This window comes from Oryx dammah, unplaced genomic scaffold (genome assembly GCF_014754425.2).
Source record: "Oryx dammah isolate SB20612 unplaced genomic scaffold, SCBI_Odam_1.1 HiC_scaffold_15, whole genome shotgun sequence".
Taxonomy (NCBI): Eukaryota; Metazoa; Chordata; class Mammalia; order Artiodactyla; family Bovidae; genus Oryx; species Oryx dammah.
This window is the reverse complement of record NW_024070199.1, coordinates 26,972,158-27,041,241: the sequence shown is the minus strand read 5'-3', so window position 1 is coordinate 27,041,241 and position 69,084 is coordinate 26,972,158. Positions and strand designations below refer to the sequence as shown.

The window sequence follows — 69,084 nt, the reverse complement described above, 5'->3', positions numbered from 1 at the left end:
CCAAATCTGACTCCACTTGGAACTGTTTCCTTGACTTGCTTTTCGTTGCTTTTGTTATTATAATCATACAGAATGTTTTGCCTCAGAGAATCCTGCCCCTCTGCCTGACTGTTAAACTAAAAGTGCCTTTGTTCAGAACCTTGTCCACCTGTGGGTGGCAGGAAGGAAGAAATTAACACATCCCCCGTCTGAGGGTTGCCACTCTAGATGACTGCAAGATTAATGGTCTTTTTGCTTTGCTTCCTCACCTCCCCCCATCTCTAATCTATAAAAGAACCTGGCATCTAGACCCCATAAGATGGTCATTTTGAGGTGCTACCCTGCCATCTTCTTGGTCTCCCCTATTAAAGTCTCTTCCTTGCCTCAACACCTGTCTCTTGGATTCATTGACCTGTCGTGCAGCGAGCAGAGCAAGCTTGGACTCGATAACAAACTTACCCCCATATCCTGCAGAGCCCGAGTTATCTAGTAGAGAGTTTCGGTTTGAGGGAGATGTGGGGTCTTGCTGATGCTGCCTGGTCATAGTAGGGCCCCTCCATTGCTACTCCTGTCCCATGTTCCAGTCCCAAATCTTCTCTGCAAACAGCATCCGACCCAAGATTCTCTACAGAATCCCCTAGGTTCTTTAGGGCAGAAGGAGAAAGAAAGCAGACTTGGGCAGAGGGCCTTAGAATTTATTTGAAAAGTGTATCCATATGTTAGTGTAAGGATATCTGCTGTCTATATTGAAAACATTGTCACGATATAACCCTTTCCGTTAAGAGATGAGTCTCCTTTTTAATATTTTTATTTATTTATTTTTGGCTGCACTGGGTCTTCGTTGCTGTGTGGGCTTTTCTCTAGCTGTGGTGAGTGAGGGCTACTGTCTAGTTGTGGTACTTGGAGTTCTCATCGTGGTGGATTCTGTTATTTCGGAGCACAGGCTCTTGGGTATGCAGGCTTCAACAGCTGTGGCACGTGGGCTCAGTACTTGGGGCTCCCGGGCTCTAGAGCACAGGCTCGGTAGTTGTAGCACACTGAATTAGTTGTTCCTCAGCATGTGGGGTCCTCTAGAACCAGGGATCAAACCCATCTCTCCTGCACTGGCAGGTGAGATGAGTCTTAAAAGTGAAAAAAAATACACTTTCCATCAAGTGGTAGGACTGTGGTGACGGACATACGGAAAAGAATATAGGTTGAGAGCATAAGCTGAGGTCGGACAGTCCCAGAATCAAAGCTGAGATTCATCACTTACGAGTGATCTGGTTTTGGAAAAGTAACAACTTCTCTGACTTAAGGCTAAACTTCTCACTTGTAACATAAGGCTTCAATTAGATAAATATGTAAAATGCATAGTATAGTGTCCACCAGAAGGCATCAGTGAGTGGAAGTTCTTGGCATCCTGCAAAGGTCTATGAGAGTTGAAGCTACTTCACCTCTGACACTTCAAGTGGCTTCTGGTTGATGTTCACCTCTGATCAAGAAACTATTGGGTTGGCCAAAAAGTTCGTTTGGGTTTTCCATAACATTTTATGGCCAAACTTTTTGGCCAACCCACTGTGCATGCAGCATATCAGAAAGCTCACTGATCTGCCAGAAAGTCAGCATACGCCATCATAGAACTTTCTATCTGGGGAGAAACTCTGTGTGGGATAGGTGTCATAGGTGAGCAAGGTCCTTTCCTTTTTTTGGTAGGGAAATTATTGGTAGGTTAGATTGGATCTCCCAGGGATAGATGCTGAGATAAGGATTAGAGTGCAAGCAGTTTATCTGGGGAAGTCACCAGCAGGGAAATGGAGGTGTGTGAAAGAAAGGAAGAAGGCAATAAAGGGTGAGTGTGGACAACTGGGGTTTAATCCCATCAGGAAGCCCTGGGAGACAGTGTAGGGCACACTTTGGAGCTACTCCACCAGGAAGAGCAAGGAAGTTTGTTTATTTACCAACTTCTCATCATCAGTTAAGATCTGCTTTCAGGAGCATTAACTGTTGCAGCAGAGCCATGCAGCAGAACCCTGGAGGTCTACACTACAGTTTTCCCAGTGGAGCTTGCAAAAGACTCTACATGCCATACAACTACAACTAACACCACTAGAACCAAGGAATCTGCTGGTCACAGGGCCAGGCAGCAAGGCCACTTAAACTGCTCTCAGAACCTGCTGAAGGTCTGCTCTCGCTCTGGCCCCCCTAATAATGTGTGGTCTTCAAAGTCACCTAATACATGGATTGGAGCAGTATTTCCAAATGTGGTACGTGTTGTCTTCAAGATCGGAAGAAGCCTACCATTACTGCACCGCCACGTGGTATAAGGAGCAGGATGCAGGAACTTGTCCTTAAGCTTGGGGTGGACCTCTTAGGGATGCCCAAGACAACTGAACCTTAAAAACTTTACTGACATGGCAGGCCTGCCAATCATTTTAGGGCTTATTTCCTCCCTGCTGGTATTCAAGTGATCCAATTAACATGCTGCTATCAAAATAGGGGAACTTGGGACTTCCCTGCTGGCCCAGTGGTTAAGAACCCACCTGCCAATGCAAGGGACACAGGTTCAATCCCTCATCTGGGAACTAGGATCCCACATGCCATGGGGCAACTAAGCCTGCAAGCCCAAACTACTGTAGCCTGTGCACCCTAGAGCGCGTGCTCTGCAACAAGAGAAGCCACTGCAATCAGAAGCCCAATCGCCACAGTCCCCGCTCACCGCAACTAGAGAAAGCCCTCATCCAGCAGCAAAGATGCAGTGCAGTCAAAAATAAACAATTTAAAAAAACATATAGGGGAATTTGGTGATGTTTTGTGTCATATGCCCCAAGACAATCAAGGTCTTTGGAGTAATAATTTGGAGGTGCTGTGGGAAAACATCCTTAGGAATCTCAGAAGCCCTCGATGAGAGGGCATTTATCTTAAATCATTCAGGAGTCTTCACAGAGGTCCTTCCAGCCATATCCTTGATTTGATATTTGGCCTTGGACTCCTTCAATGCTGAGAAATATTTACCAGCTGGGAGAACTGGGAATAAAAGTCAGTTCTATCAGCCAGACCAGCCAGTCCTGGTGCTTCTGTGTCTCCTCCAGATTCTGCTTACAAATTGCATGATGCCTTCTCTCGCTCATCCCTCTCTTACTGCGCATTATCAGACTCTGTTAGAAGAAACCAAATGGCACTTTCAACATTCTGTCTGGAAATCTTATCATCTATTTCAAAGTTTACTAGGTACATTTTCTATCTTCCAAGTTGCCACATGCAACATTTCTCCAATTATTCCGTCACACTTAACATGTGTTGTCCTTCTCTAATAACTTTTCTCACTGCTTTCTCAGCCTCCAGCAACTGTTTGTTCACCATCCCTCCAGGCTTTGCTAACAGCCTCTTTGGTATTTTTCCAGCTTCTAACCACCAACTCGTCCAAGGGCAGAATTCCAAGAGCACTAGAGTGGATGATACAAGCCTCTTGAGGTTAGGCTCTGGAACACTTCTGCTACATTTTATTGCAAGCAAGCCATGGGGCCATTCCAGATTCAACGAGTGGGGGAAACAGACTCATCTAGTAATGGAAAGAGTTATAAAATATTGTGACAATGTTTTTTGGTATACAGCAGACATCATTACACTAACATGTGGATACAGCTTTGGGATACATTCCCAAGAGTGAACTTGCTGAGTCAAAGGCAAGTATGCATTTGTGAAATATTGCCTAGCTACCCTTCATAGACGTTATACCAATTTTGAATTTCATCAGCAAACTAGAAGGATGCCAGATAAAGTTTCCTCAGATTTCACAAGACAATGGATTATCCAACTTTTTCCCCCCTGCCATTATAACAGGTAAAAATGACATCTTTGGACTTCCCTGCAGGTAGTACAGTGGATAGTGCCTGCCAATGCAGGGGACACCGGTTCAATCCCTGGCCCAAGAAGATTCCACATGCCGCCGAGCAACTAGGCCCATGGGCGTCAACTATTGAAGCCTGGAACCTGTGCTCTGCAACAAGAGAAGTCACTGTAATGAGAAACCTGTGAACCACAACAGAGAGTAGTTCCCTCTTGCTGCAACTAGAGAGAGCCCCCACGCAGCAATGAAAGACCCAGTGCCACCAAAAATAAAAATTAAAAATAAACAAATAATTTTAAATGACCTCTTGTAGTTTTAATTTCTATTTGTGTATTAATATTTTATAGATTTGCTTAAGAGCCAATTGCATTTCCTCCTTGAAACTGGCTACATTTGGATTTTCCATTTGGTTTGTAGGCTTGGCTTATCATCGTTCAATGCACTCAAGAATTCGCATACGTTCGTAGTAAAATACAGTGGAACAGGCTCTCTTGAGTCTCTAAACTGTTTTCTTACATGCCTGGTTTTGGTCCTTCTAAGATAACACATTCTCTCCTCCCTGGGAAAAGCTAATAGTATGAGACCATGATGAGCTCTCGGAGAAGGCAATGGCACCCCACTCCAGTGCTCTTGCCTGGAAAATCCCATGGACGGAGGAGCCTGGTAGGCTGCAGTCCATGGAGTCGCAAAGAGTCAGACACGACTGAGCAACTTCACTTTCACTTTTCACTTTCATGCATTGGAGAAGGAAATGGCAACCCACTCCAGTGTTCTTGCCTGGAGAATCCCAGGGACGGGGGAGCCTGGTGGGCTGCCGTCTATGGGGTCGCACAGAGTCGGACACGACTGAAGCGACTTAGCAGCAGCATGATGAGCCCTAAGGGAATATGTGGTTCTCTAACTGGAGAAGACCTGGGTTTCTAGATATTTTTCCCCAAATTTCACTGTTCCCAAAAGAGAAAGTCACATAGGTGGAAGAGAATCCTAAGTTTGGAGGGACCTAATTGCCTTCAATTTCCTAATGGAGGCTTAGGGAGAAGTGATCATAAAGATATGTGTGTTTATGTGTTATAATTGATTTCTGTACTTCATGCACGCTGCTATAAAGAGTTCTGCACTGGGCTTCCAAGGTGGCCCTAGCGGTAAAGAACCCACCTGCCAGTGCAGGAGACTTAAGAAATGTGTGTTCTGTCCCTGGATCAGGAAGATTCCTTGGAGGAGGGCAGAGCACTCCAGTATTCTTGCCTGGAGAATCCCATTGGCAGAGGAACATGGCGGGCTACAGTCCATAGGGTTGCAAAGAGTCAGACACATCTGAAGCAAAGCATGCAGACTAGTGGATGAAAATAGAAATGCCTTAAAGAGTTCTACATTGAAGTCGAACATGCGTGTTTGAGTCTAGTGACCTTGGACAAGCGTCCCCCCTTCACTTCCGTTTCTTTGCTTGTAAAAGGAGAATGATGTTACCTGTCTAGAAACTCAAAATTGCAATTTGCAAAGGTAAATTTTACAAATATATGGTGTTAGGATGTTCACCTAAAGGTACTGGGTACCACCCAGGATCTAATGCAGGCTATGGAAACTCAGTAGTTCTAAGCTATCACTGCCTGAGGGACACCACTATTTCTCACAACCTGAGATACTAGATGTTGTTGCCTGACCTCTTCTAATGCCACCGTTCGAGCCAACCAAGGTTAACAGCACAGACCCCTTGCCTGAAACTTGAGGCACCAACTGCAAGTTCAGAGATCCCTAGGGCCGCCCTCACTTCAGACCAGCTGGCTACAAATTAGGAAGTGCCTATGACCACCTTCAGGTTCCATCCTTTGTTAAAATGACTCAGAGAACTCAGGACTCATGGTTATAGTTTTGTTATAATAAAAGGATACAAATTAGAACCAGCCAAAGGAAGAGATACATATGGCAGAATGTAGAATGGAGCGGGTTCCAAATGTGAAGTTCTGTGTCCTCAAGAGTGTGTTTCCCTCCTGGCATCAGTGTATGGTAATATGCAGATTATTGCCAACCTAAGAAGCTCATCCGCATGCTTCATATATTCAAGAAACAGCAAGAAGGCCAATGTGACTGTCTAGGGAATGGCAATATGAGATGAGGTCAGAGAGGCAACTGGTTGGGGGCAGAACTTAAGCAGCTTTTCAATCTAGGCAAGAAATAATGGTGACTTGGAACTAATACTACTGAAATATTAATATTCCTTGATGTTTGTAGTTTACATTAGTGCTGACTTTTTGTGTTGTAGACTTGTATGGGTTTTGACAAATGTATAACGCCATGTATCCTTGTGTGTATGTCAGTATCACAGAGAATAGGTTCAGAGTTCTAAAAATCTGCCGTGCTCCACCCATTCATCCCTCCCTCCCTTCCTGCCCCACCTGGCTACCACTGATCCTTTTTTTACTGTCTCCATAGTTTTGACTTTTCCAAAACATCATATAGTTGGAGTCCCACTGTATGTAGCTTTTTAGATTGGCTTTCCTCACTTAGCAGTATGCATTCCTCCGTGCCTGTTCATGGCTTGATAACTCATTTCCTTTATTTGTTAAATAATATTCCATCGTGTGGATGTACCAGTTTGTTTTTCCATTAACCTATTGAAGGACATTCTGGTTGCTTCCTGTTTTTGGCAATTATAAGTAAAGCTGTTACAAACATTCATATCTGAACGACTAAGCACGCACGCACGCACACAGGTTTCTGTGTGGACGAAAGCACACAGGCAGCAAAAATATGTTTAGCTTTGTAAGTGGTTGAATCAATTTACATTCCCACAAAAAATGAATCAGAGTGCCTGTTGCTCCATAACCCTGTCAGCATTTGGCATTGTCAGTGTTTTAGATTTTAACTATTTTAGTAGGTGTCTGGAGGTATGTTGTCATTGTTTCAATTTGCAGTTCCTCAAAATATATGACATTAAGGATATTTTAATGTGCATTTCCATCCATATATCTTCTGTAGTGAGGTGTCCATTCAGATCATTTGCCCATTTTTTAATTGGGTTATTTTCTTGTTAAGTTTTAAGTGATCATTGTATATTTTAGATGAATCCTTTATTAAATATTAGATTTATAAATATTTCCTCTCAGCCTTTGGCTTGTCATTTCATTTTCAAAAGCCCATTATTCTTGATTAACAAGACGCACTGTGAACATCTCTCTAAGTTAACTTACTTACTACAGTACTTTTCTTGTCAGGATAGTATTTCATGGAATGAGTATAGCAGTGTTCATGTAGCCAGCATCTTACTTCTGGGTTTATACACCCAATCTAACTGTTGGTATTGCACACCAAGTAGTGGCAGACCATCTTATAACTAAATCTTCGTGTACAATCTTATTTTCTCACTATACATATCTCGAAGTGGAATAGCTAGCTGGATTAAGGAGTTCTTATTTTTTTCAAGCTTTGGTAATTTATTTATTTATTGGCTGCTCCATGCAGTACGTGGGATCTTGGTTCCCTGATCAGGGATGGAACTCAGGCCCCCCTTGCAGTGGAAGCAGGAGTTTTAACCACTGAACCACCAGGAAAGCACATATTTATTACAATTGCCCAAGAGAAAATTTCTCCCAGTGTACATGCTTATCAGCAGTACAGAGAAAGCATCTATTTCCCCAGGCTCTTAAGGAGGTATTACAAAATGCTTCAGAATTTGAAATAGCTTTCTTTTTCTTTCTGGATACAAAAATAACTCATGCTTATGCTATCATTTAAAACTATTACGAATTAAAAAGTCAAAACTAGTATTTTATGCCTTTAATTTGTATTTCTTTGATAATTAAACATTTTGTCAAGCAAAACATCTTTAGTCCCACTTAAATGACATTAATATAATGGGTATGTAATAAATGTGCCATGATAATATTTATAAAGCATCATTTGATTACTTGGTATTCAACATGGTACTTTGCTGGTTATTACTAAACATGTATAGAAGAATGAATCCCTAATCACTGTGGTGCTGGGAAAATTAGACAATTATATGTAAAAGAATGAAATTAGAACATAACACCATACACAAAAATAAAATAAAAATGGATTAAATACCTGAATGTAAGGCCAAACACTCTAAAACTCCTAGAGTAAAATACAGGTAGAACATTCTTTGACATAAATCACAGGAAGATCCTTTTTTGACCTACCTCCTAGAGTAATGAAAATAAACACAAAAAATAAGCAAACGGGACCTCCGTTCAGTTCAATTCAGTCGTTCAGTTATGTCCGACTCTCTGCAACCTCATGAATCACAGCACGCCAGGCCTCCCTGTCCATCACCAACTCCTGGAGTTTAACCAAACTCATATCCATTGAGTTGGTGATGCCATCCAGCCATCTCATCCTCTGTCGTCCCTTTCTCCTCCTGCCCCAAATCACTCCCAGCATCAGGGTGTTTTCCAGTGAGTCAACTCTTCGCATGAGATGGCCAAAGTATTGGAGTTTCAGCTTTAGCATCAGTCCTTCCAATGAACACCCAGGACTGATCTCCTTTAGAATGGACTGGTTGGATCTCCTTGCAGTCCAAGGGACTCTCAAGAGTCTTCTCCAACACCACAGTTCAAAAGCATCAATTCTTCAGTGCTCAGCTCTCTTCACAGTCCAACTCTCACATCCATACATGACCACTGGAAAAACCACAGCCTTGGGACATAATTAAGCTTAAAAACTTTTGAACAGTAAAGGAAACCATAAACAAAATGCAGAATGGGAGAAAATAATTGCAAAGAAAGCAACTAACAAAGGATTAATCTCCAAAACATATAAGCAGCTCATGAAACTCAATATCAAAAAAGTGAAGAATCCAGTCAAAAAATGGGCAGAAGACCTAAATAGATATTTCTCCAAAGAAGACATGCAAATGCCCAACAAACAAATGAATAGATGCTCAACATCGCTAATTATTAGAGAAATGCAAATCAAAACTATTACGAGTTATCACTTTACACCAGTCAGAATGGCCATCATCAAAAATCTACAAACAATAAGTGCCGGAGAAACCATTATACACTGTTTCTAGGAATGTAAGTTGATACAGCCATTATGGAGAACAGTATGGCGGTTCCTTAAAAACTAAAAATAGAACTGCCATATGACCCAGCAACCCCACTCCTTGGCATAGATACACGCACTCCAAGGTTCATGGCAGCACTGTTTACAATAGCCAGGACATGGAAGCAACCTAGATGTCCATCAACAGAGGAATGGGTAAGGGGGATGTGGTGCATCTATGCAATGGAATATCACTCAGCCATTAAGAGAAAGGAAGCTGAGTTATTTGTAGAGACACGGATGGACCTAGAGTATCATACAGAGTGAAGTAAGTCAGAAAGAGAAAAACAAACATCGTATATTAACGCCTGTATGTGGAATCTAGAAAAATGGTATAGACGATCCTATTTGCAGAGCAGAAGTAGAGACAGAGACATAGAGAACTAAGGGGGGAAGGGAGTGGGAAGAATTGGGAGCTTGGGATTGACACCTGTACATTATTGATGCTGGGTATAAAATAGATAACCAATGAGAAGATACTGTATAGCACAAGGACCTCCACTTAATTCTCTGTGATGGCCTGAATGCTAAGGGAGTCCAAAAGAGAGGGGACATGTGTACAAGTATGACTGATTTTTGTTTTGCTGAACAGTAGAAACTAACACAACTCTGTAAAGCAACTCTACTCCAATAAAAATTAATAAAAAAAAAAAACCCTAACCACTAAGAAATCACAGTCCGAGAAAACCAAGTCACTCAGTAAATATCTATTGTTTTTCTGGAACTATATTTTCATAACAACTTTACTGAAATATAATCAACATACAATGAACTGGGCACAATTAAGTGTACAATTCGATAATCACTAACATATGCATGCTCCAGTGTCCTTGCCTGGAAAATTCCACGGACAGAGGAGCCTGGCGGCTTACAGTCCGTGGGGCCACAAAGAGTCATATACGACTGAGTGGCTAGGCACACGCACCCAATGAATGCACGCGCCTGTGAAACCATCCCCACAGTCACCTTGTTTGTTTCCCATCTCTTAGGTTCACTGTCATTTGTTTTTTTATGTCTTTTGTCTCGAAAGCCCTTGTTTCATATGTTTTGTCTGGTTTTCTAGTGATTCAAGGGAAGAGGGTGTATCTGGTTCCTGCTGCTCATGTTGGTTGACTATGAAAGCTTGCCTGGACTCTTTTAAGTGCTGGATCCAGTAGGAGGGAACAAAATGGACAAAATCCTTGGTTTCAAACAGCCTACATTCCAGACCAGGGTGACAGTAAATATATGAAAGAAGAGTAAATTTGCATAAATAAATGATTTCAGAAAATGTGTGTCGATAAAATAAGATGGTAATGTGATAAAGATGTAGGAAAGGTTTCTCTGGGGAGGCAACATTTGAGGAGATGACTTATCAGAAACAGGCTGTCCCTTGAAGAGCTAAGAGTGTGTTCTAAGATAAAGAGATATGACAAGTCCAAACAGAAATAAGCTTGGCTTATTTCATAGGGCAAATACAAGGCCAGTGTGGCTGGGGTGTATTTGAGATGGGAGATGAAGTTGGAGCCACAGGCAGACTGTTGTTCAGTGGCTCCGTTGTGTCCGACTCTTTGCGATCCCGTGGACTGCAGCGCACCAGGCTTTCCTGTCCTTCACCATTTCCTGGAGCTTGCTCAAAGTCTTGTCCATTGAGTCAGTGATACCACCCAACCATCTCCTTCTCTGTCGTCCCCTTCTCCTCCTGCCTTCAATCTTTCCCAGCAACAGGGTCTTGAGCTTAGAGGAAAAGAGTCTTGTAGATCAGTGTTCCAGCTACCAACTGCTGCATAACATAGAACAACAATCATGAACTTTACTCATGAATCTAGGGGTGCTTGAGGTCAGCCAAGTGACTTTTGCTACAGGTCTCTTGTGTGGTTGCAATCAGGTGATGGGTGGGACTGGAGTCATCTCAAAGATTCCTCATCCCCCAATTTAGAGCTTGGGCTACTTAGACAAATAACTAAAGGATAGAACATTTCTAGTTCCTTGGCTCTCTCTCTTCCGACTTAGGGTAGCCCAGTTTTTTACATGGTGGCTAAAGGTTTTCAGAGCAGAAACTGGCAAAAGCTTCAGGGTATTTCCAAACCTAGCCTTGAAGTCAGACAATGTCACTCCCACCACATTTGGTTTGTCAAGGTAGTCACAAAGATTTACCCAGGTCCAAGGGGAAGGAATAAAAATTCAACTTCTTACTGGAAGAGCATCAAATAATATCTGGATATGTTTTAAAACTGGGATTCCCAGGTGGTGCTAGTGGCGAAGAACCTGCCTGCCAATGCCCGAGACACAAGAGACACAGGTTCAATTCCTGGGTCAGGAAGATCCCCTAGAGGAGGACATGGCAACCCACTCCAGTATTTTTACCTGGAGAATCCCATGGACAGAGGAGCCTGGTGGGCTACGGTTCATAGGGTTGCACAGAGTTGGGACACAACTGAAGCGACTTAGCATGCATGCATGTTTTAAAACCATCATACTCATGGCAAAGATTTTGGGTCAGATTTTTACAACAGGAAGTCATTGGTGGGTTTTTAACAAGGGAATGATGTGAAATGATTTGCAATTTTAAAAGGTCAGTCTGTCAGGATTACTAAGATGCAAAATCAACATGCAAGCATCAATTGTGTTATTATATAATAGCAAAAACAATTAGCAAATGAAGTGTTTAAAATGATACCATTTACAAGAGTGTTTTAAAAATACCAACTACCTAGAAATAAATCCAACAAAAATACTTGTAAGACTTTTATGCAGAAAACTACAAACCTCTGTTGAGAGAACATAGAGACTGAATAAATGGATTTACTATTTTCTGGGATTGTATGACCAATTATTACAAAGATGTCAGTTTTTCTTAAATTGGTCCATAGTTTCTGTGCAATGCCAATCAAAATATCCACAGCTTTTTTCTGTAGAACTTGACAAGCTAATTCTAACAATGTACATGGAAATGTGAAGGATCAATAATAGTAAGCCACTCTTGAAGAAGGAGGAAGAAGAAAGGTGGAAGAGGGATTTTCTATCCTTGATATAAGACTTACCATAAAGCCAGTGTCATCCACTATTAAGGCAGTGTGATATTGCCATGAGGAACACAGATAGAAAAATAAATAGACTAACGTAATAGAAGAACCCAGAAATAGACTCATGCACATATGGACACTTGATTTATGTCAAAGATAGCATTATAAAAGAAGGAAAGGATGGTCTTTCAGTAAATGGAGTTGGAGCAGTTATGTATCCACATGGAAAGAAAGAAGGAAAGAAGGGAGGGGGAGGTATATAGTCTGCAGAAATACTTGCGCATATGCACTGGGAGACATGTACAAGAATGTTTGTAGCGGCATTATTCATAATATCCTAATTTAGAGACAACCCAAAGATTCAGCAGTAGGATGGATAAATAAAATGTGATATATTCATAAAACAGAGTATTTTACAGCAACAAAAATGAATAAACTGCAGCCTCATACAGACTAGATGAATCTTAAATTGAAAACATAATATTGAATGAAAGAAGCCAGACACAGAATACAGGTGATTTCATGTCCAAAAAATTCAAACCTGGGGAAAACTTTTAGCGATGCATAACCATGGACAGAGGGGCTTGGTGGGCTAAGTCCATGGGTTGCAAAGAGTCAGACACAACTGAGCGACTAACACTTTCACTTTTTTCAATCGTTCGATAAAACTGTAAAGAAGGGCAAGCCTGCATAGTAGTTATTTTTATGAGGAAGTTAGAGTTTAACCTTGGGAAGGGGTTGTACGGTAGGGCTTCTAGAGTGCTGGCTATATTTTATTTTTACTGTCTTGGGTGTGGTCATATCAGTTCAGTTCAGTTGCTCAGTCGTGTCTGACTTTTTGCGACCCCATGAATTGCAGCAGGCCAGGCCTCCCTGTCCATCACCAACTCCTGGAGTTCACTCAGACTCACGTCCATCAAGTCAGTGATGTCATCCAGCCATCTCATCTTCTGTCGTCCCCTTCTCCTGCCCCCAATCCCTCCCTGCATCAGGCGTATCTGTTTTATAAAAATTCATTTAGTAGTTGTGATGCATACTTTATGTACATTGTATTTCACAAGAAAAAAGTTTTAAAATACCAAGTTCACTCTGGCTACTGTGTAAGCATGCAAGTATGTAAGCAGGAAGTCCAGTTGTCCAGGAATGACAAGATAGAGGCTTGGATGAGGGTTGAGAAGTAGTCAGATATAGGAAATAGTTTAGAATTAGAGGTAACAGGACTTGATGTGGAATATGAAGGGCAAAAAATACAGCAACAAACACCCTCAGTCATAAAACACAGTGAGAGTATGCAACAGAATTAACTAAGCTTCTGTAACCGAAAACGTTAATGTGAAGTGCTAAGCTGTGTGAATGGGTATCAGATGGAGGACTTCTGTCTAACACATCAGGGAAGGCTTCATAGAAAAGCTGGGAAGGAATTTCCCTGGTGGTCCAGTGGCTAAGACTCCGAGCTCCAAAGGTGTTAGCCCGGGTTTCATCCCTGGTCAGGGAACTAGATCCCGCATGCCACACTCGAGAGTTCACATGCTGCAACTAAGAGCCGGCATGGACAAATAATTTGAAATAAGGGAAGCAGGTATTTTTTAAAAGCTGGGAAAACAGTTGGCACAGATTATGGAGGAAATGGACGAGGGGTGATACAGTTAAAGGAGATTAGTGGATTGCTTACAGGCAGAAGCTTTGTATTGTCCTGTACTCTTTTGCACATTATTTTATTTTTGAGGCATTTCATGCATTATCTCTCAAATAAGTTTTTATCTACTTATGACTACCATCTAGATCCACAATAAAAGGTGTTAGCAAATTACTTCAAATGCAGTAGCCATTCCACAAGTCCTGCTTGAACCATGAAGTCTTGAACAAGTATATCACATAACTCCTAGAAGCCAACACCACGGTCACATGATCCTGGTGGCCTAGATGGCAGGGCTTCTACACTATAGAAGGGAATACGTATTATTAGCTTTTACGTTGTTGGCTTCATTTTACCTTCAAAATGTTACTGGAAGTTTTATTTTTGATACAAGCTTTTCTCATTGGATAGACTAATGGGTGTGGGAATAAAGGGGGAGATATATAGAAATAATGTCTAAAACAGAAGTTAGTGGGAAGGGAGACTTCTCAGTCAACCCACTTTATCTAGGAAGGTTTCCTGCATGAGTCAGAGTGATTTGAGGATCATCCAGAATTAATAATAGAAGGAGTCAACTTTTTTTTTTCAGGCTTGTGGAAAAATAAGAGTGGGAGAAGCAATGATTTTAACTCTGTGGCGTTTCTGATTTCATGTATGATTTTAGGCACATCTCTCTCTTTCCCAGGGCTTCCTTGGTGGCTCAGCTGGTGAAGAATCTGCCTGCAATGAGGGAGACCTGGGTTCGATCCATGGGTTGGGAAGATCCCCTGGAGAAGGGAACAGCTACCCACTCCAGAATTCTGGCCTGGAGAATTCCATGGACTGTATAGCCCATGCGGTTGCAAAGAGTCGGGCATGACTGAGCGACTTTCACTCACTCTCTTTCATACACACTATACACCTTGTCATTAAAAAAAATTACTGTTGGCCTAAATGAGAGTGAGTTTTGCTTTCATAGGTGTCTAAGATTCCACTAGAGCCCGTGAGGGAGTTGGAAATGAGAACACTGAAAACCAGAAGTACAGAGAAGGTGAACGGGGAAGATTAGATTAACTAGAGTGCAAGCAAAGTGACGTGATAGCTAGTGCTCACACATGCTTGTGAGAACCAGGAACCGTTGGAAGAGTTTAATGCTGTGAGATCATCCTCATTTCACAGTTGACAATACCATAACACCGAAAGGTTGGGTAAATAAGTTGCTTGAGGTTACAGAACTGGAATTTGAAGCCAGGCTTTCTGAGTCTAGAATTCCTACTCTTAACTGTGGTGCTAGACTATATATATATATATATATATATAAAGATGTGAAAGATTTATTGCTTTGAATTTTTTAATTGGAGGATAATTGCTTTACAACATTGTGTTGGTTTCTGTCCTATAACAACAGGAATCAGCCAGAAGTATACATACCTCCTCTCCCTCTTGAGCCTCCCTCCCACCCACCCGTTTTGAATTTTTATTGGAAGATAGTTGATTCCAATAGTTTATTGGAAGATAGTTGAAGACAGTTGAAACTAACACAGTGTTGTTGGTTTCAGGTGTAGAGCAAAGGAAATTGGTTATACATCTACTAGACTATAACTTTTTATTAGAAAAAAAGGAAGAGATAGCATAAACGTTGGAATTTCTTTGTGCTTCTTCATTCATATTCCTATCTTATAAAGTACGGCGACATTTTAAAATGGCATACAGAGACAACTATCTCCTCTACTTTGTCCCTGGTGCTTATTCCTTTGGCTTTCCAATGACAACCATGTCATTCTCTGGGGTGATTCTGAGTTTATTCTTGGCTGTGCTTGGTCTTCCTTGCTGTACTAGCTTTTCTCTAGTTGCCAGGATCCCAGCAAGTCTAATTGGCCGTGTGTGGCCTTCTCATTCTGGTGGCTTCTCTTGTGGCACACAGGATCTAGAGGCCCTGGCTTCAGGAACGGTGGCATGATGGGCTTTTGTTCCACAGCATGTGGGATCGTCCCCCATCAGGGATTGAACTGGCAGGTGGATTCTTTACCACTGAGCCACAAAGGAAGCCCTGATTTTGAGTTTAAAATGCAGCTGACCTCAGCTTTTTTTTTTTAAACTTAAGATATATTTGCCATTAAAAGAAAAAAAAACATTTCATAGCTTATTTATATTTGAAAAACAACAACAACAACAAGCAGCTGGGGCCTTCAAGTTTAGCAACCAAGATTAGATGTTTGGCCTTGAAGAATATTTAAATAGCTTACAGCGATGTATCGGACTTGGGGTGTTTAACGTTCATTAAACTGCAGCACTTTATGGAACGATTACCACTAATTACTGGAGGTCACAAGAGCCGTCATAATTGACAGTCTTTTTTTCGTCGCCTTACGCTGGAGAGTATGAAAACTGTGGGAAAAACGATGTAACTTCCCAAATAGGGAGGATGGAGAACGGTATGGGAAAGTAACTTTTCTGCTGAGGCTGGGAGTTCATACTCATTTAAGCTGTAGACAGATCGTGCAAGTGCAATAAAGACGTCTAACTGTTCTACAAACCATCACCCCCATCGAAACTGGAAAATAGATCAGAACTGGAATAGGAGTCGCTCTTCAAATACTGCGCTTGGGAGTCTCAAAAAGCTAGAGTACAAACCAAGCCTGGTTCCCAGATGCTTTTTAAAGTCTTCCCCAGGAATGCTCTCCCTGCAGCCTCGGCGCCTTCCTGGCTGAGCCCGGCGCGGGGCTCCCCAGCCGCCGCCCGGGACGTCAGCCCCTGCACCCCGAGGCCAGTTCCGAAGAGGGGAGCGGCAGAGCCGAGGGAGGAGAGCGAGCGAGCGAAATGGTCAAGTCCTCCTTAACTCCGGGCCCCCTCGCGGGCCTCACCCCTCCTCCCAGGGGCTGAGATTGGAGAGGAAGTGGGAAGGTTTCAATCTGTTCCTCACACCGGCGCCCTCATGCCCCAACCCTTCTCCTCCGCTCGGGGCTCCGGCGAGCCTCATTCCCGCCCCTCGCCCCGGGAGAGGAGCGCGCGCCGCGGCCGGGTGCGCGGAGAAAGACCAGGGGCGGCGGGCGGCCTCCACGCGGCCGCCGGGGCCCGCAGCCGCCCACCCGCCAGCAAGCCAGGCCCGAGGGCAGCCCCGGAGTCCGGGGCGGCCGGATGTGAGGGCGCGTCACTTCCGGGCGGTGCAGCGGCGGCCGCTTGGAAGATGGCTGCGCCCTGTGGCTCGGAGCTGCCCGCCAACTCGCCGCTAAAAATCCCGAAGATGGAGGTGCTCTCCCCGGCTTCTCCTGGTGGCCTGAGCGACGGAAACCCATCGCTGTCCGACCCTTCTACGCCTCGGGGTGCCTCCCCGCTCGGGCCGGGCAGTGCGGCGGGCTCGGGGGCAGCGGCGTCCGGGGGTCTCGGGCTGGGGCTGGGGGGCCGCAGCGCCGCCTCGTCCTCGGTCTCCTTCTCCCCTGGTGGCGGCGGTGGTGGCGGGGCTGCGGCAGCCGCCGCCGCCGCCTGCCGGGGCATGTCGTGGACGCCGGCAGAGACGAACGCGCTCATCGCAGTGTGGGGCAACGAGCGGCTGGTGGAGGCACGGTACCAGCAGCTGGAGGGAGCCGGCACGGTGTTCGGCAGCAAGGCCCCCGGGCCGGCCATGTACGAGCGCGTGTCCCGGGCCCTGGCCGAGCTGGGCTACGAGCGGACCCCGTCCCAGTGCCGGGAGCGCATCAAGGTAACCGGCCGCCCGGCCTGGGGCAGCAAACCAGAGGCAGAGAGAAGGCGGGGAAGCGGGCCTCGGGGGCGGGGGCCGGTCTGAGCGCAGGGCTCCCCTCCGGGGCCCGGTGGGCCATTCGCATTTCCTCCGCCTTTTTTCTTTTCTCCCTGGGAAGGGGCGGGGGGGGGTGCTTTTTTCCAGATGGCCGCCAGCCCGTAGGTTTTCTGAGTTTGAAGTTGGGCGTGCCTGCCGCCGCCCCTCTTTCTTGCCAATCGAGGATGTTCTTGCGCTCTGAAGTTGGTAGTTTCGCATTGTGCTCCCGGCGGCGGTCCCGTGCAGCCGGCGCCTCTCGCCCCCACCGCCGGGGCCCCTCGCTTTGTTCCAGGCCTGGGGGCTCCCAGGCAGAGGCTTACTGGCCGGGGCGGGATGGATCAGGGATAGAAGCAGGGGAGGAGGGGGAGGTGCTGAGCTCCCCCTCCTCACCCCCCAGTTTAGGAATTTTCAAGTGAGTGGCAGGGGCAGAGCCGTAGGAAAGGCGCCTTCAGACGATGGCCTTTGTGTCAGTTGTCTTGCTTCTGCCTTGAGCTTGCTTCTAACTCGAAGAGCGATCAAGAGTTGAGATGCTTTGGAGAATTGGGAAGGCTCGGTTGTAGCCAGATACTGTATTGCTTTTGTGGAGTTAGGGCACAGTTGAAGTTAGCCTGGCTGATAGTTGGTCCGAAATTTGAGTGTGAGGTCTCCAGAGTTAGGTTGGCTTGAGGCCCTGTGTTTCTGACGAAGCTCCTTCTTGAAAGCATGTGTTCCCCTGCTTTAGCTGTTGTGCCGGATGTGGTGACAAGTGAAGCTCTCACTGTGCGTCTGGCCATCCTTGTGTACCTGAAGGTTCAGTACAGAGGCTTAATTTGGGCTAGAAACGTTACCTCCAGTCGGGTTACTGTTTTCTGTTCCTGCTGACTTTTAATCTGGGAGTTCAGATTTGTAGTATTGGCAGATACGGAGTTGTTTTTTAGGTAAGTTGGTTGGTGTCCTCGCAGGGTCTGCTAAAAGATTCTGGTAGAAGACTTTCCCCCTAGTTCACGGAACTACTACTTGTTCAGAGTTATAGTATCAGTGTGCTTCGTTTCTGGCAGGGCTGACACTTTTTTGGAACTCCATGGTGGGGTAAAAACCCAGTAGGAACTGTCATACTCACACTGGAGAAGGATATGGCTCCAAAATTCCAGAGATCTTGTCTCAAGTGTTCATTTGAGGACATTGTGGCTTAGAAAATTTGGTCCAGAAACCAAGATATTTCAAACCTACTATTTTTAGGGAATCTGACATCCATTTCTCAATTAGAAAATTAGATTGGTTTACCTAATAACGTGTTATCTTTGGGTCCCTCTCCCTCTCCGTTTTAAACAAGGATGTCATGAAAGTAATAGTTTATAGATAGGATAAATAGTGGCGAATAGTAGCCACTGTTCTCTGAATCTCATTCCTTGTTCTCTTCAAGGTTGTTAAGGTTAAGTTCTGGGGAGTTTTTGCATTGTGCTGTTTAGCCTCTATCCATAAACTTTTTTGAGTTTAGCAGTACCCTTTAGGCTTTTGTAATTGTTTTAGCTTCATCGATGTTTTCTTTGTCCATAGAAATTTCCCAATCAGAAGGACAAAGGGTGTTATCCAAAGCTGCTTATGAACCTCACTGATTATAAAATTGTTTCTCAAAAAGCCAGGAAATCTCTAGTTGGGTTGCATCTTTGTCCAGTTATGAGAAGCATAACCTAAAGCAAAGAAAGGAAACTGGGCTTCTCTGAAGAATTTTCAAGAGGATCGTTTTCTCTGTCTCCGAGCAGATAAGATCAGATTGACCTCAAGTTCTTAGGCTATTTGGAGACTATATGGATGTTGATGTACTCTAATCCACAGTAGCAGTTGGTGAGGTGACCAGATCACTGTTTTTTGTTTTCTTTTTTACGTAAACAATTCCTTAAGTGTGATTTCAACCAAGGAACCAGACTTCTTCATTAACAGCATTGGTCTTTCCTAGTGGAATGATAAGCTCCATAAAGACGAGTTCTGATCTCTTATTCCCAACAGTATTTCCAGTGCCTAGGACATAAGTAGGCACCGGATACCTATTTATTAAATTCACCAAGTAAACAAAGCCTTGAAGGAGAATGTTGGAAAGTATAAAAATTTAGAGCAGTGTCCAGATTTTAACCCCTAAACATAGACTTTGAAACCCAATTTGAGAAGTACTTCCTTAAAAACTAAACTCTGTTCCTCTTGGAGACTTAAAATGAATGTAATCTTAAACAGAGATGCACACGTGGTCACTGAAATCGTAACCTTACACAATTATGAGGTGGATCTCCAAGTACTCCAGATTATGTTTGTGAAAATCAAAAGGCAACCTTAGGAAATTCCCAGGGAATCATTGCAAACCACTGAAACAAATCTTTCAATCCCAGTTTCAGAAATGTCAATTTAGAACAAGTAATTCAGAAATCTGTTTCACTTGATTCTGTTAATGAGAACTACAAAAAGAAATTCGACAGTCCTTTTTGCTTTGGAATTTGCAGAATAGAAACAAAGTAGTGCAGTGAGATATGGACATGGAGGTATATCTTATCCAGAATAATGCAGCTCATTTAAGTGTGAACTCATGTCAGAGGCTCCCGGGGAAGGAACACCATGTGCATCAGTTACATTTCTGGTCCAATGTATTTATTTAAATATCTATCAAGATTCAGCTATGAAGTCAATAATTTCTTCTAAGTTTGAAAGGAAGGATGATATATAGTAACTTCAGTTTTTCCCTGAAACTCTCCCTGAATCATAGTTTCAATATATTGATGTAACAACCTTGTCATATGATGACTCTTAGATTTTGCTACCAAAGGACTATTTTTAAATACTATCCAAGCGAATATGTGTATTTCTAAGTGCACAGGTTTTTAACTTAAAGTCAGATATAAACTTTTTTTTTTTAATTGCTGCAAAGTCTGACATGTCCTGTTTGTTCACTTTTTTGGATAAAGTGAGTGTGTTTGAGACTGGCTTGCTACACGTGTTTGGTAGCGTTTGGTTCTGAAGTTTTATTGCTTTCTGTTTGTTTGCCAGGAGAAAATAAATCTGCTAACAATTCCAGCCTAATTTTGGAGTCCGATAAATAAATGGGTGATTTACTACCCTTTTCTATAAGCCTTGTTGTCATATCTCCATTTTCTAAATGCTTGAGGGTTTACTGTCTGCTTGGTGTTAGGTGAAGAGAAGGACTGTAGTACAGAGTCCAAGAGCTTACAGTGTAGTTAATGTTTGTATACCCACACCTAAGAGTTAAAGAGCTGTACCAGACAACACGGGATGGTATGCAGTGCAGTACTCAGAATCGAATGACAAAAGCAGACCCTAAGTGTGATGACTGACTTCAAGGGAGGGAGAGGGCTCAGCACAGCCCACACTGTAGGAGTTGAGAGACCTATCTAGACTTGTTCTCCAAAAATTTGGCTCTTGAGAGTTGGCTTTTTGTCTCTCAAACAGAGGCTTTACTCTGGCTCTGCCTGAAGATGAACTGCAAGGTGATCACATGGCCTAAAGAACTTGTCTTTGCTCAGTCAGTGCTGATTGTTTATCAGATAAACTTATAAGTGGTGGGGAGTCTTCTGCCTAACAGTCAAGACGACTAACTTTTTAGGGACATTGTCTTGATCTATATTCATCATAATCTTTGGAACAAATATGGTACTTTAGCAGACAAATCATAGTGTGGTATATTTGATCTTTCATTGTAACTATCAAGACTTGTCATTATCTGTCCTGTGAGAACAAATAGAACAAAGATAACTCGGAGCCCACAAATACTATTGTCCCTGTATGAACATTTTAAGACTGCCTATCTCTAAGGACTTTTCTGATGTTAGCACACTAGACTTTCTGCATTATCGTTGAAAGATTTTTCAGAAACATGGTCTGCCACTCAAAAGTGTTCATACAAAAGATTTAGTCAGATTTATCTCCTTCCATTTCTTTCGTTCCCAAGCCACTGCTGCCAGAAAACTTATGTGTTCCAGTTTTTTTGTCTGCTTTTGAATCTGATGGAGTTTTGATATATATACTGAAAGAATAGACTCCCAGCCATACAAACATATATTTAGGCTTTTGGTTTTGGAGGTAAGGATTCTAGTAAGCACACCTTAAAACTGTGTGTGAATAGGCACCTGAGTTTATTTCCTGGCATTTTGGGAAATCTGCTGGAAAATGGAGTGAAATATTCTGGATCCTTCATTAAGAGGATATGTAAAAAAAGGAAAAAAAAAAAGAGAGGAAACCCATAGTATAAAGCAGTGCTGTTCAATAAAACTTTCTGTAATGACGGAAGTGTTCTGTATCTGCTGCAGTTCAGGGCAAGAGCCACTAGCCAAAGGCTGTTAGGCTTTTGAATGTGGTTAGTGTGCTTGAGGAACTGAATTTTTAATTATGTTTCATTTTAATTAATTACATTTTAAATTATAAATAGCAACATGTGGCTAGTGGCTACTATAGTGAACAATATAGGTAAAAAGTTGTTAATCATAATATTAAAGAAGGCTTTATTTTATGAAAGGATTGTCTTGGCTACACCCTGAGACCTCCGAGGGGGCGGGAGTTGTGTTGGAAGTTCTTTCTTCGTGCCCTCCCTGTTGCTTTACCCCTGAGCAGGAGGAACCTTGACAAGTCAAGAGATATGGTTCGCCATTATAGGAAGAGGAACTTTTCCTGTAAGGAATGAAGTATTATAATCTCAGTTGACTGGGGCAAAACATATCTACACTGTCTAGTAGACTGTGCAATAGCTGCTGGCCACAGGCAGTAATTGAACACTTGAAAAGTGGCCAGTGTGACTGTGCCACTGGATTTTTAATCTCAATTTTAATTCATTTATATTTAACTAATACAACATTGTAAAGCAACTATAATCCAATAAAAATTAACTTAAAAAAATAAGTTAATTTAATGGCTGTTATATTGACCAGAACAGCTTTGGAATTATAGTGTTCAGACTTTTTTTGCTGGGTACTCCCAAAAGAGTTTTGAAATCCATGTGCTCTCTTGAATGTTTGGAAGCTGACATTACTATTTTTTCATCATGTTTTAAAATTTATGGGACATTAACAGGATATAAGACATATTAAATCTGGTATGAGTAAGATGAGATTGATGTAAAACTTACTGAATAATGTGCTCTGAATCTGAAAGAGTCACCCCAAATTCTTATCTATAGGTTTTATCAAATATATCAATGTTGATGATCCCACAATATTCCACTTACACTTAAAATAAACAATATGATTAACCTGTATTCCTTTGACTGTTCTAAATTCAGCAACCAAGCTTCATGCCTAAAAAATATATACAAGACTGAGAATGACAAGAGTCCCTAAGGTTTAAGGTGCCTTGATCAACCATTAAAGAAGGCATATAGGCACTACAATGAAAGACCCCTAATTTAGAACTTTGAGCATCTTTTCTGTTTTGTTCTTGGCTGATAGAGAGCTCCCAGGCCCTTGGAATTCCACTGCCTGGAGGAGCCATGAGAGATTGGAACTTAACTCTTGGCTAAAGGCCAGGCATCTGGGGAGGACTTGGAAATCTTACCCATTCCCTTTCATCACACTCTGACAGATGCATCACAGGTTTCTTTAAATACTGAGGTCTGAAATAAGGACTTTTTTTTTTCATTATTCATCAACAGATACGTGAGGGCTTTCTGTGGGAGGCCCTTGACATACAGCAGTGTATCATTTACCGTCCGAGTCTCCTTTCCAGGGAAGCAGGAGTCAGGATGCTAGAGCACCAGGTCCAGTATTGCGAGCATGGTCTATGGATTGTGTGGACATTAAGCTCCTGGTGCCATAGCCTGTTTAAAAGTCATGCCTTTCAGTTGGAGAACATTTGCTGTAGTGTGTGAGGGTATGCCCTAGACACCACTTGCGACTGGTGGGGGTGTCATCCAGGACCAGGTCAAAGGGTGGAGTCACTGGTTTTGGGACAACAGCAGATATACCAGTTCTAGAAATTTATGGTTCCATAAGTAACTTTTTTATAGTTTGAATTGCAGTTATATCCATTATATATCTCATTCCTTAATTTATATACTAGAAAGAAAACCAAAGCCGTGCATCTTTTTTGAACATACAAGAAGTGTGTTTTACCCTGTGGCCTAGCACTCACATGACATACATACATGTGCATAAATAGGTGATTGCATATGTGTAACCAAAGCACACTTCACAAAATAGTAATGCTTACAGTGATTTACAGTGTGTCCTGCACTGTTCTAAGCGGTTTACAAATACTAACTTAATTAACTCACGTAGTGATGCTATACTTACCTGTGCAACACAGTCTGGTTTGTTCTTTTCCACTTGAGCCCAGATCCTCCAGCCCCAGCGCCTCTTGAGTGCCATGGTCTTCAGCACCTGGCAGGCCTCTTTCTTCAGCCCCCTCCCCACATCCTCCTTCCCCTGCCCCCCCACCACAGTGCTTTTCAGCATTGCCGCCCCTTGCCCCCCCCCCGCCGGCCGTCTGTCCCTCATCTTTTCTCTACCCCAGCCACATTCTCATTTGTCTCCAGAAATTCCCTCACCTAAAAGAGGTGCAAAAAAACACCTGGGAGGGTGGGGGTGACCACACCCATTGGTACTGGGCAGTGGGCTTCCTCCTTGGGGACTGGCAGCTCAGGGTCACGTTGGTCCCCACGTGGGCCACACCGCGGAGATGGCAGGATGGAGGAGCTGGAGGGACTAGGGGAGGGGAGACAGGTTAAAAACTCCTATCAGGGGACCAACAGCTCACAGAACAGAGGTAGGGCCTGGAGTCTTTCTCCTGCAGGTCCCGCAGCTACAGTGACACTTTGCAGGAGGGCATGGGGTGGACCAGGGATGTTCTAGGGTTGTTGACATGACCTCACTGAGGTTCGCCAACACCTGGTGGGGGCAGCAATGCCTCCCCATCACCATGTGCCTGCTCTGTGCCCAGGCTCAGCTCGTCCCCCTCCCCAAACTGGGGGTCCTCAAATACCCCTTACCTGCACTGTCCCCTCTAACCTGTAGCGGCTCTCCATCCACCCTGTCTGCTTAGCCACCCTCTCACCGCCCCAGATCCTCTGCACCAGAACAGGTCCTGTTCCCCTGGATGGTTATCCCTTCATCTCCCGTGTGGGGTGTTGAGAAAGCTGCCCACAACTCATTAAAATTGATTACCAACCTGCTAATGGGCCAAAACCTGCAGGTAGATGGAAGAGGAATAGAAGAGAATGAGGTGACATTTAGTTTTTTCAGTCATTGTGCTACTTTAGACTCAAGGTATCAAAACTCCAGAAACATCATTCATTTGGGACAGGTCATGTCCCAGATATTCTCATGAAATGTTTTATTCTGTGTAGTTCTAGAGACCTAGAACTTATGGCTTGAGGGGAAGGTGGAAGAAGGTGGGAAATTAGTGGTAAGAAATCAGACTGGAGACAAACAAGAGGTCAGAGGATGGGCTAAGGAGTTTGGACTTTGTTCTAACTTATTAGAGAGTTTTCAGCTGGAGAGTGGCGTGGTTCCTCTTAGGTTCTCAAACTGACTGTCAGGTGGAAAATGAATTGGCAAGGCTAAGACTGAAAGTACTAAGGTCTTTTAGAGGCTCCTTGCAGAAACCTACACAGGAGGTGAAATAGTGGCAGTGAAAAGGGAGAGAACAGAGCACATTTTAGACGTAATCAAAAGTAGTGGAGCTGTTCTGGAGTATCTGAAATTTAGATTTGCTAGATCTTAACCTGGTTACACAACTCACTGTGTACTTCTCTACCTGTACACAGAGGATTGTAATTGCAGTCCTTAGAGGTCATCATAATACTTCATTGCTTAAGTTTTAAGCTTTAAGTTGGTTCTTTTTTTTTTTTTTAAAGCTGTGCTACGTGGCAGGGGGGTCTTAGTTCTCCCTACAGGGGGAGCGCAGAGTCCTAATCACTGGATCACCAAGGAATTCCCTAGGTTTGGTTCTCAAACCCAATGGAAGTGTTAGTCATTCAGTCATATCTGACTCTTTCGTGAGTCAATGGACTGTAGCCTGCCAGGCTCCTCTGTCTACAGGATTCTCCAGGCAAGACTGTTGGACTGGGTTGTCATTTCCTTCTTCAGGGGATCTTCCTGACCCAGGGATTGAACTCAGGTCTCCTGCATTGCAGGCAGATTCATTACTGTCTGAGACCCTAGGGGAGCCCAGAACCCAGTGAGATCCAGCTAAATAAAAAACTGCTTTAGGGCAGTCCTGTCTGTGTTATACAGACTCCCTTGGGTTCTGATCTGCTCCCCAGGCTTCTTAAGTGATGGTCCTGCCTTCTTTTTTCCTAACATTACCAGAGGGCAAGAACTAAAATCAGCTCTAAAATTTCAATGTAAATTTTCATGCATTCTCTCAGAAGTATGCTCATGTCACCCCACCCTGACACACACATACACTTTGGATGGTTGTATCTGTGTGGTGTTTGCAAAATTTTTTTTTTTTTTTTTAAGGGAGAAAAAACTTCTCTAGTTTCAAAAACGAATACCAGCACCATGTTTTAGATGGTTGATTGTTAGGATTGCCCATTGATTATTAGGTACTGTGTAATTTTATTTCTGTTGTGGGGTTTATGCAGTGTGTTCTGCCTGCTATTTACCATTGCAAAAACTTCCTTCAGTGTTGAAAATGAATGCTCAATGAATCTGTGCCTCCTATGCTACATATGTTACACATTATCTGGGGTTTGTAATCCGTGCAGAGTCTTCCCCACTATTGTTCTGAAGAATTGAAAAATGTCTGCATACTGGAATAAGGTGTATATTTAAATCTGTGTAATTCTTAACCTATTTGTAGTTGAGAGAGTCCTTGAGAGCCAATGGAAATACTTTTTTTCTTGGCACTAATCAAATGAGTGTTACTTTGTCACTTAGTGGGTGGGGTGTGATGTTATTTCCTAATAGAATACAGACCTGTGTTTATTCTGAGACATTTTAGGAATAACAGCCATCATCTTATTTTTATATATGTGTTCTTGGCTGTATTCATAAATTACATTTCTTGAGCTACCAAATAATAACTTCATTCATTATAAAGTGATGAAATAGAATGGAAGTTATTTACCTAGATTTGTTTTCTAGTAGCATTTTCTCAGCCTATGTAAGATGACTCTGTTGTAACAGCCTGAATTTTTGAAACTCACAATGTTGTTTCTCTACTATTTACCTTCAGATTAGTACATTTATCCAAATAAGTCAATTATGTTTGTACTTGATATTAATAAAACCAGAATAAAGTTCATACCTACCCAAACCTGCTCTTATCATTATTATTTAAAATTTACAAATACTTTTCTCTAAATGGATAGAGCTGCTTAATGATTTAGAAAAAGGAGTGTGTGATAGGCCAGAAAGTACCTTGATCTTATAACTCTCAACTGCCACATAACAATCTTACGGAGTTTTCGTCATTCACTCATCCCTTTAGCAAAAATATATTGAGCTGCTTCTGTGTGCCAAATATTTGATGGAGGTTCTAAGAATACGTCAAAGAATAAAACTGGGAAAAAAACACAAAAACAAATCCGCTTGCCTTCGAAGAGGTTATATTCCAGTAGAAAACAATATGAATATTTTAAATATGTTAATTCAAAACTATTAACACAATCAGAAAACCCCTCAAATAAGATATTCTTTTATATTAGCCTTATTGACCTTAGAAGGTTTGAGCTCTCAACCTTCCATTATGCATAGGAAATAGAAATTCATTTGCTTTGGCTTTATTAAGAATGATTTACATGATTTTTATATTGTGACTTCTTATTGTGATATGTCCAGTTGTCACTGAGTTTTGCCCCTCCAAGCAGCAAAGTGCCATGCTGCTGGTATTCATGCAGTCGTTAGATAATGAGCACATCTGTGCTGGTCCTGGTGGCACAGCCTTCAGGAGAAATACATAATGTTCCTTCTGTCTTGTATAAATCAGGAAATATGGTTAATAGTTGGATTTGAGAAATCAGAGTTTTGCCAGTTTTAGAACAGTATAAAATAATTTTTGACATAAGTTATATAAACCACATTACAAAACTAAGAGGAAAAAGCAAGGGAAACTGTTTAACTTCTTCACGATGGCATATCTACAAGTCCGTGAGATGTTATTTTTCAAGAAGTGGTGGTGAAGCTTATTTTAATTCCAGTAAAATTTCCATTGGAGAAGGAAGTGGCAGCCCACTCCAATTATTCTTGCCTGGAAAATCCCATGGACAGAGGAGCCTGGTGGGTTACAGTCCATGGGGTTGCAAAGAGTCGGACACGGCTGAGCACACAGGCAAAATTTCCATGCACCAAAGAAGAAATGAGAAATCTATATGCTTTTTGTTTTATTGAACTCCGCGAGAGTATATATAGGTCATTCATGCTTCTTACTTGATTCGTGCCTGCTTCCTGCTTCTTGCAAACAAGTTGCCCAGTGAGGCTAAGTCCTCACTCTGGGTGGGTAGCAAGGATTCCTTTCTTCTCCTTGTTTATATGTCACTGTGTTAGTCACCATATTCTTGCTCAGACTATAAACCTTTGAAAATGGCTAAATGATTAGCTTTTAGCCATAGAAGAATGAATATGAGTGAAAAGTTAGTTATGATGACACAGCCAGGTGTTGGTGAAACTTGAATAATGTATGGGCAATAACATATTCATTTAACAATGTTACCTAATATGTAACAAACCTAAATCTAGGTATTAACTCCTTTTATTAATACCTAAAGATTTCACATGTTGGCAAACAAAACTTGATACAACACTTTAAGTGCTAATAAAGAAGTGAGCATTCTTTTATATTGGGTGATGTTTAGCTGAAAGTTACTTGCTTTTCTAAACAAGGTTCTGACACTGATCGCTATAGTAAGGTTCTTCTGAGTTTGTTATTATCATGTGCTTAATGATAAAGCTTCACTGCTACTTTTTCTCTACTTGAACTAACCTTCACATAAGGCACCTTGATTTCCAGGTGGTGTGACTATTCTTGTTGTAATAATAACAAATATTTAACATTTACTGAGTACAAGCTACTAAGCAAACACTGTTTTAAATGCTCTACTTGAATTTTTTTTTATTTAATACAAATCTATGATGGAGGTAATGGCAACACACTCCAGTATTGCCTGGGAATTCCCATGGACAGAGAAGCCTGTCAGGATACAGTCCATGGGGTCACAAAGAGTTGGACACGACTGAGCAACTATCACTTTCACTTCATGATGGAGAGACTGTTACCAGCTCCACCTTACAGATAGAGAAATTGAGGTACAGAGTGATTTAATTTTTCTAATGTCATAGAGCTAGCAGGTGGTGAAGCTAGACTGTCTGACTCTCCACTTTTAACCACTTGATTATATTGCCCCATTGTGAATTATCAGTCCACCTTTATTAATAAATTTAACAATTGAAACAGTATTTTGGCAACAATGAAATCATAAATTCAGAAATGCCAAAATCACACAGCAACACACAGGTGGACCTCATAGGGCTCATATATGTTTCTTGTCATAGAAATGGAAACACAAATTTTAAAAATCCTTGCGGATAATTCATGGTGTCCTAAGATTATAAACATAATGAGAAACATTGATTTGAAAGTCCCAAGAATTTAAAACAAAGTGTTGAAACATAAATAAGACTTCCATTGTAGACAGCTCATTCAGGCCTTTATATGTGTGATGGTATTTATTGGACTACCAACTCTTCTTAAAGAAATTAAGTTTGAGGTTAAAGAAGGAGAAACATTTACAGGGTAGAATGAGTTTTTTGACAGTGAAAGTGGATAAGGATGTGCCTTACTGAAGGAGACCACAGAGTGAGCATTGCTTTATGCCTGCCCTTGTTCACCTAACGTGTGAATGATCGGGTGCTCTCCTCAGAGGTGAGGAGGGTGGGATGGACCGTTGCGTAATGCGTGATATAAATATACAAAAAGAGTATGCAGATGAAGAAAGCTCAAAATAGACTCAAGAAGTGAGAAATCAAAAGAGCGTAGGGAGTATAGCAGTAACCCAGGTAAATGTGGTCACTTCAGCTAAATATGAAAATGAGCTGTGAACTTCCTGGCAACTATGGCAAAAAGGTAACTACAGTGATTTTCTGTACTTTTCATTGCAGAAAGGAAGCACACAAGGTCCTCGTTCTAAAACCTAAGATGAATTTTCATTAAGGACTCTCTGATAGCAGCCTTGGATAAGCTCTTACCTTTCTCTTCGTTCTCTTTTCTGTTAAATAGGGCAGCATGACGTATCTTCTGTGTATATGTAATACACTGCCCGGATCCCTCCCCCGGGGAGTGAGACGCTGGCGCGTCCCCACCAGCTGCCTGAGTGGTGATGGCTTCAGGAATCCTCCTGAAGGAATCCTCCCAGGAATGTCTGGTTGTCCATGGCTAGGCTCCCTCTCCACTGGCAGCCTGGACTCAGTGACTGGTCAGCGCTGAAATTCAAAAGTCCAGCCGCCTTGCCTTAAGGGAGCTGTAAAGTATTACTCATATTCCATACTTCACTTTAGGATTAACCAAGACCTCTGCGGCAGCCGTGAGTTACTTCACCTCTCTCTTCCCCGTCCTGTGCTCACAAATGCTGTTCTGAAGAGCTCTCCGCTGTAAACGTCCTGCACAGCCTCAGTGTCTCTTTCCTGGAACCCTCTCTTTTAGCATCATTGTAAAAATTAGAAATAATAAATGTAACCTGCTGACCCCAACTCTCAGCACATGGTAGAAACAGAAAATGTTAGTTATGGTTTCCTTTCATTGCATGGGACATTGAGCCACCTATGGACAATGTCTGATTTTTGTAGAAGGTACAGACATTTTTTTCATACGGTAATTCCTTTTAGCAGTCCTCATAAAGGTAAGAATAAAATATAAAAATACTACCAATTGAGCTATAAAAAGTGTTACAGTAGATTTTCTGAGTTTGCAACAAGTTTCTCAGTAAGTTCAGGTTGTTCAAAGACAGGTGCACAAACTTAAAGCAGGCTTATTTTCAGATTTTTCATAGAAAGTTTATATGTCAAGATATGAAAATATATTATTTTCATGCATTTGGGACCTATAGCTTATACCCTATAAATGCAGAAAGAAAAAACCCTTTTGAAATAACTTAATATTTACCAGGTTTTAATAGTCAACTGAATCTTAACCTAATGCTTGTACCCAGGTATCTCTGGAGGATTTCTAATCTTACTGTTTAGGTAATTTTATCTTGATGTCCAAATTATTATTTTTTTTCACAACCAAATACCTAAAATTTACTAATGGGAAAAAAAAAACTATTGTAAGTTATCTTTGCGTCATAGATGGTAGTTTTCAGCAAGAAGATAACTGCAAAATTGAGAATCACATGGTCACCCTGTGAAACAGATCAAGTGGCCTTTTTCAGAGGGGAGCCTGGTCTGCTTGAATATTGGTCTCATGAATTGAAGAAAGTACCTCTGTGTTTGGGAAGCAGTACACTGTTGTAAGGATGATGCTCTGAGGATGTTCGGAACATGTGTACACATGTGCGTGTGTCATGCTTAACTTTTAGACACTGTTGATTATGGAGCTGTCAGCGTTTAATGCAGGATGTTTGTATGAGAGAGGACTTTAAAGATGAATGGCTCTCACCGCTATCCTAGAGAGATTTTAGATAATTCTCTTGAATGTGTTTTTTAGTTATCACATACTAATAAAAGCTACCATTTTAACATCATCCAAATACTACTTTTAGGTGGTGCCCTGGGATGTGAAGTACTGAGAAAAGATTCAACAAAGAGAGATGCTAATGTGGCAACGGCAGTGCTGATATAGGAGGTCAGATGAAAATAACCTCTCCTCCAAGTCAGTGCTTTTTGAAACAACTGATTTTTTTTCCCTTTCAAGTTGGGGGTGGGGTGGGGGAAGTTCTAGATACATGGTGTTATCTGACTGGGTTTGATGACTGCCTGCCTGCTGCCTACATCTGAAATAATTAAGTAGTTCAGTAAACTCTAGTTTGTTTGTTTTTTTTTACTTGTCTTAAATAGAGAAACCCTTGAGGATTCCATATCTAGAAAGACTCTTGTATCCCAAAGACTCCCTTAAACCTGACCATGCAGATAGTTATGGTTTATCTAGTATTGCGGCCAAGATGAGGTTTTGTATGAGTATCCGTATGGTTTATAGACAGTGTAGAGTTAAAAGCTTTATAGCCATATGAGTTTAGTTCCTTGAGCAATGGAAGATGTTTAATTTTGACAATTAATATTGTCCTCCTCAAGGGATTTTTATTTCTTACTCAGAATGGGTAAGACCCTCAGCTGCTAGTGTGGAGGAAGCTAGAAAGCATAGAATACTCACTGAGCAAGTTTCCTGAATGATTTGTTCTGTGCAAGAATTTCTCCTTCATAAAGACACACTGATCAGATATAGACACAAAAGTGAGTCACTGATGGCCAGGTTTGGGATGAAGTGCAGCTGATAGAACTCGATCCTGGACAGTTCCCCACAAAGACTGAGGCACTAGAGAGGTAAGAGCTCTTGCTTTCTGGTGGTCATTCTTGGGTTTGGCCCTGTTAAAATCCAGGAAGCAATCAAGTCTTTTTTTCCCTTTTGTATCTTTAACTGAACTACTGTCAAAGAATATTCTTCACTATTTAATTTGTAAGGCATAAGAAATAATAAAATTTGGACAGGGTTTACAGAGCTCTATTTGGCAGGCAATCCATCCTGCCCCACCCCCCACCCCCCATGCCCCACCAAAGAAAAGTGTAATAGGAATGGTAGATATTTTAAAATAGCCTTGCCCTCTGCAGTTAGTCCTCCTGTATTACAAAGAAATTAATTTGCTCTGCTAATTACAGCAGTATCTGTGTTGTATACTTTTTGCCACTCCTCTTTTCAAAAGGTTTTGACTCCTACCTACCTTGGATTTATTGACTTTAATACATTTAATGCATTGTATGTTTGTACAGTGAATTTCCCCATTTTCTTTGGTAAGAAGATTTTCATCTTCTTGCAAGTGATTTAATATTTTAAAATTACCTTAATTTGTTTAATAAACATATATTGAACAATCCTTACATGACAGGCACTATTCTGGGCTCCAGGAAACAGGGAACAAGGCAGACAGCCTTTGCCCCTTTGAGTTTACAATCTAGTGAAATAGCCTTTTGAGGATACAGTAACATTTTAGAGTGTCATTTGGTAATTTTTACATGCCAGATCCCTTCTGAAGGAACACTTGTCTTGGGGCCTTGGCTCCTCGTTTGTTAAATGAGGAGGTTGGACTAGATGATCTTGAGTTCTTTTCCATTCAAAACTTCTGTAATGTTTTGGAAGTTGGACCTGGTTTCCTCTCAGAGCCTTGGGCAGCCCCACCCTCTCTCTGTCAATCATTACATTACAGGCGATTTTACAGAAGAGGCACTTGCCAAGCGTAGTGACAGGGATAGGTAACGAATAGTATCAAGCACCACAAGAAAGTCAGATGAGTTAAGGACAAAGTTTGAGAACCATTGTTCTCAGTAATTAGGAAGGCATTGCGGATCATGATGGTTTCAGTGGAATAACAGATCAACTTTGATCCCATGGAGTTGAGGATTGAGTTCCTGTAGACATTGCCTATTCCTTGGAGTCCCTTTAGGCTATTAAAGTGGGGAGATGTTAAGGCTTAGCCCTTGTCCCCTAAGGAAGCCAGTCAAGACTTAACGTTCCTATACTTGTTTCTAGGTGTGTGAATTTCCCTGGTCTAAGTGATTGCCTTAGGTGATTTACCTAGAATCTCAATTGATAAGTTAATCAGATAATGAATGATCAAGTACTTTGTGCTAGGGCTGGAACAGATAACATAACTTATGAATCATTTATTACTGTTTCATTGCCACCACAGAAAAACATTTCTTTCCCAGTAGGTAGAAAAAAAGTGCTATATTTTTGTGAAGAGTAAGTTGATACCTTTGTATGCTTTTACCTATAGAAATTGTTTCTTTCAAGAAATGGGAATTTTGCTAATTTACCTCTTAAAGAAAATAGTAAGGCTGCTTTATCTAAATGAGTAGGATTCTGAGGAAGCTGGAGAAATTGTATTTGAATTGGCCCCAGTCTTCAGCCTCTCTTGTAAAACGTAAAACACAGACCAAGTCTACCTTATTTTAGGGTTTCTGACTAATATGTTATATATTCTTTTGTGGAAGAAAAAAACCCACGTGGCGTAGAGCAGAGTTTCTTAACCTAAGGTTCTTGTGTGAGCTCTTCAGGGAGTCCGTGTCCCCCTTGATATTGTATAGAACAGTTTTGTACAGGTATTCTTCTGAGGAGGGGATCCAGGACCCAAAAAAGCACCTCTGCTATAGAGAGGAACAGGGCATCTTGAGAATAAAGATTTCTCACTTGTCAGATCTTCTATAGTGCTAAGAACCGGGGAGTGTGAAACAAGTGCTGTTGTATTTTTTGGTTTTCTTTTGTTGGGGTGTTTGGTTGATTGCTTTGGTTTTAAATGACTTAGTTTGATTTGAAGGATTAGTTGATTGGCAAGTCAATTTGCCAAATTTTAACATACAGAAAACCTAATAAAATAGGTAGTGAAAATTACACTGACCTTAGATGGGTTTTGCTTTAACTGATTTCCTCATCATTAGTTACAACTCTGTCTATGTATACATACATATATATATAATATATAAATTTATGCTATATTCTTAATATTCCTTTTACTGTGTGCAGAAATGTTTTTATAGTTGTCTGCCATTTCAAGCTTCCCCCTACTGCCTTTGTGCTCACAGTAGGAAAATCAAACTAATTTAAGAAATTCTGAGTCTCTCTTAGAAATATTGAAATAAACTCAGTATTGTTCTGTTGCCTCAGTTAACTAAGAGCAACTAATTATAACACAGTAAAGCAGCAGCTTTAGTTTAAAAGATGATAGATCTGTTTCTTTTGCTTTACAGTACACATCAGCTTAGGCTGAACTATTGTTTTTAGCACTTTTTATGAACAATTGCTAGAGATTTGCACCTAGTGTCATTTCCACTACTGCTTGTGGAAATATAGTATGTGATATTTAAGACTTTGTTTCCAAATAAGCGTATCCTTATTTAATCATTTGGGTTAAAGAGTCTTAAATTTATCATATTAGTTGGCAGAGGGTTAAGATAAACTGTAAGCCATTTCTAGTATGGCTAATTTGACAACCACAATTGAAAATCTGTTTCACTGCTTGTTTTTTTCTTATAACATTGTTTCCTGCTGTTATAACTAAGCTGTCCTCCCTGCAATTTGACTATTTTTTCATCTGACATCTTAGACTGATCATGCCAGTGTTTTCTAAACAAAACATTATATGGCGATTTTGCCTTATCTCTATTCCTCCCTGTTATAGACCCTGTTCCAGTTATAGACAGTTCTGTTAGAACAGTGATTTTGTCATGGTGATGATTTTATGATTGTATGAAACGGGGCACATTTTGAAAAAATGATGGAGCTAGTAGCAGAATTAGGTGGCGTATGCCCATGTAATTTATTGAGCTTGCTTCCTGCTCTGCCATACCAGGGAGGAGTTCTATTCTGCCCCCTTCCTGATAGCCAAAGGGGAGTTGGAGGACACTGAAATAAAAAGAAGCCTTATTTTTTGACCCCCAGAGTAGCTTATATAATGTCAGGAAGGGCTTTGATGAAACCACTGGCCCTACTTAAAGATCTTATTTTCCAAGCCTTTCATTATTTTATTTGCCCTTTTCTGAACTCTGCAATTTCCCTCTCTTGTAGCTGGTTCGATGCCCAGAACTGAATGCTGTGTTCCAGCTGTGGCCTCACCGGTGCTGAATAGAGAGGAAGAGCCACCTCCATAGCTTACATGTGATTCCTCTGCTTATACAACCCAATACTGGATTTACTTACTTTGGCAAGATAGCTGCATCGTGCACTGTATTTAATGTTACATGTACTGTAACCCTGGGTCTTTCTCTGCATTGCTGCCGTTAAACCCCCAATCCTGCCAATCTTAAAGCTCCTGCCTTTGTTTACCTGCCCCGCTCCCCACCCGCCAGACTCCCCTTACATTCATCCACAATGAATGTCATCTTTTATTCTCTCATTTCCTCTCACTGTAATCTTAAACTTTGGCAAAACCTTCCCTCTGTCTATGAATTGTCAGTTGTCAGCCATCTGATTTTTCCTTCCTGCTTTGGTAATGGGACATCTCTTACTTCTCTCTGGTTCTTTTTCTTTTGTAGTCATTGAACACTTGGCACGGTGGATTTATCATGCATTCACTTGGCAGTTCTTCTGAATCAGATACCTTTGGATTTCTCTGATCTGACCACCTGGTCAAGTTGTTTTAGTTCTTCTATCCAGGTTTTCTTGATTTCTATCCATGTGACTTCACTCAGGATATAGTATTATCTCATAACTCCTGGGGGAGACAATAATAGAGATTTACCATGGACGTTTCTAACTGTGAATAGAATAGTCTTTAATAATTTTAAGCAAATTCTTTTCTCTCTGAGGCTTAATTTTTTGAAAAATGCTAGAGCCAAGTGACTCTAAATTTGTAAGATGGATGAGATAAAGGAAGAAAGGAAGGGAAACAAGGTTTCTGTGTAGAACAGGAAATGGTTCTCAAAGGGAGCTGAATTGAGGTTCTTGTTGGGCTTGGTACAGCTTTCCAAAATGGGAGGTAAGACTTCGTTTTTCCTTGATACCATAGCATTATCTAATTTTAAGATGTACAGTAGATGTTTAGTTGGTTTATTGAGGACTGTTGACACAGACATACAATCGCTTAATTTTGTGCTTTGGTTAATCATTTAGAGTGTGGAAAGTGTAACCTCTTCTGGTTTATTATGGATGATAAGAATTGGAAGGCCTCCACATGTCCTTTCTATCCATTTCTAAAGTCCCTCGAGCTTATCTAAATCCCAGTGTTGTTAGAGTAGCAGTCAAGCTGATGTTTCTTGCTGTGTTTTCTATCTCAGTTGACATGCTATTTAAACAGCCTCTGCTTGGATCTGTGTTCTTCACTGAACCTAGCAGCTACCTCTTTTGTGTATTTATGTCTCCAGAGAGTTGGAAATCTTTTTAACATTGTTTCAATACATCAAATTCCCATCTTATGGATCTAGATGTCACCAAACATTTTTCATTCAGACGCCTAATAGATATTTTACCTTTCAGCATGTTACACTACTAAGGTGTATTTCAAAATTACACTGCAAAGTAAGAGGTGACAGGATCTGTTAGACTTTTTTTTTTTGGATGGAATATAAAATATATCATCTGACTGTTCTTCCATATCTGGAACCCTTAAATACTGCTGGTTTCCTTATTCATACACAGAAGTGGTGAAATGTTAAGCTCTATTTGATGGTTTCAAAGAAAGTAAATCTTCTCTGTAGTTTCCCACCGAATGTAGTGTCAAAGATTGGTCGCTTTGCTCACGCCTTGGTCACTTCTAAGTGTGGCACATTCCTTCAGAGGAGTGTTAATTTCACTCCCTGACTTCCGAAATGACCCTCAGTGGCAGATCCATCAGGGTTCTTTGTGTGAGGAGCGCCGTGCTCCAGGCAGCCAGCAAGTAGTGAGCACTGAGTGGTGTGGTTTCCATCTCCATTTATGGCCTTGAAAGGGTGAGAGGGACAAGGCTGGGACTCTCCATTTACGGTCCTTGAAGGAGCTGAAAAGTGCGGTTGGGGTGTTCCTGGAGGCAGAAAGTAGACATTGTGAGATAAAAATAAATTGGCAGGAGATGTTTGCAATTCAAATTCCAGTCCCAGCAAGGAGGGCAGAGGGTGCTGGGTAATGGGGTATAGAAAGTCACGTGAAGTCAGCTGGAGGCATTTGTCCCCTCCCATTTGAAGAGTTGCCTATGACACATTTCCCAGGCTCATTTCCGATTTGTTCCAGAAAGTTATGTGTTATGTACTTGTGAATATCCTTTACAAAGAGGAAGAAGAAACACTTTTAAAGAGTGTATGATCGGAAACCTCACTTCTTTAAGGCATCCTTTCGGGCACCAAAAGAAATCTCCAGAAAGGGAGAGTGAGGCAGGTGCTTCTGCAGGGGGCAGGCTGGCTGGTTTCAGGATGGACGACTCTTAATCGCTGCTCTGTGTTGGAGGAAGATCATCATGTGTGCTTTGTGTTTATTAATCCCTTTGCCGTCTGGATTTCTGGCCTCAAGGGAGAGATCTGCAGTGTTTGACAGAGTGTCTTCCCGTAGTTTGTCAACTGAGATTTAACAGTACTCAACTTTTGAGGAGGCTCCATAAAGATTGTTCAGAGTTGTTTGATTTTGGCAAGAATAGGTGAGGTATTGGCTTATGGAAAGTCATCTCACATTCAGGAGAAATTTACAGTCTGGCTGATGTGTGTAAATTAAGTCTAAGGTAAGTTGGTTTGGCACAGTTGAGTTCAAAAGCATTTGGAGAAAAAGAGTCTTGTTTGCCGTGAAAATTCTCAAGAGTAAAAACCCAGTAAAGTAGAAAGGAGATTAGAAGGAACAAAAGGAGGCAGAGATGGGACAAAGAATGAATATAATTAAACTAAATTTGGAACTGAGGCGCAAGGCCTGGGACTAAATCCTTGATTTATCTTCTGAAATATCATGTAAGCTAGCATAAGATATACCATTAAGGAAACTGGGTTAATTATCAGAAATATGCATTAGAAGACCATGAAGCAAGTTGAAGGGTTGTGCAGGGTAATAAAATCATACAGGTTTTATCTGTGGACTTGCATAAGGATATGTTATGCGCTGTGTACAACGAAGCAGAAAAAAAAGTGAAATAACACCCTTCTATCTCACTTTCTGTGACCCCACCCCAAAGAAACGATGGGCTTCGTTTGTTGGTGTTGGGCTGGCAGTCTGAGTTGGTGGAATAGGCGAGTATTATCACCGGCTGATTGTTAGATGTTGGTATTAGTATCTTGTTGTTTCTTGATGATTGATGTTTGAGACTGAGCATCTGTAGCGTTATTGATTTGATCTCTTTTAAATTCGATTCTAGCAACTGCCCCAAAGAGTGAGTTAGTAAGGAGTATGGACTATGTAAGTAATTTGTTTCACTAGCTAATTCGTTTAGGCAATTGTTTTTACCCTATATTCCTTCTTAATCAAGAGTAAGGAAGGGTACATTCTTTGCTTTAGGAAATTCTTCTTTCTGTCCTCCTTCCCCTCACTTTTTCCAAATTCTGGGCACAACAGCAGCTCTTTCTTTTCTGTGGCAGGTGTGCATCCTATTGGCTGGCTGGTATTTCTTGTTTTCTTTTTTTTTTTCCTTATTCTTTTAAAATGGGGGTGGGGGTATAAAAATATGTGTATGGGATACATGCAATAATGTTGTAATGTTTCTTGTTGTTTAATGGATAATTAATTGCAAAATAATTGTTTGAATTATAACGTTTGAGTAAATGCTAAATTAGTCATTTTTTTTCTAATATAATAATGAATTTAAAATCTAGCATTCCTGTAACAATGTGTCTGTGTTTGTCTGTCCGTGTCTGTCTAATAGTAATTAATATCTGTGGTCCGTACCTGGAAGAGGAAGTTCAGCTTTAAAGGAATAACAAAAGACTTTGTGTCTTAGACCCTTCGCAGGTGTTACAGTCGGGTGAAAGAACATGGTGTTGGGAAAAGAAAGAGCAGTTACACATTTGAACAGTTGGAACAGGTGTTTGGTCAGGGAGGATGGGATGCTCAGCCCTGCCAGCCTGTACTTATTAACAGTAGTGGCTTGTACCAGGAGCTGGAGTCAGATGGCAGCACTATGGAGGAGTATTCACAGGAGGACTGGGGAAACCACAGTCAGGATCTCCACGGCTACCCCACAGATCAGGAATTGGGTAAGAAAGCCAGTGTCTGTGATACTTGCGGTGTGTATGTGTGTGTGTCTATACATATCTTCACTTGTGCTCAGGTGTTTCATATCTGTAACACCTTTTTTTTTTTACCATTCCCATTGGTAGCACAACACATAGAGCCAGTGTCTGTTTAGGGCAATTTGGGTATCCTTCAGTTAGCCTTAAACTGCCGGTTGGGGCTTGGTGCCTTGAGTTCCACAAAGTCCCTAAAGACACACAAGAATTCCTAATTCTGGGCTGCACAGGGAAGCTCAGTGACAGGCTATGCAGTTAAAAATATCCTGCACCTCTTTGTTCTAAGATGACTGCTAAGAGTATTGACTGCCGGCTCAACTGGTATAGATATAACTGTCATTGCCTTCTTTTATCCCCAAAACTTTCCCCCACCCGTTTGTAATTTGGCAAAGGTCCCTTTCCAGGCTTCAGTCTGAACCATAAATGAAGGAAAGCCTTGGTTTGAAAGGAGCTGTAATTGAACTTCATCAGGGATCATACTCCTTCTGACTTCATAAAGGCTCCCATCCCAACAATAGCTGGAATGATTTATTCACTATCTTTACATTAAAAATGGAAAATAGAACTCCTGGCCATGAAATGTAAATTTGTATGGACTAATTAAGAGGGTATATATATACATATATTTGTAGTTGGGTTGTTTTGTTTTTTGCAATAAATGTTCTGGTTTTAGTTTTCATAATTTGCCAGTACTAATCAAGTGTCTGCTGCAGGCTTTGTACATTCATAGCAAGTTGTGTAATGAGTGCTCACTTGTAAGTGAATGTTCTTACTCTCTAGTGAAGCACTCGGGCAGCCCCCAGGAAGGATAAGTAGAATTGGCTCTATAAATGTGCCTCCCCAGCTTAAGACAAAAGTCCACGGGCACTGTTTTACAGATCCTCCTATGACAAAGAAATGCTAATTCAAAAGAAAAAGGATTAAATACTAATATTGAGTTGGCCAAAACATGCATTTGGATTATTTAATAAAATGGTGTGGAAAACCTGAAAGAACTTTTTGACCAACCCACTATTTCTTTCAAATGCTGTTCCTAAAAAAAAAAATCTTAAATATGGAAAGAGAGAAGGAGCAAAGAAAGTAGTTATAAAACCATAAGACTGACACTATGTAAGAGAATTGATTACTGGAAGGAAAAAAGGGCAGATGCTAAGTGATCACTGCCTCTTAATTTCAAAACAGTTCTAAGGTCTAAATTACTTTGGCATCCTATAACTCTGATTTTGCTGGAGAGAGTTAAGCCACCCAAACCTTTGGGACAAAAATAACATGTAGAGCATATTGATCCTGATATTGGGCTGGGGGAGAATAATTGCTCTATAAAACCTACATAGAAAATCTAAATAAAACAGAATTATTTTCATTCTCATTCCTTTAAAAATCATGTTTGCCATGAAATTAAGCTTTAAGCTCCTAGCTAGAAATCCACTAGTGACCTTGAAGAACTTTATACTCATAGAGCTGGTTTCTGATCTTGTATATAAATGTATGCATCTCATTATATATGAGTTACATCTATAAATCTGGCATTGGTCCGTGTTTGACACTAGAATTAAGTTCTCGCGTTGGAAAGTATGGAACAAACAGTAAACTTACAGCTACTCATCTACATAAATACATGTCACCACTTAGGAAAATATAATGTTTCCAAAACCTCTGTTTTTCAGATGAAATACCTGTCACAAAGAGAACATTAAAAATAAAACAAGAGTCTTCTGAAGAAGCACAGTAAGTAGATGCTCCCCCTTTCTAAAAAGTGTCAATACCTAAGTTTAATGACAAAAGTCTCGCTGTAATTAGACGTGCTATGAAAGTTAGGGGTTTCTCTGGTGGCTCAGACAGTAAAGAACCTGCCATGCCACTGAGGGAGCATGTCTCGTTGTTCTTCATCTTCTTAGCCTAAGTTTTCCAGTGGTTAATGCAAAAATGCTGAGAATTTTGTATAAGACAAGAAAAAATAGATATATGAAAATAAGTGTGTGTGTGGTATTTGTGTGGATATGGCATTTGGATGTTTAAATATGATACAGAGATGAAGTACAGGGCCCAGAGATTGTCTAGGGTTAAGTGAAATGATAGGAGGGCCAGAGGAACACTTAAATTATAGCTGTCCCCAACCTTTTTGGCACCAGGGACCAGTTTTGTGGAAGACAGTTTTTCCACGGACCAGGATGTACGGGATGGTTTTGGGATGATTCAAGCATATTACATTTATTGTGCACTTTATTTCTAATATTATTACATCAGCTCCACCTCACATCATCAGGCATTAGCTCCCAGAAGTTAGGGACCCCACGTTATAATATTCCAGTTTGGGAATCAAAAAGTAAATTCTTAGAAACTACAGGGTAGGCCAACTAATGTAACTGGAGATGAACTCAAGCTTCACAGAATTGGTGTCACCAGTCTCAGACCCCCCTGAACTTTTCCTAGTTGGAACTTAGCAGAAATACAGCAGACAGTTCTCAGGAACTGTTTAAATAGCTGGGTCTAGTTCTTGCTGTGTTCCACAGCTGTTAAAAACTGGTCTGAGGCTTAAGCCCAGGGAACTTCCAGGCTGAGATCAGATCAGTGGGCAGGAAACTGGCAGACTCTGCGGAAATGTCCAGCATGGCTGTTTCTCCAGGATTCAGCCCATAGGGTGAGTGGGTCCTAAGAGGCGACTCGTTTCCCAGTGTACCAGTTTCCTAAGAACTGTTCCTTATTGCTGACTTAGGGCTGTGACAGTGCCAAATATGACAGCTTCATTTGGGCACTGGATTTTTTCACTCTTAAGTTCAGGTGGAATTCACCTGAACTAACTGATACATTCTTTTACACCAGTCAATTATACCATCCTTCACCCATGAAGAAGAGTCATCACTTATTTATCAAATACCTACTGTATGTCAGGCATTGGGATACGGCAGTGAACAGAACAGACAAAAGTCTCTGGCCTCCATCCCACCTCCTTAGTCCAGTCTTCGTTGAGATCAGTACAGTATTTTAAGAGAGGACAAGGAAGAATGGTAGCGTTGAACAGTGATTTCTTCTTTACAGCATCGACCCATGCAGAAACATGGTCCTATATCTTAGCCTCACAGATCCCACATCCTCAACATTAGCAAAGTGGCCGAGGGCCTTTGTGCACTCTGAGAAGAGGACAGTCCCCAGAAATGCAGTGATTTCATCTGCATGGCCACCAAAGTACTTGAGTAGCTTTCTAGACAAACTGAAGTACAGAGGGTGAGTCCAGGACAGTTACTGGACCAAGAAAACTGATAACAAAACATTCACTCTTTGTCATCTTGGAAAGAAAGTAAAGGAAAGTAAGAGAGAATGGCTATGTGGAAGATCCCCTAGTTTGTTCCAAAAGCTGTTCTAGAAGATTCGAGAGTTTAAGAGGAAAGTGTACAGTCTGTCTTCTGCCAAGAAGCTGTCATAAACCACCATTACCCCCTCTTTTCTTGCCTGTGTTTGATTATATGTGAATGTGGTAGTTGAGTATTTTTGTGATTGATGTAGAGTGTGATTATTTGCTGCCAAGTTACCGTTTAACAAACTTCAGTCTTCCGATATCAGAGTTGTGCCCTGAGAAACAAATATCCTCATATCTATATAAGTCATTATGAAGTGTCAGTTGGAATTACTTGAATTGAGCAGCATTTGAAACAAGAATTTCTCTGCACTTTGTCTTATTCTGTTAACTGTCCAAATCAAAATTGAAATAATTTTCATGCTTTTGCTTCCCTTTATAAAAAGACATTTTAGGATGATCTCAATTCATTATCTGGAATTTTTCTGTCTTAAAATGGAAGCTTAGTAATGGGACTTTTCCATCTGAATTTTCAGATCTTAATCCTGTGCTAAACTCTTCTTTTAAATTTGGGAGTAGTAATGTATTTTAGACAAATAGAGGAAAATATCCTTTTTTCATGTTTGTGAATCAGATCAGTTCAGTCACTCAGTCGTGTCCAACTCTTTGCGATCCCCACGGACTGCAGCACACCAGGCTTCCCTGTCCATCACCAGCTCCCGGAGCTTACTCAAACTCATGTCCATTGCGTCGGTGATGCCATCCAACCATCTCATCCTCTGTCATCCCCTTCTCCTCCTCCCTTCAATCTTTCCCAGCATCAGGGTCTTTTCCGATGAGCTGGTTCTTCATGTCAGGTGGCCAAAGTATTGGAGTTTCAGCTTCAGCATCAGTCCTTCCAGTGAACACCCAGGACTGATCTTTAGGATGGACTGGTTGGATCTCCTTGCAGTCCAAGGGACTCTCAAGAGTCTTCTCCAACACCACAGTTCAAAAGCATCAATTCTTCAGTGCTTAGCTTTCTTTATAGTCCAACTCTAACATCCATACGTGACTGCTGGAAAAACCATAGCTTTGACTAGATGGACCTTTGTTGGTAATGTAATGTCTCTGCTGTTTAATATGCTGTCTAGGTTGGTCATAGCTTTTCTTTCAAGGAGCAAGCGTCTTTTAATTTCATGGCTGCAGTCACCGTCTGCAGTGATTTTGGAGACCAAAAAAATAAAGTCTGTCACTGTTTCCATTGTTTCCCCATCTATTTGCCATGAAGTGATGGGACCAGATGCCATGATCTTAGTTTTCTGAATGTTGAGTTTTAAGCCAACTTTTTCACTCTCCTCTTTCACTTTCATCAAGAGGCTCTTTAGTTCTTCTTTACTTTCTGCCATAAGGGTGGTGTCATCTGCATATCTGAGGTTATTGATATTTCTCCCGGAAGTCTTAATTCCAGCTTGTGCTTCATCCAGCCTGGCATTTCTCATGATGTACTCTGCATATAAGTTAGATAAGCAGGGTGACAATATGCAGCCTTGACGTACTCCTTTTCCTATTTGGAACCAGTGTGTTGTTCCATGCCCAGTTCTAACTGTTGCTTCTTGACCTGCATACAGATTTCTCAGGCAGCAGCTCAGGTGGTCTGGTGTTCCCATCCCTTGAAGAATTTTCTACAGTTTGTTGTGATGCACACAGTCAAAGGCTTTGGCATAGTTAATAATGCAAATGTAGATGTTTTTCTGGAACTCTCTTGCTTTTTTGATGATCCAGTGGATGTTGGCAATTTGATCTCTGGTTCCTCTGGCTTTTCTAAATCCAGCTTGAACATCTGGAAATACACGGTTCACATACTGCTGAAGCCTGGTTTGGAAAATTCAGATCAATAGTCGTGATCAATTTCATGTTTTCCTATGGCCAGCATGTATGGGTCAGACTTCCTTAACTTCCAGAATTTCCGAGTTAGAAATTAATCTGTTCATTCTTTTAAGTGATTCTGTTTACCTTTCTGAATACAGCATTCTTCACCTACTTTTGATAGGTCCGAAGGCCATCATATGCATTATTATATACACACACATTATTCTTGAGTTTCTGAAATCCTAGGGTCTTATGTGTCAATAGTTACTAAGTGTAATACAACTAGACTATAGAATAATGGAAGCAGTTTATCACTAGTTCTAGAAACTTCATCGGGGTAAGCATGTCTCAGATTTTAATACTATGATTATCTGGACCTGCACAGTCCAATATGGTAGCCACTAGCCATCTGTGGCTATTTAAATGTAATTTTTAGCTAATTAAGAACTTAATACCTCACTCACAGTAGCCACATTTCCATGCAATGGCTAACATACTGGACAGCACAGATATAGAACATTTCCACCACTGCAGAAAGTTCTGTTGGACAGTGCTCATCTAGACACCTGAGGAATCTGACTTTTATCTCTCTTTCTAGGAAAAGAGACATCATGCAGAATATTGTACAAATTTTGGAATCAGTACAGTTGAAATGGGAACTGTTTCAGAGCTGGACAGACTTTTCAAGGCTTCACCTTTCTAATAAACTGGCCATTTTTGGAATCGGTTACAACACCCGTTGGAAAGAGGACATCCGTTACCATTACGCTGAGATCAGCTCCCAGGTGCCCCTTGGCAAGCGACTCCGGGAGTACTTCAATTCTGAGAAGCCCGAGGGCCGGATCATCATGACCCGAGTGCAGAAAATGAACTGGAAGAATGTATACTACAAATTTCTGGAGATCACTATCAGCGAAGCTAGGTGCCTGGAGCTGCACATGGAAATTGACTGGATCCCCATCGCCCACTCCAAACCAACTGGTGGGAATGTGGTTCAGTATTTATTGCCAGGAGGCATTCCCAAAAGCCCGGGTCTCTATGCCATTGGCTACGAGGAGTGTATTGAGAGGCCTCCCTCCCCCCATGTGGAGCGACGTACCTTGGACCCCGGAAAGGAGGGCCGGGTTGACTTGGAAACCCTTTCAGCACAAGCCTCACTGCAGGTGGAGATAGAACCCACTCGAATTATCTATTGCTACCTCGGAATCGCTGAGGTCAGGACTCTGCAGCAATGCTTGTTTTTACATTTCCAAGCAAATACCAAAACCTTCAGCAAGGATTGGGTTGGTATAAATGGGTTTTTGTCTCAGAACTGTATTGTGGATCCCGGTGTGTCCCCCAAATCCATCTACATCAAATTTGTAGAAGTTGAGAGGGATTTTCTTTCTGCTGGCTCGTTAGTTGAGTGCCTGGAAAAAGCCATCGGGTACCCCTTAAAATATAACAACTGAATGTCATCCTTCATAAGGATCTGGGCTCTTACCTCTCTCTTCTCTACCCCTGTCCCATGACCCAGACTGTCCCTCATCCAGATGCTGCCATTGACTCTTCATGGAAACTCTTTCCACGATCGGGCCAGTACAACTAAGAAACCATAGTAGACCCTGGGCAGAGAACACAGACCTCACCTGAAAAATGCTCATTTTGAGCAAACAAGCTACACAGCAGACTTGCGTGGTGGGTCAGCTGTTTCTTTTTTAAAAACAACAAAAAAACAATTTTTAAATGAATTTTAGAGCCCTAATGTAAACAAATGTAGGTACATTCCATATTGGACAAAACTTATACTTTGAGTTTCATATGAAATTGAAAAATTGTATTTTTTTCACGATGTTTCATTTTTACACATCTCTATGTCTCTATATAAGTATTATTTACAACCTTGAATAAATAAGCAATAGATAATGGCAAGTAAAATCTTGAGTCACAGTGAATAAGACTGTTTTTCAATATTACCTTTTAGCTACTATTGTATATAATTTAGAGTTTCACTTTTTTTCACCAACCAAGTGTTTTGCTATTCCCAATCAGTGTTGCCTGCAAAGCCCTCTGTTTCTGTGATGTACCAACTTTTGGTTGTGTTACCATTTAAAACTTAAAAAAAAAAAAAAAAAAATTAAAGGAATTCCTGGCCTCTTGGCGTTGTAGTAGTGGAGCTTTTTGTAGCGGAGTGTGGTCTCACTGGCAGTGGGACTGTTCTCTGACTTTACTGCAAGGGATGAACAAAACAGAGCAGGGTAGTAGCTTCACTTCTTTACTCATCTTCACTCTCTACACCCCACTGGCCAATGTCATTATCCGTTTTCAGAGCCCCAAAGGTCACTGGGACATTTCATTTTGTGCTACTTTTTAAAAAGCTACAAAAGGATATTCCTTTTGGCCCTCGGTACATAATATTTGCAAGAGACTTTCATTCCTCATCTTTATACTGAGTAATCAGGGGCAGCTGTCTCAAGAGCACAGGTGGAGGACTGACATCGTACTGCCTAGAAAAGGAGAGAAGATCTAAGAGAAACGTCCAAACAAAGATTTTAAGTGGTCTGTAGGATAGGAAATGGTAAAGTGTTGATTCATTAGGAGGGTAACTATCACGTTCAGATCTTTCAGAGATGTCTGTGCACTCCACATAGAGGTTAGTACTCAGCTAAGAATTAGCTTACCAGTAGTGTTGTGAAGGGATACTTTAGTCTCTAGGCAGGGATTTGTTAGATTTATTTACCTTAAATAGGTCCCCCAACATCTCTCAGGTTTTCTGCTTTAAGTGGTCTACATGTCCAAGTAGTAGCTATAATTCTCCCCATTTTTCTTGAAGATAAAATTGCATATTGATTAAAAAAAAAGGTTTCTTTCTTGTAGCCTGAATGGCCTTATATCAGTAATTTTTCTCATTCTGGTTGTGAAAATTGCTCAGTCGTGTCCGAGTCTTTGTGACCCTTTTCCGCTATACTGACCACGGAATTCTCCTGGCCAGAATACTGGAGTAGGTAGCCGTTCCTTTCTCCAGGGGATCTGCCCAACCCGGGGATCAAACCCAGGTCTCCCACATTGCAGGCGTATTCTTTACCAACTGAGCCACCTGGAAAGCCCTCATTTTGGTTGGTCAGTGCTTATTTATTTGTCTAATGAGAGCTTATGATCAATGAGATGACTCATTAATGTCATTTGAGGCTAGCTTTATGGAGCTGACTGTTTCCTGACATGAGATGCTAAAGTGGGTGCTAGTTCAGGGAGTGTATAAATAGTCTGGAATGTTTGACTGCAGCACATCTTGCCGGGCACAGGCTGTAGGAATGGGCCTTAGGAAATTCTCATGAGTTAGCTCTTCTTTTGAACTTGGAGTTATCCTGAAGACCAAGGCTACATTGACCATTTTGAAGCAATGATCTCATAATATCCGTGCCAAGTGCTGCAGGAAAAAGCGTTATTGCCAGGAGGAGTACATGGCATTCCCCAGACTGCCACTGGTCAACCCTAAAACTAACACATTTTCTCCCCATCCCAATTCTCACTGCTGTTGGTTACTTAGCAGGGGAAGAATATTTGGGAACGTTTAGAGAGGATGTTTGAGATCTACCTACTGTTACTGAGAACAGGGCACTGCTAGACCACTATGAACAGCATGGAGAATATGGCAAAGACTGATCGTGTTTGTGTTTTCACCATGTGGCTTGGGATGGATGAGGAGTCGGGGCAAGAGGACAAAGCTGAGCATTGGGAAATGGAGACCTGAAAGTACCTTGCTGATTCTGAATATCTATTCTTTTTGGCTGGAACAATCCAGAAAAAGGGACAGCAGGGTGTCACATAACTATTGAGTTTTCCTAAAAACAAAAAGTGGACTATTTAGACCTTAACGAAGCCTTATAACTGATTCCAGGGGAATGGAGACACTACATTCAAATATAAAAATCGGCATTAAAAATAAAGTACTGTAGAGACTTTCCAGGTGGTCCAGGGTTTAAAACTTTGTCTTCCAATGCAGGGGATGTGGGTTTGATCCTTGGTGGGGGAGCTAAGATCTCACATGCCTTGGGGCCAAAAAAAACAGAAGCAATACTGTAACAAATCCAATAAAGACAAAATGGTCCACATTAAAAAAAATCTTAAAATACTGTAGAGGTAAAAGATGATGTATGACTGGGAGAAACACTGCTGCTGCTACTGCTGCTGCTAAGTCGCTTCAGTCGTGTCTGACTCTGCGACCCCATAGATGGCAGCCCACCAGGCTCCTCCGTCCCTGGGATTCTCCAGGCAAGAACGCTGGAGTAGGTTGCCATTTCCTTCTCCAATGCATGAAAGTGAAAAGTGAAAGTGAAGTTGCTCAGTTGTGTCCAACTCTTCACAACCCCATGGATTGCAGCCTACCAGGCTCCTCCATCCATGGGATTTTCAAGGCAAGAGTACTGGAGTGGAGTGCCATCGCCTTCTCTGGGGAGAAACACTAGTGAACTGCAAATCTCTTTAACATACAAACTTAGCTCGTGCAGATAACCTGTTGTGCGAGCAGCTCCCAGGTCACTCAGATCATCTAATATTCCCATTTTACACAAGGGTAAAGAGAAATGTTCACCCCAAATTACTGCATCGCAGCAAAAACTTTCAGGAAGTAATAGAACTGCTCTGCTAACTTCTACACTTGACCCCCTCAGGGTCAGCAGGAGGAAAAAAAGTGGTTGGAATAGGAGATAGTTTAGAAAATTCTTCTATTGGGTGAGAACAGTGAAAGAGTCCTGAAAGCACTGTTTCTGTGTCACTTGGAGAGAGTCGCTGCCTACGAATCTTTTATTTGTATTTTTACCTATTTTTTTCCCTTAAACTTTTAATTGAAATAATTTGAGATTTATAAAATATTGTAAAAAGAGTACAAAGTATTCCCCTATATATTCACTTGTTCCCATAATATTAATATTCTTGCCTGCAACAATGATTACTGTGGTGGTTGCCAGACAAGTAATATTTGTGTCTTCTGATGTAAATTACTTGGGGTGCAAATTCTGAAAAGTTAGCTACTGAGAGTGAATGTTGAGGTTCTACCTTATGTAGCACTTGATTACAGCCTGTAATCAGATGCTTTAGTGCACCTGAGACAACCAAGAGCTCACTGCTCTTAGAAGGGGTAACCTAGCCTGACCTGGAAGAAAAGGAGGGATGCTTATAAAAGGTGCTTTGCAATGAAGACTAAAGTTAAAAAAATGACTGTGATAGACTATAAAAACCCAACCAACAGCACCCCACCATACACACACACACAGTCTAGTCGACAGTTTCAAGCCTGTAGCCCTGCATAAAGGAATGAGACTAGCAGTTACCTATTACTACTCCCTTTGCTGTCACTAAGCTGCCGAGCACTAGATTCCAGGGATTGCATGAGCAGTCTAGTGTTTGCATAGCCACTTCTTAACGCCACTGCATGGCAGGTATTTAAAAAGCAGTCACGCAGGTCACACTAGGAAGAAGGAGCTGAGAGGGTCAGTGGGGCACCGTGTATTCAAAACAAAACCTTGGAGAGCGCTGGCTCAAAGACCACACTGAGAACCATGTGGAGTAAATGGAATCCAGGAGACCTGGCATCTTTTCTGCCCAGCCAACTATCACCTGGAGCAGGCAGCGCCAGGGATTCGTTGTTATGGTTTTTGTCCTCGGTGACCTTGACTCGGTGGTTGAGCTGTGCCCGGACGTTTGAAGCATCTTTATTTTGGCTGTCCGACAGAAGCCAGAACAGGTGCGCGCCCTTCTCTAAGAGAACTGCGGCCGCCAGAGGGTGCAGAAGAGCTTTTGACCGACCGGCGTGGGGAGGTGGGGGCGGGGTGGGATGGGGGAGGGACGGTTAAATTGAATTTCACTAGAACATGATCTAGTCCGGGGAATTAAAAGATCAGAACGCGCTGGGGGCGGGAAGGGAGGCAGCGAAGACATGGGCAGAAATAAACCGAGGGACTCAGTCCAGTCTACCTTCCCGCAGCTGGCCCCTCCTCCCGGGTCTGCCTAAGGCTTTTCAGAGTTGAGAGGGGGAACTTGGCTCCTTTATCCTGTTTCCCGCTCAGAACCTGGGGTTCCTTGCGCCAATCGTTTCCCTGCTTGGGTTTGCGGCACAAGGTCCGAGTGACCCTCGGGTCTGCCTTTTAGGGAGCCTCGGGGAACCTGCGGAGAGGTCCGGTCTCCGCCCGCAGGTCCTCGCGTCCTGCCCCGCAGCCTAGGGATCCCGCGGCACCTGCAGGGATGGGCCGAGGCGGCCGCGGCCGCACCCTTTCGCCGTTCTCCCGGCAGGCTCCCGCGGCCAGCCCGCCGCTGGCCTTGGAAAACTGGTCGTTTCGGGCAGCAGAACCGGGCCCGCGTGGCCGGCACTCTGGCCCCTTCCTGCCGCCCCGACCCCCACACTGCGAGCCCCAGTGGCCCAGGGGACACGCGGCTGAGGACGCTGTACCCGCAAGCTCCCCCAGTCAGTTAATGGGACGGGACCCCCGGACGCTTAGGGTGGCCCCTGGCCGTCGGACAATCCCCAAACCTCCCTTCCTTCCTGGCCCACGCAGCGGACGGGGAAGGGTATGGTGTGGTCTGAGAGGTCAGGACCCTCTCTTCTGCCCTGGACCTCCGCCGGCTGCAAGCGCCCCACGACTCACCCGACCCACCCTGCGTCCTGACTGGGTGGAGGCCGCGGGATCCGGCCGTCGGAGGGCGAGGATCGCCCTCCTGCGGCGGGTCACCCTGGAGCCCCGCCCGGGAGGACGGCGACCTCTCCACCCCCTCGAGTGCCCCGCCCCCCAGTCCCCGGCGGTCCCCACCCCGCCACCGGCACACACTTGCAGAGACTCTGGCCAGAGCCGCCCTTGGTATCAGTGGCCCGGCTCCCGCGTCCGCTCCAGCTGCCGGGCAGCCTGAACACCTGTCGGTCGGTGTGTTCCCGAGCCGGTGCCCCTGATTCCGTCGGGGCCAGGGAAGGCCATGATTTCCTTGCTCGGGTCTCCTGCGACCAGCTTGCTGCGGGTTTTGTTCCTGGGGCTGACTACTCTCGGTGAGTGAAAGCCTGGACCTGGAGGGGACATGAGATGGGAGATGGGGTGAATCCCACCCTGAGGGGGTTGTTTGGGGCACTGATGAGGAGCTGGGTGGGACAGGATCCCGACTCTGGCTCTTTCCCTCCCAGTACTTATACTTTCCCCTAGGTTCGGTGTCACTGGTTGGTGCTGATTTCTGTCGCCTGTGTTGGGGAACAGCCACCACTTTGGGCGCAGTATGTTTGTGGCAGGGGAGACCGTTTGTTGGAACCATTCCTCACCCTCACTCCCCACCTCCACCCAGCAGAGCCAGATGAGCTGAGCTGCTAGAGGAGACACTGGCTAAAGAGCTTAAGGACTTAACTCCAGCCCCCCTCCCAGCCCCCTACCCCACACACAAGCTGGTGTGCAAGAGCCCCTGGGGAATTCCCTGGTACCCCAGCTTGACTCACACACGGACTTCACCTCAATTCCTGAGCCTGGATCCTCCCTCTGGCCCCCTCCTTCTGCTTCCTGCCCTGGGAATCAAGGGAGGTGCCCCCAAAGCTTGACCGTGAAGTCATGTAGGACACAGGAAGTGGAGGAGGGGTTCGAATGCCTAGAGGAGCAGAATTGTGACACACATCCCCCCCCCCCGCCCCGAGGTCCATCACCCCTCGTTGGTTCCCTGAGCCAAAGGGACAAAGGAAATAGAGAGGTAAGCCTCAGAGAGTCAGAGAGGAAGGCCACCTCCTTGGGGCAAGTGCTTGAGGCCTATGTGAAGGCCTCCAGGAGCACCCAGAAGCTGGGGTGGCCCGGTCCAACATCTGGGAGAAAAGGACCCACAGGAAAGAAGCTTATTATAAACCATTTCACATGCTACCTCCCAGGCTTTCTTGCCATCTTTCAAGGATCCCGAATGAGGATGAAGGGTGGGTTTGTCCAGCTCAGCTTTAACTCCTCATTTCTCTCAGGCTGGAAGTCTCCAGGGCAAATAAGGCTTGGAAAGAACTGTAGTGATGGAGACTGAGATGGGGACCATCAAAATCTCACCCGGGTGCTCTTTAGCCCAATCTGTGCTGCAAGGGTGTCAGGGCAGGAAGTATTAGGGTCCCCAGACAAAGTGGGGCTCAAGACCAGACTGCCAGCCCCTCTAGGCTTGGTGGCCTGCTGTAGGATCCCTCCACTTCTCAGGCCCCCCTTTCCCAACTTCAGCTATCTCTTTTCCTGCATTCTAGCCTCAATTTCCCCATTCCCCTTCCTGCTGGGGATCTCTGAAGCAAGGCAGAAAAATTCAAGTCAGTGTCCAGGGTGTCATCTGATCATCTGTGTCTCTCCTGCAACCCATCCTCTTTCTGTCCGAGCTCTGATAACTCTGAGCCTCAGTTTTCACAATGAAGGTCCAGGCTTCAGCATCCCTACCTCTCCCCACCCCCTACCCCACCCCCGCTGGGGATTGCCAAACTCTGGCTGGCCACTTGAGGGTTAAATGGTCCTCTGGATGGTCAGCACTTTGGGAGATACCGGCTCCACTGGGCTCTGCCCGACCGGGTTCTACCCGGAGGCCCTTATGCTCCCTCGCGGCTCAGCGATGCTGCCCCTGGGGCGTGAGAAGCCCGCGGGGGGAGTTTCTCAGAGAAAGAGGGAGACTAAAAATAGTAGCCCTGGGGAGCCAGCCCAGAGCCCATTTTCGCTCTCCTTTGCTCTTGCCTGCTCCACAAGTTGGTCTGAAAGGCCCAGAAGGGTCCTTTCCCTGCCCTGGGTTCCTTCACTCAGATCCGCCCGCCCCTCTTTCCTCTCCCTGTGGCACCTGGGAGCCAAAAGGGCTGAAGAATTGAGGGGTTTCTGGTCCGGGGGACACCCAGGATCAGAGCAGTGAGGCCTGGGGCCCTCTCCAGCTCCTAGCTGACCTGTGTCCAGGCCCCAGTGTGTCCAGCTTACTACTTACTGACTTACCCTGCCCCCCTCCCCTTTGGAAAGTGACATTATAAATGCAGGACCTGAGCGAGGGGCGCCTAGGGCGAGGCGGCTCACTCTTCTCCTGGGACCCCGGCAGGTTTCCGGCGGGAACTGTGTCTGGCCGCTGGGAGTGAGCTGCAGGAAGGCCCGGCTAGGGCCTGCGCCCCCCGCAGGCCTCTCTGGTGTCCCGGCCAGCCGGTCGCTCCTCAGCGGGCGGCAGGCTCCTTGAGCCGGAGGTTGTTTTCGCCTGCAGCGCCTCCGGTCCAGCAGCGCCCTCCGCATTGTCTCCTGGCTTATCACCGGGCACAAGTTTCCTGCTCAGCCCTCAGGGACCCTGCCAGGAAATGGGGAGGGGGGTGCTAAGAAGGCCAAGGAATTGGGGTGAGGGTTCTGTAAAGACGCGCAACCAGGAAGCGGAGGGGGTGGCGCGCATCCTGGCCGGATCCGCTCCTGGGCCCTCAGAAGCCTTCAGCCGGCCTCTAGGAGGGTGGACAGCCCGGCCTGTGCGCCGCCTCTGTCCGCTCGGCGGCCCCCTGACCACCAAGCAGAGATGGCATCTCAGACTCCAGTGCAGACTGTTGAGGCCGAGGACTCAAGAGCTTCAGCAAGAGCCGGGTGAAGGTCCAGAGCCACCAGCATCCTCAGGCCTGGCTTCGGACAAGCCCAAGGTTTTCCCCCAAAGGACTTTTGATTGGGCCTCTCCTCTGCCTCTCCAAAGGGCAGTAAGGGAGTGCCTCTCGACGCCATGAGGCAAGCTCTGATTCGACAGTCCCCTCCCTGAAACCCATACCCCCGGCCACGTCCTGAAGGACAGCCACAGGCAGATGGAAGCTCTGTGCTTGATCGGTTTTGTACCTGATGGTCAGGGGACTTTCCTTCTCCTCCTAGCTCTGCCGAGGTTCCCAGAGACCTCAGAGTATCCCCCCCATCTCCCCTGGGCCCCCAAAGGGCCTTTGAGAGGTTTCCTGTGGGGAGCCCACGTGTGGGGACCCAGCAGGAAGTCGTGGAGCCCAGCAGTCACTGGGCCGCACTGGGCACTAGCCGCTCCAGTCTCTCTGGCTCGGAGTAGTTCTGAAGGAGCCGCGGGCTTAATCGGTAAATGATTAACCTTCCCGCTCCCCTCTGCCCATCTGGTGGAGAACTGCAGGAGATGGGAACGCTGTGGATCCTGACCCTCGTCTTTCCTTCTTGGCTCATGCCCCGGGGAAATTGCAGGAGCAAGTGGCTTAAGTAGAGTGTAGATTAAAGGTATTAAATCCGCCCTTACTCTTGGGTGTCTTCCCCCGCTCGTTGGAAATCTGCCCCCTCCACTTGGTGCTCTGAAATCTGTGCCTCTGAATACAAATAAATGTACAGACACGGGTCCTATCCTTGCTACAGGCCAGCGGGGCTGAGGCTGGGGAGAAGACGCGGTGATAGACTCGACCATCGCAGGATCACAGCCCAGCGGGCCCTGGGCAGTCTTGGGAGAGAGCCCTGAGAGGTTCGTCCTCTGCTGCCACTGCGCTGGGCAGGGTCCCGGGCTCCCCGCTCACCCTCCTTCTCTCCTCCCCAGCGTCCCCCTCGAGGGCCCAGATGGAGGTGCACGTGTCTGCCAGCCTCACGAAGCTACGGGCGGTGGAGGGAGCGGAAGTGGTGCTCCCTGCGTGGTACAGCCTGCATGGGGAGCTGTCTCCGACCAAGCCCAAGCCTTGGGAGGTGCCCACCGTGATGTGGTTCTTCCTAGAAGGGAAGGATAAGAATATGAGCCAGGTGAGGGAACTTCTGGGCAGGAGGCTAGCTACCTACTAGAGGCGGGTCTGGGGGCTGCGGAGTGGGAGGAGGTTAGGGGGAGGGAGAGGAGAGGAGTGGGGGAGTGGATTGGGAAGAGCTGGCGACTGTGGGAGGGGTCGCAGGGATGTCAGGGAAATGCAAGGCCCGTGTCACCAGTTCAAATTTTGTTTTGATCTTGGAGGCTTCCCCCCAACCCACCCATTTCTCCTTTTCCTAGGGTTCCCTAGAAACCCAGTACTTTACTGGGTGAGGGGGAAAGTGGGGACTGAGGATACAGGAAACAGGAAGTTTCGGGCAGGTGTCACACAACTTTTAAAAGTTGAGTATCTTCCTGTTTTCACATTATCTGTCCTTTGGATGTGGTCATAGGCCACAGGTCACAGTAAGCCCACTCCCCAGATGATTATCTGCCCCCTCACTCCTTTATAAACTCCTTGAGAGGCAAGGTGGGTCTTCTCCTACAGTCTCTCACCTGTCCTCGTTTCCTGACATCAGAGGCAGATTTACCCAGAAGCCAGGGAAATGTCATTTGCAGAGCACCTTTTTAACATAGGCTCCCTGCAAGGTTCTAGGAAGAGTGTTGAGGGGGGAGTCATTTGATAAATAGGGGAAGAAAGCATATGAAATATGAAAGCAACTTAGATTGCAGGAGTGGGGCTGGGATTTATACACTGGAGGGGAGGGTCTTCAAGAAAAAGAAAATTTTATAAGATATTTTTTCTTTTTGGCTCTCCCCCTGCAGCCTGTTTCTTTCATACGTTCTCCCCTTGTTTATATGATCCCCTCCTGGTGGCTCAGATGGTAAAGAACCTGCATGCGATGCAGGAGACCCAGGTTCGATCCCTGGGTCGAGAAGATCCCTTGGAGAAGGGAATGTCTACCCACTCCAGGATTCTTGTCTGGAGAAGTCCGTGGACAGAGGAGCCTGATGGGCTACAGTCCAGGGCGTCTCAAAGAGTCGGACATGACTGAGCAACTAACACACATCCATTTTTACATCTTTCTAAACACCCAAGTGGGAGATGAAGAAACAGCATCCAGGGAAAGAGGACCTGTTCTGATGCAGAGGATTTGGGGCGGTGAGAGGGTGGCTAGGGAGATAGAGGTGGATGGAGAGCTGATACAGGTTAGAAGGGACGGTGCGGGTAAGGGGTATTTGAGGACCTCCAGTTTGGGGGAGGGGGACGAGCTGAGCCCTGGGCACAGAGCAGGCACATGGTGATGGGGAAGTGTTGCTGCCCCCACCAGGTGTTGACATACATCGGTCAGGTCACAATGAGTGAGCCTCGAGCATCCCTGGTCCACCCCATGCCCTCCCGGAACGTGTCACTGCGGCTGCGGGACCTGCAGGAGAAAGACTCTGGGTCCTACCTCTGTTTTGTGAACTTGCAAGACAATCAAGGCACTGTTAAAGGTCAAAGCAGCAAACATTTAGAGCTGGATGTGCTGGGTGAGCAAGAGGCTCCCGTGGGAGGTCGGGCAGGCCTCTCCCCCAAATGACTGAGGGGGAAGTTTGGGGGAGGGGCAAACAGAGTGACAGAGGGTCCATGTGTGGGAAGGGGAGCTCTTTGTCCCCTGATAGGAGTTTTTAACCTGTCTCCCCTCTCCCAGTCCCTCCGGCTCCTCCATCCTGCCATCTCCGCGGTGTGGCCCACGTGGGGACCAACGTGACCCTGAGCTGCCAGTCCCCAAGGAGTAAGCCCACTGCCCAGTACCAGTGGGTGCGGTCACCCCCATCCTCCCAGGTTTTCTTTGCACCTGTTTTAGGTGAGGGAATTTCTGGAGACAAATGAGAGTGTGGTTGGGGTAGAGGAATGATGAGGGCCAGACGGACTGGGGGGCAAGGGGCGGCAATGCTGAAAAGCACTGTGGTGGGGGCGGGGGAAGGAGGGTGTGGGGAGGGGGCTGAAGAAAGTGGCCTGCCAGGCGCAGACAGGTGCTTGAAGACCATGCCACTCAAGGGACGCTGGGGCTGCCATTCACTGCATGTGTGACTTTGTGACTGTTTCCTCGTCTGTAAAATGGGAGTATCAACAGCCCTGACTTGAGCACACCAGCTGGCTCAGTGGTAAAGAATCTGCTGGCCAATGCAGGAGACACAGGAGAATGGGGGCTTGCTCCCTGGGTCTGGAAGATCCTCTGGAGGAGGAAATGGCAACCCACTCCAGTATTCTTGCCTGGAGAATCCCATGGACAGAGGAGCCTGGCGGGCTACAGTCCATGGGGTTGCAAACAGTCGTGCACGACTGAGCATGCATGCCTGAATGCCACTATAAAAAACACCTGGACGCCGCTGGAACTTTTTTTTTCAATTTTATTAAGATTATTGATGGAACAATTTTAATATTGTATACCAGATGCTTTGGAAGAATTATTCTTAATTTATCAGCTGTGGTAAAGGTATTGCAGTAATGTGGGACAGTATCCTTATGTTTTGGAGTTTCATGCTGAAATGTTCATTTCAAAAGATCTTGAGAAAAAGAGAAAAAATGGAATAAGTGTATCAAAATGTTAGCAAGTGTGGGTATATGGGTTTTCATTTTGTTCCTCCTACTTTTTATTTGACCATTTTTATAATAAAACTTTTTAATTTTTTTTTTTTTACGCAGAGGTTACATAATAGGTTTGTTGTGAGACTTTTATATAAATTAGTACATGTAAAGAACTTAGTCTTTGGTGAAGAGTAAGCAGCCAATAAACTTTAACTGTTAGAACCATTAGATTATTTCATACATTCCTTTCAACACCATCAGTTAGGTCATATCACCCCATTTTATAGATGAATAAATTGGGAACCAGAAATAGCAAATAACTTTCTTAAAGTCCCATGGCCTGTTCTGGATGCCACATTTTCTAATTCCTCGCTCAGTGTTTTTTCTCTCTCACTACTCAGAAATAAAAGTAAAAGTCGGGTTTTGGCCTTTCTGGGCATCACTTCCTCTTTAGCCTTCTTTCAGATATCACTTGGGAACACTGAGCGGTGGAAATGGAAAAGGGTAGTGAGCTAACAGTTTGGCAACTGACCGTCACACCTTTACCTTTCATCAGGGATTCAGATAGCTAAGGCTCCCAGAGAGTCAAAATAGACGTTCCAGATGAAGGGCAGGGTGATTTTTTATGGGAAAGGGGATCAATCCTTGGACTGATGGCCAAATTGTGCCCACAGATGCCATCCACGGGTCTTTAAGCCTCAAAAACCTGTCCACTTCCATGTCTGGAGTGTATGTCTGCAAGGCCCACAATGAGGTGGGCAGCGCCCAGTGCAATGTGACCCTGACTGTGAGCACAGGTCAGTGAGGGGTAAGTGTGGTTAAGGAGAAGATTGATCAGTGGTGGGGTGGGTCAGCAAGAGAGGGGGAGAGCGCTGTCTGTGGAGGCCTCGTTGTAACAGGACAAGGTGCTTGTCCTGGTTACATATTTGTGCAGGTGTTTGGTCGGTGACCACTTCCTGCTCGACAGTCACGTTCCTTTTAACAAAGAGAGAAACTAGGTATGGTGGCAGTGGGGCAGAGGGGCAGTGGGATTGGGAAGGGCCAGGGAATGGCTGAGAGTCCGCTTCTGACAGTAAGGTTTTTCCAGGGCCCAGGGCTACGGTGGTTGCCGGAGCTGTTGTGGGCACCGTGGTCGGACTGGGGCTGCTGGCAGGACTGGTGCTCTTGTACCAACACCGAGGCAAGGCCCTAGAGGAGCCGGCCAATGATATCAAGTAAGTATCCCTGGTCTCTGCCAAGAAGAGGGCTCTCCTTGGGGATTCAGGGAGCTCCCATCTAAGGTAGGAATGGGCAGTGGTGGAGACATCACTTCTGTGGGCAGATTTTAAGGGAGGAGAGGTGAGAATAAGACAAAGCATATGGAAACTCTCCTCTCCTCCTCCTTCCACCTTCTGACCTCTTATCACTTCTTTGATGACTAGGGAGGACGCCATCGCTCCCCGGACGCTGCCCTGGCCCAAGGGCTCAGACACAATTTCCAAGAATGGGACCCTTTCCTCTGTTACCTCGGCGCGAGCCCTCCGGCCACCCCAGGGCCCTTCCAGGCTTGGTGCATTGACCCCCACACCCAGCCTCTCCAGTCAGGTCCTGCCCTCGCCAAGGCTGCCCAGGACAGAGGGGGCCCACCCTCAGCCAATATCTCCCGGCCCTGGTGGGGTCTCTTCCTCTGCTCTGAGCCGCATGGGTGCTGTCCCCGTGATGGTTCCTGCCCAGAGTCAGGCTGGGTCTCTGGTGTGATGGCCCAGCCACTCGCTGGCTAAGCAATTTGGTTTCTCTCCTTCCTGCAAGGTTCGGACACCCCTGGCACAGAGGCCTGAGATTGGGAGGGTGGCCGCCTTCCAGACCGCTGGTCCTCCACCCTCACCTTTCTGAGGCTCAGTTGAAACCCAAGTTTCCAGGAAGTAGGAGAAGAGGAAGTGGACCTGGGATTAAGAAGTGCTCCCACCCCTGGCTGTCTCTAAGTCTGCAGTGGGATGCTGCTGAAATTGTTACCACTGCCTCCCTGCCGACCCTCAGGCCTGGTGGGGACCACCAGTCAACCAGTCATCCAGGCCTCCTTGGTCTGTACCCCACCCCACCTAATCTCATCCTTCACTCCCTGCTCCAGCTCCTTGCATTAATATAACCTACCCTGCTGGCTTGGTTGGGTTTTGTTGGGGCAGGGGATAAGGAAGATTTTTTTTTTTTCAACTAACTTGAAATGCATGATTTTGTTTTTATTTCGCCAACTTCAATAAAGATATATTGTGTTTGTACGGAAAGTGAGAGTCCAGTCGCCTTTTCAAACTTGGAATTCCCAGGGAGAAGCTGACTCTTGGGATGATGCAAAGAGGATGGTACCCAGACTGTGGACCCAGCAGGCTTCTGCGCACAGCTGACATGGCTTACTCGCTCAGGATAGCTCTTCTAGGGTCTTTACAAGGGTTGTGTGCTGTCAGATGGTGCTGGAGCGGCACAGAGAACCTGGGGAGCGGGGTGGGGGGGGTGGGGGAGGTCCTAACTCACTTTGAGCAGCAAGAGGATGAAATTGGTGACTTTCTGCTGGAGCTCACAGCTTGGGTGCCTGTGCACTTAATCTTCTGCTTCCTCCTCGAGGGCAGGGCCTGAAGAACCTGACCCCTCCTACCCTCTCCCAGACCACTGAATCCTTCCTATCCATCCAGCAGTGACCCCCGGTACTGAGGCAGAGCCAGACACAGGATGTGGGGCTGGAGCATCCACACCAATCCTGCCACACCCTTTCCTACCCAGGGCAGGGGCTTCTCTAGACCTCAGTTTCTCTGCCCATGTAATGGGTTGGCTCTGGGCTGGGGGTGGGGTTGTAGTTTCCATGGAGACTCCTGTCTCAACAAGGGATGCCAAAAGAGCCAAAGAAGGGGTCTCAGGGGAGGAAAGGATCTCCAAGGGCCTCAGAAGGAACAAGACTCTATGAAGGGAGTGGAAGGGGGTGATGGGGTCTTAACCTGGGGTTCAGGCTCACAGTGTGAGACCCTGATGTGGTGACATCATCTCAGGTTATCAGGATGCATCTCTTTTCCTCCAGGGTCTCTCTTTTCCTGCAGAGCTCCCATTCTGATCCCTCCCCTTCCCTGGAGTGCCCACCCAACACCAAACCCGGCACTCCCCACCCCCCACGCCTGACAGCTTCAGAAATTGGGGAAAAGGGGACAACAGAAGGGGGTAGGGTGAGAATGAGTCCCGTATTGGGCCTGGAGGAGGGAGGAGCCCTTCCTTACCTGAGGGCCCGGCCTCTCCCCTTGTTTGCTCTGAGATAGCCAGTCTCGCTCGGCCCAGCACCAGCAGGCTGCTCGGTGGGCACTCCCTTCCTTCTCCCAGACCCAGACACTCAGACAGACCAAGAGTTGGCGGACGATGGCCTGGCTCCCAGGGTGCTTCCTCTGCAGGTTCCTGCTGGGCTGGGTCGGCTTGAGTGGTGAGGAGGGGGCTGGCGGATGGGGATGAGAGCAGCGGACGGGGAGGGGACATGGAAGGCTGCTGGGAGGGTTGAGCACAGAGGCTGGAGGACAAGTTGGGCCTCTTTCGGGAGGGTTTAACCAGCACCCAACTTCTGTTTTTCTTTTCCTAACAAACACACCCTGGGACCTGGCCCAGTCTTGGTCCTTTCACCCACCAACCTGGCGGGATGTGGGCTCCTCCCTCCCAGAAACCTCAGGTTTCAGAAAGGGAGGGATGGAGAGGAGGGAGCTGAGCCCTGGCGGAGGGAGGACAGGCAGAGTCATCTGAGCCCTCCCCCGCCGGTCTCTGGCACCCCCAGCCCCCGGGTTGGCCGTGGAGGTGAAGGTGCCCTCCGAGCCCCTGAGCGCACCGGTGGGTAAGACTGCGGAGCTGACCTGCAGCTACAGCACCTCGGTGGGAGACAACTTTGCCCTGGAGTGGAGCTTCGTGCAGCCTGGGAAGCCCGTTTCCACTTCCCAACCGGTGAGCTGGAGGCACCTGCGCAAGTGGGGGGCCTTCCTGCCTTTGGTGGACTTGACAAGGAGAGGCAGGACCAGGAGACCCACCTAGGATGAGGGCAGGGGGTCAGAGAGAGTGCATTTGGGGATGAAAATACTTGGATGAAAAAAAAAATCAGTGGACTCTTTCTAGATCTTATTAGGAACACAGTCTGCATGACCCTGTATCACAAACACAGTCCTGCAGTTTGTAACTTCCTCCCCCATAGTTGGACTTCCCTGGTGGCTCAGTGGTGAAGAATCTGCCCCGCTAAGGCAGGAGACCAGGGTTTGATCCCTGGTCTAGGAATATCTCCTGTAGGAGGAAATAGTGCCCACTCCAGTATTCTTGCTGCCCCTTCCAGGAATATTTGCTCTCCCTCCCCACTCCCACCCCTGGATTGCGTAGCTGAAAGCAATGAATCTAGTTCATTCAGCACCTGGGAAGGGATGATATCTGGGGACAGATAGACCTTCACAGTTCTGCTACAGAGTATCAGCTTCCCTGGCTGCTTTAAGGGAAGGTCTCTTATACCTGCTTTGAAGGACTGTAGAGTTGACACCAGGTGGCAAAAGGCACATACCCATGTCTTCTGCTTCTCCCCAGATCCTGTACTTCACCAATGGCCAGCTGTATCCAACTGGTTCTAAGGCAAAGAGGGCCAGCCTGCTTCAGAACCCCCCCACAGGAGGAGTGGCCACCCTGAAACTGACCGATGTCCGCCCCTCAGACGCTGGAACCTACCTCTGCCATGTTAACAACCCGCCAGATTTCTACACCAATGGGTTGGGGCTAATCAACCTTACTGTGCTGGGTAAGGCAGGCTAGGGACCCTCCAGCCACCCACATTACCTGAAAGATTGCACTGGCCTTGCTGCGTCTCCCCTATCCTGCTTTCTAGCCCAAGCCCCTAACTGCACTAGAGACCTTGAAGGAAAATACCCCTTCCTAAAGTTGTCTAATCTTACCCCTGCTCCACCCTCCTCCCTCAGTCCCTAGTAAATCTCTCCCACAGATGGGGATTTGAGTCATCCCCCAACAGCTCCATCTTTAGGGGAACCTCCCATTTGCAGCTGGATTCTGTTCCTCTAGGTTAGCAGCAGAGAAAAGGTATGGCCAATTAAAGGAAGAAGGCACTCCATCACTAAGCAATAACTTCCTGTTCAGAGCATCCATCTCACCTCAAACTAGAGCCTGACTGGAGATGAGCAAACAGAAGAAACTATTAAAGGGGCTGGGGATGTTGAGATGGAAAAGAGAAGACTTAGGTGGTGGTGTGTAACAGCTGCAATCAAATATCTGAAGAGCTGTCTTACGGAGGAGTTTTTTTTTTTTTTTTCTTTGTGGGCCCAGAGAAATGGGACCAATGGAAGGATATCATATTAACACAGATTTGGCTTGACATGAGGAAGAATTTTCTAACAATCAGAATTTCCAGTAGTGAAATTACTTCCTGGAGATGAGGTGGTGTGTGAACAGAGGTGGACCGCTAGGTAGTAGGAGTATTAAAGCAGGAAGCCTAGCACTTCGTGGAGGTGGAGCTAGAAGAAAGCTAAGGTACTTGTGATTTTTGCAGTGCCCCCCAGTAGACCCTCATGCAGTCAGAGTGGTCAGACCTCCGTGGGGGGCTCTGCTGCGCTCAGATGCAGCTCTTCTACGGGAGCCCCCAAGCCTGTGTACAACTGGATCCGCCTTGGAGCTTCTCCTACACCTTCCCCTGGCAGCATGGTGCAAGGTAAGGGTCCAGGCCACCGAGGAAGATGGGACTCAGAGCCTGGGCAGATCTGGCCTCTAAACTCCACACAGTCACAGTACAAGTTCCATGTCTGCAACTATGAGACACATGGCTACATCTTTCCCTTACTTCTTCTTTGGCTGCCTTTACTGTTCCCTCCTGTCTTTCTGTACCATCTGCAGCTGTGTGGTCCTGGGAGCATTTCTCAAGCTAAACATATTTCTGATATCCTGGAAGACAGTGGAAGGCAGGGGGTATTCTGTGACTCCCACTTGTCTATTTTGGGGCTTTGGGTTCCTTGTAGATATCTTAATGGTCATGACTCATTTCCAGACTTCCTAGAGAGGAAGCCAAGGCAGAGTAGCAAGGACTGGCTAGAATCTCCTTCAGGGGATCACAGAGCTAGCTAAGAGCCTTGGCTTCTCAGCCTCCTCATGCTGGCTCCAGTGTCCTGGCTCCCCTCCCAACCCCAGCAAACCCCTTTACCAATGCACAAGGCCCCCAGGTCACCTCCCGATGTGTACTCTTCCTTGTAAAGGGAAGGTAAGCAGCTTAGAAGAGCATTTGGGTTAGCTTAGAGCCCACTCCAGAGGACACAATTTCTAGCAATCAAACCCTTTCCACCAACCAAGAACTTGAAATCAGCCAGTAGGCAGCCCACCCCAGCTCATGTGTGCCGGTTCCCCTTCCCTGAAAAGGCAGCTGTGTAGGGTGGAAAGAGTACAGAAGTTGCGGTGGTTTTGACACTTCCTCTCTGGGTCACCTTGGACAATTACTTTCCTTCTCTGAGCCAGTTTGCCCACTTATAGAACGAGGTTAGTTCCTTCCTGATGGGATTGTGGTAAGGATGAAGTGAGATACGCTTTTGTCACAGGGTACCTCACTGTGAGTTGAATAAGTGATGGACACTTCTTCCTTACTCTCTAGATGAGGTGTCTGGCCAGCTCATTCTCACCAATCTCTCCCTGGCTTCCTCGGGCACCTACCGCTGTGTGGCCACCAACCAGATGGGCACTGCGTCCTGTGAGCTGACCCTCTCTGTGACTGGTAGGGGATGCTGGGCAAAGGCTGGGTTGGTCTGCCTGGGTAGGGGGTCAGTGTGAAGCCATCTGGGGCATCAAGGAAGGTCTGCTGCTACGACGATCATGTGTCTCCTTGTATGTGTGCTAAGTCGCTTCAGTCGTGTCCAACTCTTTGCGACCCTATGGACTGTAGCCCCCAGGCTCCTCTGTCCATGGGATTCTCCAGGCAAGAATACTTGAGTAGATTGCCATGCTCTCCTCCAGGGGGTCTTCCCGACCCAGGGATTGAACCCAGGTCTCCTGCACTGCAGGCGGATTCTTTACCACCTGAGCCACCAAGCATTTATCTCCTTACGTGTCTCCTTAGACCCTTCCAAAGGCCGAGTGGCTGGGACTGTGATTGGGATGCTGCTGGGTGTGCTGTTCCTGTCTGTGGCTGTGTTCTGCCTAATAAGGTTCCAGAAAGAAAGGAGGAAGAGGCCCAAGGAGACATTCGGGGGGAGTGACCTACGGTGAGCAGGAGGGCTGCGGGCTGGTCAGGGTGGGAGGAAAGGGCTTGGGTTGAGTTGGTGACTGCATCTCTCACACTCTGACACCTTCAGGGGTGTTTCAGGGTGAGGGGCATGGCTCAGCCCTGGGCTTTGGTTGTGCTGTGGGTGCAGTGCGGCGTGTGGGTGCAGTGCGGCGTGTGAGTGAAGTGTGCAGGGTGGAGGGCTTGGTTCATGAGCTACCCTCTCGCTCCTAACATTTAGAAGAATGTTTTGCTTTTCACCTTTAAGGAACTTTTACATCAACAGGCTGCGGAGGCTGGGAGTTGTTTGTCCTGAGCTCTCAGCTGAGTCTAGTTCTTCTGTGTGGGGCAGAGAGAGGTAGTAAGGAAAGGAGAGGCAAAAGCTGCCTGTCATCAAATTCAGCTGTCAGCTGTGGGGTCCAGAATCAGGCATCATTTCTCCAAGTGTGGCCCTCACACTGGGAGAGTGCCTATGTGCTAAGCTGCTTCAGTCCTGTCCAACTCTTTGCGACGCTGTGGACTGTAGCCTGCTGGTCTGTCCTCTCCAATCCCTCCTCTGTCCATGGGAATCTCCAGGCAAGAATACTGGAGTGGGTTGCCATGCCCTCCTCCAGGGAATCTTCTCAACCCAGGAATGGAACCTGTGTCTCTTATGTCTCCTGCATTGGCAGGTGGGTTCTTTTACCACTAGCACCTGGGAAGCCCAGTCCCCAGATTACCTGAACTAGGAGCTTGTTAAACATTCAGATTCAAACCACTTCCTATTCCTTGTGAAGCAGAATCTGTGTGTGTGTGTGTGTTTGTGTGTTGGGGGGAGCGATGGGGCCTGGAATCGTCATTTCAACCAAAATTCCACGAGGATTCCTACGCACAGTAAAAATGAGAAGTCCCTGGGATAGAGGATGGGTGTGCTCTGAGGGATGCACCCAGCTTTCACTGAGAATTGCCTGTATCCCATCAGGGAGGACGCCACGGCACCTGGGGTTTCTGAGCAACCTTTGGAAAGGGAAGATTCTAGCAATGGGCTCCTGGAGAGGCCCTCCTCTGCCAGCACGGTGACGACCAAGTCCAAGCTCCCTATGGTTGTCTGATTTCTCTCCTGATCCCTGAGGGGATCAGAAATTAAAGTTTTTGGGTACCATACTGCCTCTCTCTTCGTTCTGCCGGTTTAGCAAATTCCTCTAGGCGGCCCAAAGAGTATTCCCAGAAGGGATGCTGTAGGCAGGAAGTTTGGTTCACAAGGTACCTTCTAAGCTTGGTTCTCCTTCACCGTTCCACCTCCACTTTTTGGTTTAGTTAAAGGAGACTTGTTCAGATTTCCGGCGGTGGCCTCATGTACCCAAACTCCCTCCCTTCTGGCACCCTCTGAACACTTGGACATTCCTCTTTATTGTTCACATTCCAATCCAGCACAGTCACATGCACACACGGAGATAAAAACCCTCCCGGCCACAGCCCCAGGAGCCCGTGGGGGGCGGGGCCAGCAGGAGCAGGGGCGGGGCCGCGGGAGACTCCTCCTACCGAGCCGCCCCTGCGCTCCGCGTTCGCGTAAACAAGCTGAGAGCTGGAGAGGTGGCTCTCGGGGTACGCTGGGGAGAGGGGAGGGCTGAGTACAGGCAGGCGTGGGGTTGGGGCGTGACATGGCAACTTCCCTTCTGATCACCGCCAGGGGCATCCGACATCATAAAAACCCTCCTCCCCTCTCTCCTCGCCCCGAAGTTCTGGACTAGGCTGGGGCGTGAGCGGCGCAGCAGAGACGCAGGGGCGCCCCCTTTAGCTGCGCGCGGAACTAAAGGATTTCTTATTTTTTTGGAGTGTTCTTGGGCCACGCTTAGGGCGCCCTCCGCAGTGCGCGAAGGGAAGCACGCGAAGGCTGCGGAGAGAGAGCTGCATGCTGGGTGAGGGGAGAGGTGGGCGAGAAGCTAAAGAAGGAAGATTTGGGGGCGCGAGGATGGGGGGTCAGGGTGGGGAGGAAGGGCGAACGGGGACCATACTAGACTGGAGAGCTAACTAAAAGGGCACGGCCTTAGCGACTGATGGACGGTGTTCCTGGGAGAGGGAGTCTCTGGGGGAAGCAGAGAGGGCTCCTGAAGCTGGCAGGTTGGTGGAAAGGAGAGGATCACAGACACGGCAGGGAAGTCTCGTCACTGCGAAGGGGACGCGGCATCCATCTGTCTCGGGAAACTGAGCAGAAAGAAGGGGTGAGCACCTGCCCGCTCTATTACTTTCTTCTCTACCCTCCGTCCTGAACCGGGGCACCCAGGGCGGGGAGCGGGGATCACCCGGGACTGCCCGCTAGGAGTCATTGAGCTGAAATGAGCCCGCGGCCGGTAGGTGTGCGAGCCGCGGGGTGTTTGTGATCCCTGGGCCCGACTTGTGCAGTCCAGTGCGGGTGACAGGTGTGTCGATCCAGGTGCGCCCCGTCGCAGCGTCAGGTGTCACCAAGGGTCAGAAAGCCCGTAGGCTCAGGGGCATTTTCCCTGGCTGGGAGGCGGAGGAGGGAAGGGGTGGGTCTGGGGCTTTTCTGTCACTCAGGGGTCCCACCCCACTGCTTCGGAGTCGCATTCATTACCTTCGAAAATGCTCAGTCCTTCGGTCCGGGGCGAGGCAGAACGGAGGATGGAGATAGAAACAGGTGAGCTCTCGAGCCCGCAGCCTCCTCCCCACCACGCGCCCCTACCCCACATCGCCAATTTCCTTGGCTCCCTCCATACCCTTCTCCATCCCCCAGAGCCCTTAGTCATCCTTGCACCTTCGGAGGAAGGGGCCCGGTGTCGGGAAGGAGAGCCTGCGGCCCGCCTCACCTGGCCTAGTCTCCGCTGGGGCCGCCGCCCGCGCCTCCCCGGGCGCCCCCAGCTCCGCCTGGTCCCCCGGGGCCCGGGCCCTTCCGGCCGCGCTCTCCGCTCTTTATCTTCTTCCTCGCCATGTGGCCCCGGAAACTCGCCTGGATTTTGGCAGCGGCCGCGTTGGCACCCGGATCGTCCAGAGGGATGTCTAGAATGTCGTCGTCCGGCTTGGAGCAGGCGCTCTCCTGGGGATGGGGTAGCGGGGAGGGGGTGTTTCTTGTGGGGTGACCCGGCCGAGATCCCCGAGAGGGTGGGGTAGGAGGAGAGACTTGCGGGACAGACCAGGACGACGCGGGAGTGGGAAGCGCAGAGAAGGGGCTAAGGCAGGGCCCGCACTGGGGGAGAGGACGGTGTATGTGTGTGCGTGTGTGTCTTGGGCAGCGGCAGACAAAAAGGAACGTTCAGGGTCAGGTGGACACAGTTGTGTTCCCAACTCAGGAAAAAGAAGCGCACAGTAGATGTGCTACAAGACAGCCAGGTAGCCGTGAGTGTGCCACGACCCAAGCCAGCCCAGTGAAGGGAGCCGTCTAGCTGTCTGGCGGGTGCACGCAATTACTGGAGAAGGGCAAAGTAAACCACGGCGGGACTCCTGGACGCGGCTGCTTTTCCCCCATCCTCAGAGGGTGCCTCTGGCTCAGAAGGGTCCCTGCTGAGTCCAGGATTCCCTGGGGGAGGGTTTAGAAGAATCAACCCTTCTCTGAATAAAATCACCCCAGAGCTCAAAGCTGGGATGAAGGTGAAGGTGGGGCTTACGCTGCAGTGGGGCAGCCTTCCCCCACTCAGGGCTAGAGGTCAGAGACTGTTTCCCTATTCACACTCCATTCTGCACTGCTCTAAACACAGGAGAGGGGATGGTCTGCAAGAAGCTACAGAGAAAAGGCTTCACTTCAAAAAAGGACAAAGGAAAGATAAGCAGGAGCAAGAAGTTCTTTCCGTGAGGTGCGCAAGAGAAAGAAAAGAATAATGACAGTAGTTCCTAATACCACTGAAGCACTGCCCTTGTTCCAGGCATGGCAACACAAGGTTTTACAGATGTTATTTTATTTAGCCCTGGCAACAACGCTATGATGTACCTTTTATTGTTATCCCAGTTGACCCCTAATCAAACTGAGTTAAGTCTTGAAAACCTACCTGAGGTTGTACAGGTAGTTATCAGGACCAAAGAGTCAAGCTTTTGTATGTCAGAGTCCAGAGTCTGTTTTTAACCCCTGCCTGTGTATGTGCTAAGTCGCTTCGGTTGTGTCCAACTCTTTGTGACCCAATGGACCACAAGCTCTTCTGTCCATGGGACTGTCCAGGCAAGAATACTGGAGTGGATTGCCCTGCCCTCCTCCAGGGGATCTTCCTGACCCAGGGATCGAACCTGTGTCTCATATGTCTCCCGGTTCTTTACCACTAGCGCCACCTGGGAAGCCCGTTTTAACCTCTACTTTGCAGATAAGCAAAGGCAGTCAAAAGAATGAACCATGCTCTACCACTTGCTAATTGAGTGGTCTTGGGCAAGTTTTCTAATCTTTTCCTGTCTCCATTCCTTCATCTGAAATCAGGTTCCTCTGGGTCATGGGGAAGAGTAAACACTGTGATATGCAGAAAGTTTCTGGCACAAACTAGTGGCTC

General features: G+C 45.5%; 4 protein-coding genes and 2 long non-coding RNA genes across 15 annotated transcripts in view; 4 read left to right on the top strand and 2 right to left on the bottom strand.

Moving 5' to 3' along the window:
• The first annotated feature begins 16,331 nt into the window (after positions 1 to 16,331).
• MSANTD2 (Myb/SANT DNA binding domain containing 2) lies at positions 16,332 to 46,339 on the top strand. Of its 7 annotated transcripts, none has more exons than XM_040255787.1 (5): positions 25,080 to 31,019; positions 34,950 to 35,039; positions 38,923 to 39,022; positions 40,723 to 40,783; positions 44,800 to 46,339. In XM_040255787.1, exons 3-5 carry the CDS (start codon positions 38,947 to 38,949, stop codon positions 45,650 to 45,652), a joined length of 990 nt encoding a protein of 329 aa, XP_040111721.1. In that variant the 5' UTR covers positions 25,080 to 31,019; positions 34,950 to 35,039; positions 38,923 to 38,946; the 3' UTR covers positions 45,653 to 46,339. The 7 variants fall into 7 exon arrangements, with proteins under 7 accessions (XP_040111722.1, XP_040111723.1, XP_040111717.1 ...); XM_040255785.1 differs by having other exon boundaries at positions 38,767 to 39,022; XM_040255783.1 differs by lacking the exons at positions 25,080 to 31,019; positions 34,950 to 35,039 and adding an exon at positions 16,646 to 17,192.
• On the bottom strand, positions 35,254 to 38,769 carry LOC120874415. The gene is made up of 2 exons (XR_005723637.1): positions 36,621 to 38,769; positions 35,254 to 35,595 (listed from the first exon to the last, which is right to left on the bottom strand). It is a non-coding gene; the product is annotated as an uncharacterized LOC120874415 (long non-coding RNA).
• Positions 46,340 to 50,964: 4,625 nt separating the features above from the next.
• Positions 50,965 to 59,660, top strand: ESAM (endothelial cell adhesion molecule). 3 transcript variants are annotated; one of them, XM_040255792.1, is made up of 8 exons: positions 50,998 to 51,213; positions 54,690 to 54,886; positions 56,156 to 56,357; positions 56,519 to 56,674; positions 58,074 to 58,196; positions 58,487 to 58,613; positions 58,821 to 58,948; positions 59,188 to 59,660. In XM_040255792.1, the coding sequence occupies exons 1-8, from the start codon at positions 51,144 to 51,146 to the stop codon at positions 59,214 to 59,216; spliced, it is 1,032 nt and encodes a 343-aa protein (XP_040111726.1). In that variant the 5' UTR covers positions 50,998 to 51,143; the 3' UTR covers positions 59,217 to 59,660. The 3 variants fall into 3 exon arrangements, with proteins under 3 accessions (XP_040111725.1, XP_040111726.1, XP_040111724.1); XM_040255791.1 differs by having other exon boundaries at positions 50,965 to 51,213; positions 58,821 to 59,660; XM_040255790.1 differs by lacking the exon at positions 58,821 to 58,948 and having other exon boundaries at positions 51,001 to 51,213.
• A 1,017-nt stretch (positions 59,661 to 60,677) lies between these two features.
• Positions 60,678 to 65,764, top strand: VSIG2 (V-set and immunoglobulin domain containing 2). The gene is made up of 7 exons (XM_040255793.1): positions 60,678 to 60,832; positions 61,175 to 61,338; positions 61,960 to 62,167; positions 62,930 to 63,088; positions 64,016 to 64,135; positions 64,478 to 64,622; positions 65,583 to 65,764. Exons 1-7 carry the CDS (start codon positions 60,772 to 60,774, stop codon positions 65,710 to 65,712), a joined length of 987 nt encoding a protein of 328 aa, XP_040111727.1. The 5' UTR covers positions 60,678 to 60,771; the 3' UTR covers positions 65,713 to 65,764.
• Positions 65,765 to 66,425: 661 nt separating this feature from the next.
• NRGN (neurogranin) overlaps positions 66,426 to 69,084 on the bottom strand; it is a 7,928-nt gene continuing 5,269 nt past the window's right edge. Inside the window, exons 3-5 of the mRNA XM_040255794.1 lie at positions 67,426 to 67,652; positions 67,194 to 67,211; positions 66,426 to 66,805 (exon numbers count right to left, since the gene is read on the bottom strand). Coding sequence (XP_040111728.1) covers positions 67,431 to 67,652 — 222 coding nt within the window. The 3' untranslated portion in view covers positions 66,426 to 66,805; positions 67,194 to 67,211; positions 67,426 to 67,430. The remainder of the gene's footprint in view (positions 66,806 to 67,193; positions 67,212 to 67,425; positions 67,653 to 69,084) is intronic.
• The window catches only part of LOC120874416, a 10,456-nt gene continuing 8,111 nt past the window's right edge, over positions 66,740 to 69,084 (top strand). Inside the window, exon 1 of one of the 2 annotated variants that reach the window (XR_005723638.1) lies at positions 66,740 to 66,822. This is a non-coding gene — a long non-coding RNA (uncharacterized LOC120874416). Of the gene's footprint in view, positions 66,823 to 66,973; positions 67,257 to 69,084 lie in introns of those variants that run through there. The other variant, XR_005723639.1, reaches the window with a different exon arrangement.

What these genes read in the sequence shown, in the direction of transcription:
- ESAM (XM_040255790.1), top strand. Translation starts at nt 51,144, where the DNA reads ATGATTTCCTTGCTCGGGTCTCCTGCGACCAGCTTGCTGCGGGTTTTG. An exon ending in CCTGGGGCTGACTACTCTCG is followed by an intron (nt 51,214 to 54,689) that starts GTGAGTGAAAGC and finishes TCTCCTCCCCAG; the next exon opens with CGTCCCCCTCGAGGGCCCAG. An exon ending in AGGATAAGAATATGAGCCAG is followed by an intron (nt 54,887 to 56,155) that starts GTGAGGGAACTT and finishes TGCCCCCACCAG; the next exon opens with GTGTTGACATACATCGGTCA.
- VSIG2 (XM_040255793.1), top strand. Translation starts at nt 60,772, where the DNA reads ATGGCCTGGCTCCCAGGGTGCTTCCTCTGCAGGTTCCTGCTGGGCTGG. An exon ending in CCGTTTCCACTTCCCAACCG is followed by an intron (nt 61,339 to 61,959) that starts GTGAGCTGGAGG and finishes GCTTCTCCCCAG; the next exon opens with ATCCTGTACTTCACCAATGG. An exon ending in AATCAACCTTACTGTGCTGG is followed by an intron (nt 62,168 to 62,929) that starts GTAAGGCAGGCT and finishes TGATTTTTGCAG; the next exon opens with TGCCCCCCAGTAGACCCTCA.
- MSANTD2 (XM_040255782.1), top strand. Translation starts at nt 16,680, where the DNA reads ATGGCTGCGCCCTGTGGCTCGGAGCTGCCCGCCAACTCGCCGCTAAAA. An exon ending in AGTGCCGGGAGCGCATCAAG is followed by an intron (nt 17,193 to 38,766) that starts GTAACCGGCCGC and finishes TTTGTGTCTTAG; the next exon opens with ACCCTTCGCAGGTGTTACAG. An exon ending in GAGTCTTCTGAAGAAGCACA is followed by an intron (nt 40,784 to 44,799) that starts GTAAGTAGATGC and finishes CTCTCTTTCTAG; the next exon opens with GAAAAGAGACATCATGCAGA.